Source organism: Pelobates fuscus, chromosome 11 (genome assembly GCF_036172605.1).
Source record: "Pelobates fuscus isolate aPelFus1 chromosome 11, aPelFus1.pri, whole genome shotgun sequence".
Taxonomy (NCBI): Eukaryota; Metazoa; Chordata; class Amphibia; order Anura; family Pelobatidae; genus Pelobates; species Pelobates fuscus.
This window is the reverse complement of record NC_086327.1, coordinates 31,852,143-31,924,231: the sequence shown is the minus strand read 5'-3', so window position 1 is coordinate 31,924,231 and position 72,089 is coordinate 31,852,143. Positions and strand designations below refer to the sequence as shown.

Genomic DNA, 72,089 nt, shown 5'->3' with positions numbered 1-72,089 from the left:
TCACACAGTTCCCACACATTGCAACAGTTGTCCTGTTTTCAACTGGAAACAATTCAGTTTTAATCGGCATAGAACATATTAAACCCCATTGGAGAGGATTAGCTCAACGAGAGACTTTCTGGATACAACAGTTAGATACTCTCGAGCCTGGAGGTCTTAATGCCGATATCGATATTATTTGTTTCTTCTAATGTAAATGGAGACAGACTACAATTTCTTATGCCCATGAATATTTTTGTTGATTGATTTTCTTTATTTTTTATTTTATTTTCATATTTATATTTTTCTTTATTTTGTATAATTATTTTTATTTAACTTTCCTATTTTTCCTTTCTTTATTTATTTTTTCATATTATTTTGATTTTTATTTTATTTAGTTCTTCCTTTTTTATTTTTATATTTATTTTTATTTATATTTACTATTTATTTTTATACATATTTCCTTTGCCCACATCTCATTGTAGACTGTTTCCATGTTTTATACAGTGCCTTGCAAAAGTATTCACCCCCCCTTGGCATTTTTCATGTTTTGTTGCCTCACAACCTGGAATTAACATGGATTGTTTGCGGATTTGCATCATGTAATTTACAGAACATGCCCACAACTTTGAAGAAGTTTTTCTTTGTTTATTATTGTAAAGCAAACAAGAAATAGGACAACATAACAGAAAAAGTCAATGTGCATAACTATTCACCCCCCTAAAGTCAATACCTTGTAGAGCCACCTTTTGCGGCAATAACAGCTCCAAGTCGCTTTGGATAAGTCTCTATGAGCTTGCCACATCTTACCACTGGGATTTTTGCCCATTCCTCCTTGCAAAACTGCTCCAGCTCCTTCAAGTTGGAATGTTTGCACTTGTGAACAGCAATCTTTAAGTCTGACCACAGATTTTCTATTGGATTGAGGTCTGGGCTTTGACTAGGCCATTCCAAACATTTACATGCTTCCCCTTAAACCACTCAAGTGTTGCTTTAGCAGTGTGTTTGGGGTCATTGTCCTGCTGGAAGGTGCACCTCCGTCCTAGCCTCAAATCACTCACAGAGTGGTACAGGTTTTGCTCAAGAATATCCCTGTATTTAGCACCATCCATCTTTCCCTCAACTCTGACCAGTTTCCCAGTCCTGGCTGCTGAAAAACATCCCCACAGCATGATGCTGCCACCACCATGTTTCACTGTGGGGATGGTGTTCTTTTTGTGATGTGCTGTTTTGGGTTTGCGCCAGACATAGCATTTTCTGTGATGGCCGAAAAGTTCAATTTTAGTCTCATCAGACCAGAGCACCTTCCTCCATATATTTTGGGAGTCTCCCACATGCCTTTTCGCAAACTCAAAACGTGCCATTTTGTTTTTTTGCTGAAAGTAATGGCTTTCTTCTGGTCACTCTGCCATAAAGCCCAACTCTATGGAGCGTACGGTTTATTGTCGTCTTATGTAGAGATACTCCAGGGTTACCTTAGGTCTCTGTGCTGCCTCTCTGATTAATGCCCTCCTTGCCCGGTCCGTGAGTTTTGGTGGGCGGCCGTTTCTTGGCAGGTTTGCTGTTGTGATATGTTCTTTCCATTTTGTTATTATAGATTTGATGGTGCTCCTGGGGATCATCAAAGATTTGGATATTTTTTTATAACCTGACCCTGACTTGTACTTCTCAACAACATTGTCCCTTACTTGTTTGGAGAATTCCGTGGTCTTCATGGCAGTGTTTGGTTAGTGGTGCCTCTTGCTTAGGTGTTGCAGCCATCTGGGGCCTTTCAAAAAAGGTGTGTATATGTAATGACAGATCATGTGACATTTAGATTGCACACAGGTGGACAATCATTGTCACTAATTACCGTATATACTCGAGTATAAGCCGACCCGAATATAAGCCGAGGCCCCTAATTTTAGCCAAAAAAACTGGGAAAACTTATTGACTCGAGTATAAGACTAGGGTGAGAAATGCAGCAGCTACTGGTAAATTTCTAAATAAAATTAGATCCTAAAAAAAATAAATTAATTGAATATTTATTTACAGTGTGTGTATAATGAATGCAGTGTGTGTGTATGAATGCAGTGTGAGTGCATGAATGCAGTGTGAGTGTATGAATGCAGTGAGTGTATGAATGCAGCGTGTGGGTATGAGTGCAGCGTGTGTATGAATGCAGTGTGTGTGTATGAATGCAGTGTGTGTGTATGAGTGCAGTGTGTGTGTATGAATGCAGTGTGTGTATGAGTGCAGTGTGTGTGTATGAATGCAGTGTGAGTGTATGAATGCAGTGAGTGTATGAATGCAGTGAGTGTATGAATGCAGCGTGAGTGTATGAATGCAGCGTGTGTATGAGTGCAGCGTGTGGGTATGAGTGCAGCGTGTGTATGAATGCAGTGTGTGTGTATGAGTGCAGTGTGTGTGTATGAATGCAGTGTGTGTATGAATGCAGTGTGTGTGTATGAGTGCAGCGTGTGTATGAATGCAGTGTGTGTATGAGTGCAGTGTGAGTGTATGAATGCAGTGTGAGTGTATGAATGCAGTGTGTGTGTATGAGTGCAGTGTGTGTGTATGAATGCAGTGTGTGTGTGTGTGTGTGTATGAGTGGTGTGTGTGTGTGTGTGTGTGTGTTGCAGAGCCTTGGTGGGGGATGGGATTTTTTTTTTTTTATTATTCTACATTTTTTTTTATTATTATTTATTATTATTTTTATTTTTTTAATTTAATTATTATTATTTTTGTATTATTATTTATTATTTACTTTTTTTTTATTTTTTATTATTACTAGTTATTTTTTTTTCGTCCCCCCTCCCTGCTTGATACATGGCAGGGAGGGGGGCTCCTTCCCTGGTGGTCCAGTGGGATTGGCAGTTCAGTGGGGGGGAGAGGGGGCTGCAGAGCTGTAACTTACCTGTCCTGCAGCTCCTGTCAGCTCTCTCCTCCTCCGCGCCGTCCGTGCAGCTCCCTCTGTCAGCTCACAGTGTAAGTCTCGCGAGAGCCGCGGCTCTCGCGAGACTTACACTGGGAGCTGACCGAGGTGCTGAACGGACGGCGCGGAGGAGGAGAGAGCTGACAGGAGCTGCAGGACAGGTAAGTTACAGCTCTGACAGCCCCCCTCTCCGTATTATGGCAATGCAAATTGCCATAATACAGACTATGACTCGAGTATAAGCCGAGTTGGGTTTTTTTAGCACAAAAAATGTGCTAAAAAACTCGGCTTATACTCGAGTATATACGGTATGTGACTTCTGAAGGTAATTGGTTGCACCAGAGCTTTTTATTGGCTTCATAAGAAAGGGGGTGAATACATACGCACATGCCAATTTTCTGTTTTCCATTTCTAAAAAATAGTTTTATGTATATATTTTTCTCATTTCACATCACCAACTATTGTGTTCTGATCCATCACATAAAATTCAGATTAATAAAACATTGAACTTAAGGCTGTAATGTAACAAAATGGGTAAAAAGTCAAGATGATTATAATAAAGTGTCCCCCTGGACAAATAGGGAAGGGGAAGCATGACTGCTGCCCAGGATAGTGGGATGGAATAATGGGAGCAACAATGTTGCAAATATGGAAGGATTTATAATGGGGGAGCAGGGGAGGAGACTTACCAGTCAGAAGGAGATTGTCATTCACCCTGGTTGAATTTATTTTCATTGACTGAACTTTTCTCCTGGAATTGCTTTTCTCCTTGCCTGTTGCGGAGTACCTGGGCCTCCACAAACCAACAAAATCAATATATCTTTATACTGATTGAGGACAAGGCTTCAATATGGCCACCCCATCTCTGGAAGAACTGGTAAAAATGATGGCAGCTTATCAGGAGTCCCATGGATCCTTGGACCAGGTGCTGTCTCAGGTTCAGCAGGCTGCAGGAGGACGGCTAGATCGGCGCGACGGAGCTGAGTCATCACTGAGCGGACAGAGGGCCAGGAGATCGAGGCCTCCGTCACGTCTGTCCCCGAGTCCTGTGCGGCGGAGGTAGGAGTGCCCAGTGGTCCGAGGACGGGAGCGGTGATGCCGGGCGCTGCAGCGCGAATAGCGGCCATCCGGAGGCGGAGGAGGGCCGGACAGGTGATGGCTGAGTCTGGGTCCCAAGATGGCGGCGAACGGGATGGCAGCGAACCTGGCCGGAAGGTTGCGCAGCCCACGCGCTTCTCTTCCAGCGCGGGCAGGTGAGACGTCATCACGCACACAATCCTGCGTGCGTGCAACGCCGGACGTCAGGACGCACGGCATGCCACGGCGCGCATGCGCGCGGACAGCCCAGGCTGGTGCCAGAAGATCCTCTGGCGCCTGCGGGTCCCAGGAGCGGGAAGAAGAAGTACTCAGCGTGCAATCTGGATCTGTAGAGGAGGATACAGTGTTCCCCAGTGGGTCCGGTCTGCCTCCAGCAGCATCAGCGCGTGAGTTTTGCGCTAGTGCTTGGAAAGTGCTGGCTGAGGATAATAGGTGGGGTAGTGGCTCAGGGCAGGGTTCCCAGGGACAAGGGGATTTAGTTAGGTTATTGAGGTCAGTCTTAGAGAGGTTGCTTCCCGTCAGGGACAGGGTTATGGATATTCTTCGTCCCCGCTTGTCAGGCTGTTAGCTGTCCCCGCTGGGTCTGCATGTGGCAGCAGACGTCAGGGACAAAATAGTCCGGGGTGAGTATGTCGACTTCCTGGCTCTGGTTCCTCCAGATAGGGAGTCGGTGGACAGACCGCGGCGAGGTGACATGGGTGACGGTGATAGACAGGCCCGGAATTTGCCCGGTGGGCCGCGGTGGGGGTTACGCAGCCATTTCACTTTATACGCATTACAAGTAGGCTGCGGTCGGACTTCTTGGGTACGTATAATGGTCATTCGTGTTGGTTGCATTCGGAGGTGTCTAACGGTGAGCTGGATCTGTTTACCGATGCGTCGGGGTCCATAGATTTGGGGGCTTATTTCCAGGGGCAGTGGTGCACTGCCGAGTGGCCTGCTCGGAGCTGATGGGTAATCTGGCGTTTCTAGAGTTGTTCCCCATTGTGGTCGCGGTCGAATTGTGGGGCACGGGCTTGGCGCACAGGAAGGTGATTGTTCACACAGACAACATGAGTCTGGGTCCCCTCCAGTCTTGGCATTGCTCAGGCGTCTAGTGCTACTCGGTCTTCAAGGTAATTTGTGGTTGGTAGCCAGGCATGTGCCGGGGGTGGACAATTTCATTGCTGACTCTCTTTCTCAGTTGCAGTGGGACCGTTTTCGGGAGGTGGCTCCGGAGGCGGCGCAGACGGGAACCCCGTGCCCGCCCTACTTGTGGGACCTGATTTCGGACATCTGAGACGATTGATCCGGGGGTCCTTATCGGAGTCTTCATGGAAGGCTTACACCGCAGTATGGGATCGCTGGTGGGCCATGGGTAGGAATGGGGATGTGTCGTCAGACTACGGAAGATTGACCATTACGCTGTCTCTACTGGAGTCGTTGGGTTCTGCAGGTAGGTCGGCTGCGGCGGCCGAACAATCGTTGGCTGCTCTCTCCTTTTTGTTTCGTTTTTTAGGTTGGTCGGATGTCACCAAGGCTTTTTGCATTTCCCGCATTTTAAAAGGGTGGAAAAAGCGCCGCGTCCCAGACAAACGGCGACCTATCTCGGGGGCCATGCTAATGCAGCTGTTGGAAGTTCTTCCGGAGGTGTGTAGCTCTACGTACGAGGTACTTTTATTTCGGGTGGCATTTTCACTGTGTTTCTTTATGGCGCTGCGGATCGGAGAGCTAGTGGCCCCCAGGGCGAGTTCAGTGGCAGCGTTGAGGCTTTCCGATGTCTCAGTGACACCGGAGTGTGTGATACTGATGATCCGGTGGTCCAAGACGGACCAAGAGGGTACGGGAGCGAGGGTACGTATCGGTTTTACTGGGGGTGTGTTTTGTATGGGGAACCTGTTGCGGGCATATCTAAGTGCCAGGGGTGGCGCTAATGGCTCGCTGCTGGTCCATCTGAATGGGTCTTCACTGAGCCGTTTTCAATTTGCGAGCATACTGTGGAGCTGCATTTGCAGGTTGGGGGGGACCCCAGGCTATATTCCACTCATTCATTTAGAATTGGGGCGGCGACGCAGGCGAGCGAACTGGGTTTCCCGAAGGAGGCACTAATGTGGGAGTCGGGGCGGTTCCAGCTTTACGTGCGTCCTCATTTGCTGTGATGGTATGTCTCTGGATAAGTGCAAGTTTAACTGTTGTTTTTTGTTTCGTAGGCCACGTTCCTTGTTATGTGTGGATTCCGGGGGATTCATATGTGTACTGGGCGGCTAGGAGGGCGGAAGAAAGATCACATGGCCGTAATTTGGGGTTCCCGTTCCAGGAAGTTAGGGTACGTTGGCGGGGATTGAGGGGGTTACGTTGGGATCAAGTGTACAGGGAGTGTGAGCAGCTGAGTCGCTGGCCCAGTGACGCTGATATTGCATGCGGGCGGTAATGATGTTGGCCGACGGAGGTCGGTGGATCTCATTCACGCCATGCGTCATGATCTAGCGCGCTGTTTTGCCCTTTTTCGTGACTTGACACTGATCTGGTGCCCCGCCCAGTGTAGAAGGTGGTAGGCTATGGGAAGGCGATTGAACGCTATAGGCGAAAGATTAATGTGGCTTTGAGTTGGAAGGGAATAATATGGACGTGATGCGTCAAGATGGGGTCCACTTGACCCCAATTGGGCTGGACATATTTAATGTGGGGTTGCAATCAGGAATTAAATTGGCGCTGTCTGCGGGGGGGCGCGAAGCCGGCGCAGATCAGGCTGCGGCAGGACGGCTTCGCAGTGGCGGTTTTCCCTGAACAGCGGAATCGTAAAGGAAAGGAGTATGAAGCAAGGTCACCTTGTGGAGACGACAGTCGGCGCAAGGCTGATGGCTAGCGACGGCTGTCTTGGGCTCTTGGAGAATAAGGAAGGAGAACTGTCTGTTGGGTCCTCACCCAAAAGCTGGCAGGAATTAAGAATTAAGAGTTTTTACTGTTTAATAAAGCTGTGGCCGTTGCCCTTATCCACTTAAAAATGTGTCCAGTGTATTATTTGGGGGCAACGGTGGGATGGTATATGGGTCAACAGTCATGCATTGATTTGCTGGCCAGCACTGATTATATCCTTTTTCTTTGAGTGAAAAACTTATGAACAATGAGAATCTGCTCTATATATCAAAGGTGGAATGCATACCAAATGGAACGCACACGTAAACAAATAATGCCAGGGAAGATAGACACACCAGAAGTGACATCAGAAGATTGGGAATATGAATTTAAACCGGGAAAAGGAAGAAACTCGAACGAGAATGAATTACCATCAGCTGCAAGTCATTTGGATCGTCCAATAGGAAGACACAGAAGTCATATTTAAGGAAGGACTCAGGGAAGGGAATGTATACTGCTTATTTTTCTTTTTGTTATTTTTAGCATTTTATTATTGCATTTATTTTATTTTATTCATCTGTTGCTATACTTTGGAGGTCCCTGAGGAAGTCCTATTTGGGACGAAACTTGTAGGATCACTCCCAGCAACTTATATGTGTTTTTTATATTTTATTATATTTTAAGTGTTTATATACACTATTTTGATAATAAATAGCAGTTTTTTGCATCGTGAATATCTGAGTCCAGCTCATTACACTTCCAGCGCTACTGGAAAAGGAGGAAGACGCTTTGGATTAGCCCCCCACTTTATCAGGGGAGGCACCCTGAGGGGAATTACCACTCTTCATCTTGTGAGTGCCACTTTACCTTGCGCTACTATTTAAATCATACAGTGTTACACTATTTCTTCTTTTTGTTTTCTTATTTCATTTGTAGATCTCCATTGTGTCCGTTTCTTTTATACTGCAAAAAGCATAATGCCTGATTTTGAAAGATTCTGCATCTCCACTAGATAGACACACATTGCCTATTTTATTCAAACATAGTCCTAAATTTAATACGCTTTTCAAATGAATCAATGCTGTTGGAAAACCTTCCCCATGATTTATCTACAAAAATTCCCATAGACTGCAATAATGACTTTTGTATATAAATCCTTTGGAACGTTTTCAAACAGTATTGAATTAAGCTTATTAAATCAAGGCCATAGTATTTATTTGGAGGAGAATACTTCTGTTATCCGTGGTTTCTATAATGCCCATTATTGGAATGGACTTTGCAACCATTTTGATTACAGCGGGACAGTAACCACTTTAGACTGTTATACTGTCTTCCTGGATTTGTGCCCCCAAAAAGTGTAGCACAAGCTCATCGTTAGATGCTCATAAGGTTACGCTATGGGCCCTAGGATCTTGTATAGACTGCCCTCAGTGGGCTGGCTTGGGTGATCGACCAGGCGTGCAGTAGCAGAAGGTATACCTTTCGGACAGGTGCCATGTCAGTAATGCAATTTGCTGTTACAATGGCCACTGGCATCCCTACTCATAGTATGCTGATCTCTTAAGGATAAGGTGTAGTGAACTCCATACTGCTATATGCCCCTAGAAAAATAAAACAAGTAGACTCGTTTATATATTTTTTTATTTTTCTTTATTTTTTGTCTCAGCTCATAGCCGCAGCTTAAAACAATACATAACTTAAACATGTGAGAGATAATAATAACAGCCAGTTGTACACATTAAACAGATCCTCTGTCACATTGTGGCAAGGGGAAATGGGCCAAGGGTTTTGTGTTTTACTGGTGGTGCTTACCTGTGGTCGAATGCCTCTCATGCCTAGGATTACAGTGACGTTCTCGGTGGCACCAATAGTGTGGGCTAGTTATAGGCAGGGGAGGTGGGAGAGATGATGGTTATTGAAGTTCTTGGTCTTCCTAGGGCAGGTCGGCTACGTTTTGTCAAAGGAGGAGGCGCATATGCCTTGCTCTAAAGCTGCATGGATGTACTCTTGTAAAAGCTATTAAAGTTTTTATATTTTAAATCACACTAGAAAAGGTAACTAGAGAAAGCAGCATCAGACAAGGAATGAAACTCACAGACATGTCAATGTGTGTATCACTTTCCACCCCTGAGGTCAAACAGTCCAGGAAATTAGTAGCATCAGTTCAATCTGCATTTGTATGACTGAGTGGAATTACATTATATGGAGATTTTAACTGGTATCAGCTGTTTGGATGAGTAATCAGCCAGGCACTCCTGAACAATCATTTGTTTCCTTTTCACCTTTGCACAACTTCCTGATATTTGTAAAACACTCACCTGTAAATAGACAATAAAAAGTAAATCATCACGTGTATTTATTTTGGATGAATCAACAGCTTTGAATTTGATTGCCTCATCATGGTGGGTAGTATATGAAAAGTTCGGGTTAATATTTTGCAGAAGGAATGAATTAAAGGGACACTATTGTGGCAGGAAAAATAAAACTGGTTTTCCTTGCACTATAGCTTCCCCCTCTGTCATGTCCCCAGCCCCCACCAGTGATGCAAAAGGGGTTAAAAACCTTTCTGTCCTAATGTTGTATAAAACATGTTATGGCTTTTGCACAAGCCTCCATACTGCAGATATATCGCAATTTCTGTCATTGAAAAAGAAATCATTTTAAAAACCAAAAAGCTTCTGTCACTTAACTGGGTCTAGCACTAATGTTTCTCGGTGCTGGCTCGCATCTGCCTTCTCTCCTTCAGCGGCGGCGGGACCTAATGTGCATGCGCGGCAATGACCACGCTCGCTTTAGGATTTCACTATAGGAAAGCACCTTGTATGAGTTGCCCCACGTAAGCAAAACTTATTTATCTCCAGAACATGGTGAGTTTGTTAATTCTATCATTCTACACAGTAGTGAAGTTTACATTTTCCTGATTTATTTGCTGTAAACAAATTAATGCAACAGGCATTTATTTAACCTTTTTTTATTTGCTTATATAATTTTTATTAAAGCAATATAAGGATTACACAACACAACTCAAGCTCAAATGTAAGGATATTAAAATGAAAAGTACAATAACAATATGACAAAAATATTACAGAAAGCCATTCTGCTGACACATATAAACAGTTCATGTTTCATCACCACCGTTCGGCCGAGACATTACTGACCAAACATGAGATAGCCAGAACGTGGTGTAACATTGTTCTTTGTTCTTCCCACATTATCATGCAGCGGTTATAGGAATTTTTGATGAAGGGATCATTATCCTGAAGTCTAACTGCGCAACTGTCATTAGGTTTTATACTTGGCCCTATTTTACTGCACCAACTGTGTTTGAGGCTGTCTGGCCACTGTCAATGCAGAGACCCTTAGACCATGGCCCTGTACAAGTACATCATTACCTTTAACAGACCCTCATTCACAATCATGAATAAATCCCTGTATGACCTTTGTTTGCATACGGCTGAGTGCTAAACTACTTATCTCATCAACCCCCAAAAGCAGAGTTTCATGGGATATACACATTATTCCCATCAAGAACAATGACGCTAGGATAAACGGATATCTCTCAGCCACTTCATGGTCCATGGAGATACTGCAGATTTCCATCAAACAGGAATTTCGGAGATAAGTAATTTAACAAAACAGCTGTTTTAGGTTTTTTTTTTTATTTAGTTTTCTTCAAATTTGCAAACAAACAGCAAATTTACCGCCTTCTCTCAGTGCATCTTTAGATAGATGATGTAAGAGTATCTTTGAAAAACAATGATAAAGCCATTCACACTTCTTGTAACCTGTGGGTTATAAAGGATGACTACATTGCAATGTTAAGATAGTTAACTGCTGCGTGGCTTTTGTTTCCGCAGTTTCTTTGCAATCAACAGGATTCCACTCTAGATGCAATGTTATATTGTGCAACTGAAAAAAGAAATTAAAAAAAAAAAAATAGGGATCAGGCTGCGTGGTCTTTGGAATGATACGGCCAGCTGTGTGTGTCTTTGAGAAGATGCAGCTGGTTGTCTGAGCAACAGTTGCCTGTGAAGCTTGCCCCGTACCACACAATACAATCGGTTTGGTGCAACTTGTTGGAATGACTCATTATAAAAACCAACAGGTCTTCCAGAAATAGCACCTTTAAAGGTAGAATGCTTAGTGATCATTTTTTTATGTAAACCAATTCTTGCAGGCTGAAGTGTATCTGAACATTTTATTTTGCAGACACTGCAAAAAAAAAAAATAAAAAAAAAGAGAGACATATTCATAAATAAATTAAATATCACCTCTGCAGGTTTCCTTCGTGCAAGAAATCCCCAGGATTTTTTCTTGATGACACAGTTCTCCACGGCAAGCAGGAAGTGTTGAAAGCTTTTAACCAGTGTTTTTCCTTGCAGTATAGAAACATAGGACATTTATCAAGAAGGGGTGGTTGATCCATGGAATGGACTTCCAGAGGAGGCGGTTAACAACAACTGTAAGGGAATTCAACAATGTCGGAGATACAAATAAGACAATCATAACAACTAATTAAAGAAACAGTAATTAAATAATCACTCCGAGTTCCATACGAAATACAGATAACTGTAGTGGATAAAGCCCTGGCCTGCTCACCGAGCAATATGCCAAAGCATTTCGGAACAACTTGACAACTTACCTGGGTCTTTGGAAGCCCGTGCCATGTCCAGCCCTCTCCTGCAGGAAAAGTCAGATGCCTTCAATAAGCTAAGCAGAACGTATACAGGCTTAGCCAATGAGTGAGGCCCTCGAGGCCCTACTTAGGTCAGTGGAGCTAACCAGACACTTCTGCAAAGTGAAACCAAAAGTGGGATGTTTAACCGCGTGAACCTCAAGGAACCATGGCAAGCTGACAAGCCGTGCCAAATAATGCTTGACAGATTACTCCGGGAGGGGGCCAAAGCACTCCTAGCACCATAACCACCATAGCAGTTATGGTTCTTTGAGTGTTCCATTAAGTTTACTATTCACATGTAATATGGGCAATCTCGGTGGGGATTTTGATTCCTATCTGCCGTTAAAGTTAACTTTCAGTCATATTACTACGGAAAGTGGTTCCAATGACACAAGTAATTCAATCAACTTTTTCGTAGCAAAACTTGGATAACACTCATAAAGCTTATTAAGCAATGTAGGCTAGCTCACTTAGGCTTCAACCTCTTAATAACAAAGGGTTAATCAAATCACATTATGGCATGAAATTCCTGGCACTTCATACCTTAGGAGTTAATATGCATTAATGTTGTCCAGATGCCCGGAGTGTTCCTTTAAAAGGAAAATTCATCAAAATCTAAGAACACTTTGGAAATTCTAATGGAAAGATCTCGTATTTCCATGGAAATACATTACGCTTTTCTGGCAGAATATCTACACATTTCTTTGCGTGGAATTTGGCACTTTTCTAAATTTTTGTCCTCACATGGTCTACTCCACAGGAAAGAGACCACAATCAAAAACTGTGTAGGTCTCCCCACTCTGGCCTGAATCAGTTCTCTGTGCTATGCCTGGGGGATTTCCGACTTTTGGAAAGGTGCAGAACTGGTGCAACCACTGTCCTGCCCAGAAAAAGTTTTCTTCAATCTGAGCCCAGCTGCCAAGTCTGGTTCATCTAAGATTAGCATTTTTCTGTAAAATGAGATGTCGTAGACAAGTGCTTAATGTTTCTCATGGGAATGCAAACGCTCCTTAAATGAGAATTTGCCTTTCACTTTCACACTTACTCAAACTCTCACTGTGTTTTCCATAAAAAGTTTAGGATGTGGAATTCAGAATATTTGGGGTGGGGGCTTGTTTACATATCTGCCCAACCTGGTCTCCTTCCCGAGCAAGAGGACAAGTGCCTAATAATATCTGTGAAGCCATTCCCTGGATTTCTGTAAAACTGCGCAAGTGTGGTTTGACAAAATGTTAATCTCCTCACAGCACCCAAGGAACACTCCCTCATCAGAATTAATGATAACGCGAAATTTACACTTCTGTATTATAAGCGTTAATGTGTTACAGCCTCGACGGCAACGGCAGGTCGAATGGCAGCTCTCTCTACTAATAACCATCATGTCAGTTGCGTATATCGGACACTGATAAAGCAAACTTGTAGAGGGAGCCTGGGTACAGAAGGTGGTATCCAAAATACTTCAGGATCGGGCACTGTAACAGAACTGAAATAACATCTGCTATTTTGGATACCACCTTGTGTGCCCAGACCCTCTTACAAATTGGCTTGCTGGGAACTCGCCCCTCCCTCATTGATGCACCTAAATGGACTTAATTCTCACTAAAAGTGTGTGCGCGCTTCCATTTTGGCTTACAAGCCTGATAAGGCAAATGTGTATTGTTTGAGTTATGAGCAATGTCAAGGAGAGAGAGAGTCCCTGGTACCGAGGAGAGCTTATATCTAAGAGCGCATTACAGATTCCCCAAAATCCAGGGGATGACGCTCAGACATGTTTAATATTATAAATCACTACACTGAGAGATGTAGAAGTTATGTTGCATAGAGCGCTCCTTTACAAGGGACACCACGAGGTCCAGATTTTCTTAAAAAAGAAACTAGGTACAGTAATGATCTGGCAGGCACGAATGTTAAAATTAGAGCAGTGCTTGCAACATACATAGAGAAATGTTATGCACTGCTGTTTGTGCAATAGCTATATGTGTTTCTGGAGAATCAATGTCTAATGATTTACTAGAAGCCGTAAAGAAGGTGTGTACGAGAAGAGATTTAAAAAAAAACAACAACAAAAAACATATACAGCAGGGTGTGCAGGTTTAGGCAGTGACTTCAGTTTCAGGAAGTTAGGTAGCAAGAGAAAAAGTTCTTATCTCAGCAGGGGAAATCCTGTTAGGTGAGTAAGCCTTGACTTTGCCTGGGAGGGTCAATATGACCAGCCTTAGAGCACATAGTATTATAATATCTCCTGTTTATCTTCAGCCTGAGCTTCTATCTGTAACCTCTTAAATTGAATCTTGTACTACCAGATTACAGGTGTCATCATATCCTTTATAACCACTGACCAACCAATCACAGAATAATTATGTGATTACAAGCTAGCCTTTAAAGATTCCATATCAAGTTGCAATATCCAACTCATTTATAATACGCATGACATTCCATACTGGAATATGGTCTTTGGAGACCGGAGTGTGTTGACAGAATGACATATAAGTTTCTTAAGAGGTTAATGCGGAGGACGGCATATTATTGAGAGAAGACTGACGGGAATGAATTGAATATTGTACAGAAGGGGAAAAAAATTGAATGCCAAATTGGATGAATAGAGATCAATTATTTGTAACATAATTCGTCTTGTGTTCTTGAATGTGAAAAGTTAATTTTGTTCTGTTCAGATGAGATGAAATATAAGGCGGATAATATTGAACTGTAAATAAGTGAATAAATAGTTTAGAAAACAAACAAAAACTATATAGGCTTTCTATACAACATATTAACCAGACAATAGCCACGACCAGCTCACTATAAAATAAGGCTAGGGACTAATGAAAGTATTTAGAAAATTGGGCAGACTAGATGGGCCGAATGGTTCTTATCTGCCGTCACATTCTATGTTTCTACTCTCACCCAATGTATGGGAAATAAACGTTAAAAATCCCATTGAAAATTTAACTAAATATGCTGAGTGCAACTATTGTGATAGCCGCCCACTCCTCGTATGGAGGAGAGCAGGACCCCATATTAACCCAGGAAGCCCCAGCCAATACCAAGACAACCAAGTTATAATTAAAATAGCAGAACAAACTGTTAAATAAATTGTTCTCAAAATGTGTTATTTTGACCTAAATTATAGTATAGGGTTGTCACTTCATCACAACTCTTAGTGAATGAATGCCTTTATATGTCTGAAACTGTCAACTCATGTTTTTAAACACTGTTTAACTACCTTTTTAAACTTTGTGTATACTTTTGTCATTTTCTAAAATCATACCAAGGATCATATTAAGTCAAGGCAGCAATATGGACTTGTATATTGATTTTCTGGGCTGGCTGGGGGCTATACGTTTGCCTCCAAGGTCAATTTTTAAACTGTTAGCAGACGGCTGAGCTGTAGGCAGTCAGTGCAAAATTAAAGAATGCGGGAGAACCTCATATCAAAACATTTGATACTACAATATCATACATTTTTAAGGCATTGGTTCATTGTATTGATCGAACAGTCACAACTCCCAATGATGCATTAGATCACCACTCTGTCAAGAAGCCAAGTACTTTTCTAATGAGGCTCGTATCCTCAGTAAGCCTTTTGGGCTTCATTGTATTACATTATTGTATTAACATGGTCAGTCAGGCCCAGAAGCATATGAATCTTGAAGATCTATGGCAATCTGTGGAAAAAAAGGTCAAGTCAGCATTAGATCATGCAATACCTACCTTATATTCTACCACGTCCTTCAGTCTGTCAGTGACTTGTATTATACCCAGATATAAAGCACACTGATAAAATACAACATGCTTCCCTTATACACACAATGCAACCCTTAAACACAAAGACAATGCATCCTTTGCACATACACAGAAACACACAATGCAAACCCTTACACACACATGCAAACACACACACAGAAGCACAATGCATCTCTTACACTCAATGCACACACATACATACACATACACATACCTTGCATCCCTAATGCATACAAACACAGATTCACACAATGCATCCCTTACACACAACCAGAAACACATAATACATACCATAAGCACACATATTAGATCCTCTACAATAACACATAACACATCCCCTACACACTCCACTACCTGTGAGCGAACTCATGGGTGGGAGGAACATATAAGTGGACTTATGAGTGGGCCTTATGGGCATACTCACCATCAGGCCCTGGTGCCCAGACCTTGAGCTGTGTAAGGGGCCCCCCAAAAATGGAGCTGCTTCCAATTCTCCCAGAGCATTGGATTTTGTGACCACAGTGTCAAACAGCCTCCAGATATCCTGTTCTGCACCAGACCAGTGGAGCCAAACTGCAGCCCATCAACCTCATCTGGTTGTAAGTAGGCAATCTAATATATTATTAGTGACACTAATCTATAATTTACCTCACATTAAAGGGACACTATAGCTTAATGAATTGGTTCTGGTGTCTATAGCCGGTCCCTGCAGGTTTTTTTTTTTTAAATTCTTTATTTTTGGAAGCGCAATGTTAAGTACCAGCTCAAAATAAGACATATGCATTTCACAATGAGTGTAGTCACAGGTATATGCGGAAAAGGTCAAGATGATGTGCGCTTTTTTTTTTGTAGGTGTACAAGTAAGATTATACATGCAGAAAAAAAACAATTGTCGCTGAGTGGTCGATGAGTATAAGACAAAGCATTTCTATCTAAGTTTTGCGCTAAATGCACGCCTAGCGTGTGCAGTACAAGGTTTTAACGATATGCTATGTGGTACATAAGTAAGATTATACATGCAGAAAAAACAAATGTCGCTGAATAGTCGGTTAATACAAGAGAAAAACATTTCTATCTAAGCGTTACGCTAAGTGCATGCCTAGTGTGTGTAGTACAAGGTTTAAACGATACGCTATATACGGTGGATAAGCTAGATTATACATGCAGAAAAAACAAATATCGCTGGGTAGTCGATTAGTACAAGATAAAACATTTCTATCTAGGTGTTGTGCTGATTTACTCATGAGTAAACATGTAAAAAGTTGAACAGCTAGAAGATCGCTGGAGATATATCAGGTATGGATGTGAGTTATGCTATGCTGGGCAATAAACGTATGTCAATGTCTGCCTAGCTACGTGTGATATGTGTGTGCACCCTGAGCCTTGGTATGGCGGGGATGGACAGGAAGGTGCTTACGAGTGATTCGTGTGGTGTGTAGGAGGAGGCCTCCGGTTTGAGTCCTTTCTTTGAGTGGAACATAAACAGTTAACATTTGACATTTAAACATTAAGCTTTACTGTTCAGGTCGGGTAGAACTCGGTATCATTAGGGTTATAAAGGAAGTCCAATGAGGTCGAATTAGCAGGTGATGTGGCACAGACAATTCTGGCTTGGGCCGGGGCAGATCGGTCAGTGTGGTAAAAGCATGGTAGTCACTGATATGCCCAGGCCGACCTTAGTAGGAGTTCACCCCATTCCCTGTCTTGGCTCCCGATCTCTTTGTAACGTGCTATTCTCATAGCGGGTATTCAGTGGATTATGGTTGGAGGTCACCTTCAAGTGGTTCTGCTGCTTCAACAGGTTTGCCGATGTAGGTGCCGCTCTGGGAGCTGCTGGTGGCCTCCGTCGCTTGTCAGGAGCTGAGTGCGACCCCCGGTCAGAGTTGCATCCGGACACTTTACAAGGCCTTCGCCTCTGTTCCCTCGCTTGTGGTGCGCTAGCCGGCCGAGGGTTGCCCCTCCGGTGCGTCTTTTTAGTTTAAGCAGCGGTGGGCCCTGCGTGTGGGTCCTCCGCCCGCGTCGAGGCCCGGGTAGGTGGTGTTTGATGCGTGGTCTGCTGCCTAAGGGTCGGGGGGCAACCCCTGCTCTGCTCACATGCTTTGTCTCGTTTAGTGGCTCCGTGGTGCTTTTCAGAGCTGGTTTGTATGCAGGGGGGGTGCTTGGCTGTCGCACGGCTGTTTCGGCTGTTTGGGTCTGTGCCAACTTGGCCCATAGCTGCACCCAAAATCGGTCAAATGCCGCTTTTATCCTGTCTTTGTGGGGGATCCCACCTATTGGTTCCGCTTGTGGAGACTTGGTGAGTGTAGGCCCCGGAGCGTGGATGGCGGCCGCCATTTTGGTTGCCAGTTGCGGGTTGCTTGCGATCCCAGGAGTTTGTGGGAGCTTCCCCTGCAGGTTTTTTAATGTAAACACACACTGTGCAGCACTGGCGTTAGTTCATATGGCAGATCATATGGGTGGGGCATTGAGATGTCACATGGGGGGTGGCAAATTTTTCTTTTGTCTAGGGCGGCAAAAATCCTTGCACCGGCTCTGATCCCGGGCAGGTGCACCAGTCTACTCGTGACCCACAGGAGGGGAGTGCACTGATTGCACTGCACTCTCCTCCTGCCCAGACCTGTCTTGACCGCAGTGCAAGTGCCCTCCGCCCCTAATTTACAGTGGCTCACACTCACAGCTAGCAGTGCCTGGAGCCCTTTGCAGAGACGGGAACAAAGAGGTTCTGCGGCAGCTGGCCGTCCTGCAAGCATTACATTAAACAGCTGTTCCCCATGCAGCCACAAGTGGCGCTGTGCTGGGAGAATGTGATTACTCTTCACTTCCTCCCAGCCTACAGAGCAGCGCATGGGAGAGAGAGAGGAGGAGGCATGCTTTAATCTTACAACAAATCCACTAAGCAAACCTTTTTAATTTTGGGGGGTATCAGCTCTGTTTCCACAGTTTATTGGTGTTTACTCTGATGTCTGTATTCATATTGAGGGATGTCTAAGTAGTAACATCAGTGTGTGTCAGCAGGGCCAGCCGTTGGGGTGTGCACGCTGTGCGGTCACGCAGGGTGCCATGACAACAGAGGCGCCCGGCAGCCAACACAGCTCACAAGTTGGGACACCAGCATATTCAATTTAAACAATCTGCTGGTGGTCCACTGGTGCGCACCAGCAGTAGGTGCAGTCAGATCATCCTCTCCCTCGTGGTTCCGGCGCTCAGTTAGTGAGTCAGAGCACAGGCTCAGAGATTCCTATGTGACCATCTTCGACTCAATTACAATAATTTTCAAACAAATGACCATTTAAGGATACCGACAAATTTAGAGTGGATAAGATAAGTGAAGTAGACTTTGTCAAAAAAAGTGTAAAAAGATTGATACGTTTATTACATCTCCAAAAGAAAATGTGAATATTCAAAAATTACGGTTAAGGAGCAAAAAAAAAATAAAAAAAATCACAGATTTAATACACTGCAGCAAATATTCATCACAAATTAGACTTAAAAGTTTTGATAAATCTCCCTAATTGTCTTTAAATATAACTAATAATCAAAGAGAATTAGCATACACGGGAATTGTCTAATTTTCAAGTATCTCCTTGATTTAGCTGCTATTATTTATTAACTAAATGTATAAAGTAATCATCTTCCCTGTCGTAAATCTTGCAGTTATCCTGCATTGCAAAAAATTAAATTATATTTGAAAATACCATAATCTTAGAAGAAGGTCAAATTCACCTTGTGTTCTGTTACATCTACACTGATAATTTGTACTTCGCTGTGCAATATCTTTCAATATATTTATTTTTAGAAATAAAACCATGGAAATAATAATGATAAAAAAAAAAATAAAAAAAAATAAACCATAAACATCAAAGATTTCACTCAACGGTGTCACGAAACCCAGGAAGTTTCGCTTTGCATAGTTGTCCATTACAACAAAAACGTCATGTTAATTATTTGAATATCGTGAATTTGTCATCACTGAGGTGTTTTCATGGGCGTGTACTTGTACTTTTGGATTTAACGTTTCGCATTTCCTGTTCTTTGTTATTCTTTTTATATTTGCCCTACAGGGAGAAACTAATGTTAGTTTCATTTAAATTTATTTTTTTTTTTTAAATTCTTTATTTTTGCACACGACAGGCAAGGCAAGAATAATACAACTTGGAGGCTTGCGCAGAAGCCAAAATACAAAAGAGCAGTCTTATACATACAATAATTGACATCAGCCCCTATGACAAGCCACTTTACAAATTCCATAAAACTTCCCCCCCCCCATCGAGGATTTTGTGGTTTTTATATAGCTACATTATTTAAATTCCTTATGTTTGCACACGATAGGCATAGCAAGAGCAATACAATTGCGAGGCTTGCGCAGAAGCCAAAATGCTAAAGATCAGACTTGAAAACAAAAAAATTCGACATTAGCCCATAAGACAAGCCTCTTAATGAATTCTAATCCACCTGCCTCCCATCGAGGATTATGTATTTTTTAAATCAGGCTATGCATCCTAAAAAGGAGCCCTAACTCTATCCATGTCAGGTTGTACGTTAGGCATCCTCAATTCTCCGTCAGTGTACTCATGCCTGAGTGAGGAAAGTAAATAATGACAACATAAACTGAGACAATGAGAAATATAAAGAGGTAAAAAAGAAATGGTACCCTTGTAAACCAAGGGTTTAGTAACAAGATGGAGAACGTAAAGTTTCATTTAAATTTTTGTGTGTACACACACACACACACATTTATGTATTGGGACACACAAGGTAGAAGCTTGGAACGATTTACTGATCAGTCTAGTTACATGTAGAACTCTCATAAATCAAAATAAATTTTAAAAAATCCCTTTAGAGCTTCCCAAGCCATCTATTAATCCATACAGGGGGTTCCCAGATCATCTAATAGGATAGACTGTCACAGCTTTCCCATCACTCACCAACACACACTCACTTTTATTAAATTCTCCCTAGAAGCCCCCCCACTGCCTTTCAGCCACAACATGCATGCATTCCCCCTCCAGCCAGACTTTATCCTTGTCCAATGATTGGTCCCTGCTGTCCTCTCCTCCCCCCACTCTCTGCCACTAAGTTCCAGGCAGGAAGCAGTTAAACAAGTCCTCATTTTAACAGGTGAACTGGGTGGAGCTCCGTATGGAAATACTTGGGGTGACGTCACCACTAGGCTGGGAAAGAAAGCTGAGACCAAGGCTGGAAGCAGGAGAGAACAGAGAGAGACATACAGGCTGGTAGCTGGAGAAACCCAGGCTGGTAGCAGGAGAGGTGCCAGGAGGAGAGACCCAGGCTGGTAGCAGTGGAGTGGACAGAGCGAGTAACTCCAGGTCCAGGACATAATACCCAGCAAAAGAAGCCAGTGGAAAAGGGGAGAGAGAAAAAGGAAAAAAAAAAGTGTCTGAGTGACCCTAAATCTCAGTGGATTAAAGAGACAGTACCCCCCCCCAGTGTTGGAACCCCTGCCCATAGGATGCAGTGGCAGCTAACATTTCTTCTCATCGGGCTCTGTGAAGGTAAGCGATGGATACTGTGTCACCGTTTGGAATATTTAGCTTTCTTTCAAAACTCCAGAACAGGTTCCACAGCTGCTGCAGAACTACAACTCCCCAACGATCATCGTGGGACTTGTAGTTATACGGTAGGTGAGGGCACCATCCTCCACCCCACCCCTCTTCTACCTTGGTTAACCAGCTAATAAACCCCCCCCCCTCCCCCCCCTCCAGGCATTCACAGGGTTAATTCACTGCTAACCTGTAGATCCTCCCTTCTCGGTAATGATAGTAAAATGGCTACATTACATGACATTACAGGATTAGATTGTCCAGGAGAATACCAGACTATAATTCACATTAGAGTATGAAAGAGGAGTATAAATTGTTTTAATATGTATAGATTAGGATTTGTACAGCTCTGTGGACTATGGAAGGGGTTTTAAGCCATAAAAGTAAACTATTCCACCTACTGCTTACCTGTACACAGAATATTACCTGTGACCTTTGGCAGGTATGCACCCAGTAATCCAGTTTCAGTTCACCTATGTACACAATATTCACCTGATTCTCAATAACATCACACCTACACGGTTTGTCAGTAGTCCCCAGATAGTTACATTGCCTGCGCCCTTTCTATCTAGTCTGGGATGTGCCCTCCGAACACCTGTTAACTGGAATATCCCCCTCATGTAGTCACTATATATATATATATATATATATATATAATATATTTGTATATCACCTTACGCTGCCATACATGATCACCTTAAGCGCTGACGTAGCTGTGGCCCTTTTTTGGACACATTATTAGAAAGTGCTTGTAATATACCCTTCCATACCCCATACATTTTCTGTCACCACCTTTTAGAACGCATCTAAAAGGTGTAGTGATCCTTTAACATTACATAGTTGTTTCTAATATTAATAGAGCTCCAACATATTCCACAGCGCTGTACAATGAAAAGATAGACTTCTTACTATAAAGTACTATACTTTATTTATAAAGCGTCATCACATTCTGCAGTTAGGTCCATACCGGTAGGTACAATTAAAAAAGACACCGTATAATATAACAGAGACAATACAAAAAAAATGAAACCAATACAGGAGGTAAAAATAAAATATATATATATATACATACACACACACATTATGCTCTGTATAGACATCTCCCATGTAATTATGCTAAAAAAATTATAAAAATATTCTATTTATAAAAAAAATAAAAATTCTGTGGGAGTTGAGGTTTTCTATACTGACCTGTCCCCTACCTAATACATCATCCTAGGACTAACCCTGCCTGTGGCTCCCTATAGAGCTGACTGATGGGTGAGTTTAGGAATTCTGGGAATGTGTAATAATCAGAATGGGGGGAGGTCAGAATCCCTTTTACACATACACAGTGCCAGTCACACCCACACAGGAGGAGCTCTCCTCCCTGTGATTGCTGTATTCCCCATCCCCCAAAGGATAGTCTCACCGATACTGGCTGCTTTTACATTCATTGTTCTGTTACAATGGTGAGGCTGTCGGGTGGTGATGATGTGTCTCCTTTACTGGCAGTTTGTTGCTAGCCTGGTTGGCCTAATTGCAGTTTCAGAGCTGGGCTTGTCCAGGTGCAGCTGATCTAAATAAACTGGGCATGGTATTGGGCCTGACCTTATTTATTTGGATCAACCAATCACCATTTCAAGGAGATAGGGAGGGCGACAGGGGGAATTAATTTTAAATGTGACCCTTTCAATGGGAATGAGAGAAGCTTCCAATGACTATTATTTAACCTTGTCTTTGAACCAATCTTCTGCTCATTTATTGATGTTTGACCCATTTATCATTTGAGGTTAATAGCAGCAGGGGGGGAGGCATTTTATTCCAAAAAGGGGACTCTTATAAAAGATTCAAAAAATAATTTTATGTAGTCTGGTCATATAGCTATAATCATACACAGAGTAAGGTGAGACGAGTAAGGTGTATGATTTGCAGAATATTTATATAATTATATAATTTAATTTTATTTTTTTCTCACCTTTCCAAGTCCCATGATGTTTAGTAAAACCTAAGCACTAAAGTGAGAGTATTTATAATTTTGTCTTCTATAAGATTGAATATAATATAACAAAACTGTAGAAATGTATATATTTATTATATTAAAAAAACACATTTATTATGTTTTCTTCATTGCGAAGAATATCACTATCTGGGCGCTGCCATTTTGTTCTCCTGTGTTTTTAGATGTCTTTTGGTATTATGCTTACTGATGAATTGTGGGTAATTTAGATTAACAGAATTAGAACCTTGCTTTAAGGAACACTAGTGTCAGAAATCCAAACATGTATCCCTGACACTATAGTGTTTAAAGGGAAACTCCAGTGCCAGGAAAACGATCCGTTTTCCTGTCACTGGAGGGTCCCTCTCCCTCCCACCCCCCAATCCCCAGTTGCTGAAGTGGTGAAAACCCCTTCAGTGACTTACCAGGGGCAGCGACAGGTCCCACGTCGCTGCTTTCTCCTCCCCCGCCGCTCCTCCTTCTGCTTACGTCGGCCGGTGGGCGAGACTGATCTCGCCCGCCGGCCGAGGAGACCTAATGCGCATGCGCGGCAATGCCGCGCATGCGCATTAGCGCACCACATAGGAAAGCATTGAAAATGAATTTCAATGCTTCCCTATGGGGAATAGAGCAACGCTGGAGGTCCTCACACAGCGTGAGGACGTCCAGCGACGCTCTAGCACAGAAAACCTGTGCTATGAAGCAGGAAGTGTCCTCTAGTGGCTGTCTAATAGACAGCCACTAGGGGAGGACTTAACCCTGCAAGGTAATTATTGCAGTTTAAAAAAAACTGCAATAATTACACTTGCAGGGTTAAGGGTAGTGGGAGTTGGCACCCAGACCACTCCAATGAGCCGAAGTGGTCTGGGTGCCTGGAGTGTCCCTTTAACTACTTAGGTCACCGGTCCCCTTAGTAGAACAAAGGTGTTTAAACTCACCTTTTCTCCCACTCCACGCCTGTCCTACTGCGGATGACTCCACCTCCATGGCTAAAATCATGAATCTTGATGATTTCAGCCAATCCATTGCTTTCTCATAGGAAGGCATTTGGAGCCTATTGTGCATGTGCAGTAAAACACCACACTGCGCCAATCAGCATCTTCAACTATAGATGCATTGCATCAAGGCATCTCAGTAGGTAGCGTTTTTAGTCTCTTCATGCAGAGCTGGTAGATGCTGAACGCTAGTGCTGCACACTAGGAAGCACCTCTAGTGGCTGTCTTAGTGACCGCCACTAAAACTGTGTTTTTTTTTTTTTGTTTGTTTGTTTTTTTCCTCCTCTGAAAATACATTGCTTTCACTAAAAAGCCTGCAGGGACAGGCTATAGATACCAGAACAGCAACATTAAGCTGTAGTAGTTTTGTTGACTATATTGCCCATTGCCAAAGTTTACACTTCTAATCAGAAAAAGTAGTCTATTTTTAAATAATGGAATTACTAAAGAAAAAAGAAGGGTATATTAAAAACAAATATGGAGGAAAAAAAGGAGTAATAGTGGGATGAAAAAGGATTAATGTAAGAAACAAAACCTGCAAAATGACAATACCGTTTCAGTTGCTTGTGTGTCATGGGAGGACACGTTTGAAAGGTGTGGTGGTTTTTGTGAGGTACACAACGTTTTCACATGGTTTTTATTCAAAGGTTTTAGTAGTTTTAAAATCACTGTTCCAGTTGACTCACACAGTGTCGTCTGTGTAACAATGTTTGCATGCCTCTAGGCTAGGGTTGGGTATTTTTTTTGGATTTACATTATTTGTACACCTAGATTATTGCCAAGCATCATGGGATTTGTAGTTTACTACAACCATAGGGCAAAGAAACCTAGAAAACGCTCTTCCTATACTGGCAGGATAAGATGTTGACAGTCTGTAAGCCCTTGGGGAATGATTGGTGCTGCCTCAAATATTGCCCTTGAGCATCTACAGGTCATACACACCCTTTGTAAATGGTGGCTACACCTATCAGTGTACAACTATTTGCTGATGGGTATAGTGAGTGCCCCATGGGAGATGGGTGATGAGTGGTGTCAGGCCCAGTCTGGTACTGTTAATTCTTTTTGTAGAATTGGAGCAGCCTGTACATGGGGTGAGTCAGCTCCTATCCATGTAGTCATGTGGGAATGTTGTACTGAATCCTTAGTAATAGGGCACCTGTTGATAGCAGTCACCGACCGCTTAAGGCATCATTTTCACTTTTTATTAAACTTGCTTTGCACAGTGCATGTGACCTGTCCTAAACTTTGTCTAGGAGAACAGAGCGAATATCAACTTTTTTATTTTTTCAATTGGACTTTTTTATTATTTTTCTCTCTATCCAAACAGGCCTTGAGGGGGGAAAAAAAACAACTTAATATAACTTGTTTCTACTCTGCTATTTTAGGCTACTTTTTTATTTTTATCTTGTTCATACACCGCAATTTACTGTTTTGTGAAAAAACAAAATCTTTTTAAATAAGCGTGGCTTGCCACTTCAGTGATGTGAATCACAGATGGAAGAAGTACTGTTGTCTTGGGAAGAAAACAATGTTTTGCTTTCATTTGGTGACTGTTTTTCTTCAAATGAATGGGCAGATAGAGGCTGCCAGGCTAAATTTAGCGTTTCATACAATACGGGCTGTGTAGCATTTTTGTGTGAATACTGCGACTAATCCAAATACATCTATTGTCTATTTTATTGTCAGGCCACATTGTAAAAGCAGACACCAGTAATGTCTACCTTGGACCTCCAGATGTATGGGAACTCCAATCTCCATAATTCTCAGCCAGTTAAAAAATATCTGGGAAACTTTATTAGCAATGGTTTTCTTAAGCCTCAAGCACTGCATTTTTTGTGATGATTTTGGGCAACATGTGACTCTTTGATTAAGTTCGATGTTGCAGTTAATCGAGCAGGTCTTGTATAGAAACTAAACACACACACACACACACACACACACAAAAAAATCACAATTGTTCTCTATGTGAACACAGTGTGACATGTTTATTTATTGTACTCCTCGTCACCCAACGCTGGAAGAAAAAAAAATGTTTATTCACCAAACATAGAATTGAGAAACACTTTTCCTAAACTTAGGACAGTTTCCATACTGAGAGAATAGTGACTTTAAAGAAATTGTATTATTTTTTTGTTTTGTCAGGGATATTTGTCCGCAGTTTCCTTTCATTGTAATTCACTGTTTAGTTGACGTTCTTACTAAACCAGATGCCTCTGTCTCAGGGGGCAGTTGATGGAAGCAGACCATGACCATGTGTATCGATTTGCTCTTTACCTATATAGCAATGGTGGCTAAATGTTACGTTGCAGATGTTTTTGAATATATTTCCCATGAGGCCTAGCCAGCCTTGGGCTGAATGTGGATCACAATCCTCTGCGTTGCCAAGGTTAGACATTCTTTTTGTGGCGCATGGGGAGGTTCTAACAGGGTGCCTTTGAGATGCAGGTGAAGAGGGTTACAGGAACATTTAAGGGAATGCGCAAGCTGACGCAGTTAGCGTTAGTTTGACCCCTTTTTGAGTCATTTCTAATAGAGTGGAAGGGAAAAGGGTATTAAAAAGGATGTTAACCAAGACAATCTCATTAATTTTCCTGAAAAGTTTCTTGCTCACCCTTGGGTTTTCAGATTCTATTCAATCTTTGTCACGTTTTATTGTCATTAGCCCTTTTGTTTATAGAGCCCCAGAAAGTAGTATAACATTACACATTGATGAACAAGCCAGCCTTGAGTCATTTACAGTGCACACAAATACAAATGGGGAGGGGGGGAGTTTGCTGTACAAACTTTCTCAATCACCCACCCGTTGAAATTAATTTTCACTTTAAATACTCTTCCCTACCCCCGCCACTCCGTTTCTTTCATTTAGTTTTGTGAACATCATCCTAAAACCAACCACTTTGCCCAGACACGCCTTTTTCAATTTGCCTGTGTACCCCCCCCCCCCCCCCCCCGCCAACCCCCTTTGCTTGGTGCTCTCTCCCTCACAGCTCAGTTCCCCCTCTGTTGCCTCCTTCTTTTCTCTCTATTTTATCCCAGTTGGATTTCTTCTCTGAACTGCCAGTCTGTCCATCCCCCCCTCTTTGAATCTCTTATTTCACTCTCCTCAATTTGATCTCCTTCACCCCCTCCTCCCACACTCATGCTGTACCTCTGTCTCCACACTGTCCTTGCCCTTTCTTTCGTGTGTGTGTGTGTGTGTATTTTTGCATTTTATCAGGGTATGTCGAATAAAGCGCTACGGAATCTGTTGACTCTATATAAATGGCCATCATAAATAAATAAGAGACAGAGAAATACCCAGCAAGGAACAGTCATTAAGATGAAATTTAAAAGGGATTTTTTTTTTTTTTTTTGGTACATAATTTTAAAACGCTTGCTCTTCCTGCAACATAATATACATTGATTCTTTAACTATTAAGCTATAATAATACGCCAAGACAATGACTCCTTCATTTGCAATGAATCTAAAAACCGTAAGAGGGAAATGTTTGTTTATCCAAACAGCTTTTGATTGTAAGCTCTTTGGACAAACACTCCCTTCTTATTCTTTTGAAGAAAGGGTTAACCTCAAATTCTGCAGCTCTGTCAGCTTGTCCAATACGCATTGTATTGTATAATCCATAACAGGTGGTACAGTATACTAATCAAACCATAAAATAAAGTATACAATATATTTTACTAATAACATATATGAATTGCCATTTATACCGTAGTGCTTGTATTAAAAGAACATGGCAGATGACCAATACACCGCATTGTACAATGGATATTATAAAGTATTCTGTAAAATACACCGTTTGTTGCTGTACGTGTTGCACATACGGAACATGTTGGTACTTTTCTATGTGTGCATTGCTCCATATATTTTTGTTAGGCTGGCTTGTCATATCCGCCAGCGACTTCTCACTATATAAATTATATTGCTAAGTGAATGCCAGTTCCCATTTTTAAATAGTGTCTTTAAAAGCAATTCTCTTTTTACAGTAGAGGCCATCTTTGGTTCTTGAAGGGTTAATAAAACATTTGAGCTGTATATTCCAGATGTATTGCGCAAGGATCGTGTTTCCCAGCGTACCTTCCTTGTTCAAAACTGGTCCAAAAAATAGGGGGAAAAACGTGCGTTGTAATATTTCAGAATTAGTTGTCAGTGCGTGATTCTGTAACCAGAAAATTTTTCGATAATATCCAGCCGCCTACCACACCTAGCGAGGATGTGTTTTGGTTAGGACAGATTGGAAAACCTTTACCAGGTTTTCGTTTCTCAGTCTTTCTGCAGGGACCAGGATATGGTTGAGAATTCTCTGCCAATCCTGGTGTTCCTGTTGATTTTAGTGACCGTGCTGTTTGTTTCCCATAAAGCATTGCACAGCAGGTGTTTACAGAATATGTACAGTAAGCCGTGCATGTACAAATAGATGTGCTTGCCAATTCTCATTCATTAAAAAAATGAGAATGCGAAGCTCTCGTGCAAATGATTAGAAACATGTCCGCTTCAGTTCACTCGTATAAGTGTTTTTTTTTCTTTTTCTCATGGATGAAAAAAGATGAACACATTTATTTACACTTATCTATTTAATGTTTATGATCTTGTATGTTGGCGGTGTGCTGGTTTTTTTTTTTTTTGTTTTGTTTTTTTTATATTTATATTTATATATATATATATATATATATATATATATATATATATATTTTTTTTTTTGGCCCTCATGCATGTTTTTTTTTTTTTTAATAATATTATATGCAAATTCTGATACCTAATATTCTGTTTCTCAGAAATCTTGGGCAGTCCATTTTTATGGTATTTTTGCTCTTTAGTATTTGTGTGTAGCTGCAAGTCAGGCCCCCCAGAATCTGATAATCCATGTATCGATGTATGTGCAGTTATGGGCAGGTTTTGCATGCTATGCTCAGGCTAGCTAGCTTCGATTCAGGTGCGCATGGCATTTCTCAATCCACAAAATCTATAACTTATATAATTGAACACAAACAAAGCTGTAGATAGAGGGATTCCAAAGATAAAGCTGGTGCTGGATAGATGTCTTCAAAGGGCGCGTTAGAGGGGATCTGGAAGATGTCCACAGACCTATTGGGAGATAAGAGCTTGGAAAGAATGTAAATAGACTTTAATTGAGGGGATGGGTGGACCTGCTTCATCTTAACATTAAGCAGAGCTGCCCCATTCCCTCCCTATTAGATATGGGTGATTCCATTTTTTTATTTTTTTATTTTTTTTTTTTTTTTTGTGTGGGCTGGTGGTCTGTTTTTGATGAATCAATAGTGGAGTGTCACTAATGTTATTAATATTCTTTTCAGTTATAATTTGGTTGAAGCTAATTAATGGTGGCTGGATTTCCTTAGTAAAAATAGATGTTCACATATACTATTGTTACATTTTAGCATGCATAGATCTTTAGTATATATACACTGCACCATTAGTTAACCATGGTTTCTAAAGTTTAGGAGTCAGTAAGGAGCCAGCTTTGATTTTATTTATTCTGGAGTCAAATGTATGCTTTCCTCTATATAAACAGTTAGTCACTGATGGAGCCAAGTTCTCCTACCTCCTAGTATTTGTCCAAAACTGCAGTAGGCTGTACACTTCAATACTATAGCACTTATCAAATCCCGTTTCCCCAGAATCATTCCCCACCCCCATAGTATAGAGGTGGTGTCATCAAGGTCACACAAGATGTTTTTGCTGTTAATTAATCATACTTGGCTATTAAACTCTTGAGTCATTGTTTGACTCAGGAAGACTTCACTTAAACTAATTCTAGTGTTTGCAATGAAGTTAAACATTCCTAAAGAGTCATAACATCACAGCAGAAACATACCTTACACAGACAAAAGTTGTCTTCAAACAGGATATGTAAACCTTGGACAAACAACAAGGTATCACTCTGTCAACGGTAAGACCGTGACGATAACTGCAAAACGGGTTTTGGGATTTAATTTGTGGCATATATTTATGGAACAGATGGGGATCATCTGATCGATTAAGTGGAGATAATCTGATTAGGGGAGTTTCTGAATGAAGTGGGTTTCACAAAATACAATTGTAACAATTTGGTTATTGTTTCATAAATGAGCAAGACATACATAATCGCACGCAAAGGAAACATGCCGCTCAGGTCTGCCGCAAAGAAATTGTGAAGATCAGACAGATGCAATTCCAAAAAAATTCACAGATCAGAGTTAGTGACTTCAAGTTGTCAGATAAGTCAACAGAACTCTGTGGTTCCTTGTATACGTGTTTGCTAAACAGGGTTCATGGTAATGTGTAGACACAGTACTATAGCTAATGTAATTCTCTTCTCGTCTGTAGCTTCCTGAGAGTGATAGCGTTGTAGTCCAACATAGAAGTGGTGGTGGAGAGGAGAAGTATATTTCAACACTTTTGTTGTTTTTATGATGACAACCCTTATTTATTTTTAAAATTGTGCAGGTACTGGAACTTTGTAACTCTTGGTTTGCAAAATAAACCCAATAAGCGTGTTGATTTTTCATTGCGTGTCACTTTTGCCTGTCAAGACACAGAATTAAATTCTAATAATAATTATTATATTTTGATCACATTCATGGTCCTGCCTCACTCTTATCTCCATTCTCAAAGAAAATGTAGGAGGGGTGAGTTTTAGGATCCGCTCTTAGAGTAATGCTTTTGAACTGAGAAGTACAGGTTTGAATACTGGTCAGACCACATCATTAGTAAGTGTACTTGGGAAAGATACCGAACAACCTACCTCAAAACTTGATAGATTGCGAGTTTGTTTGATCAGGGCCCTATTCATCTCTAAATATCCCCTTTTGTGAAGAGCTGCAGAATATGTCAGTGCTATATGACATATGGTAATAATACAAAGTTGCCATTTTTATTTCTACTCTGTTATGTTTCCAATGCCTGTGAGTGTTTAGAATGAAAATACTGTCACAGGACATCTATGAATGAATCGTGGCCAGGATACCATTAAAATATTTTTTTTGACTGATTTCACTTTGGCAGTATGAACATTCTACATCCTGTTGCGAAGCACTATCCGCCTGACTCCCAACAATTATGTAGAACTTACTTGTTTATTTTAGTGGTACTTCTTGAATTAGCTGAAGCTTTGTTCTCGTTAGCACATTGCATGTCGGCACGACCTTGGCTGTCTGTTTTTGTGGAATATTAAATATTTCTAATTTTCATTAAAGGAACACTCGAACGTTGGGAAAAGACAGTGTTTTGTCAGCCTGCAGAGACGGGCTTTATACACCAGGACCACTGCATTAAGCTTTACTGGTCCTCGTGCTTGGAGTGCCCCTTTAATAAGTAATACAAGTCTTAACAGGGTGGCTGTTTTTTAATGCACAATGGGTCTGTAGGAGCATTTTCCTATGTGTTGAGTAATACAGTTGTATTCCAATTGCCCATTAAAAGCATGTGGTTTAAAATGTATTATAAGACTGTCTATAGAGAGAGATTGCTTCCTCATCAGTCTAAAATAAATGATTTGTATGTTTGAAAACCTCAATTTGGTTGCAGCTAATTATCCTGGATTGCCAGCTCTGGTTTAATAAAGCCACTATGGGGTTTAAGCTATGTATTCCAATCTGTAGTTGTTATCCAGCTATTAAATAGCCTGGTCATAAATACAGGAATGTTTGTCTGGATGGAATTATAGAAACCTAGAATGTGACGGCAGATAAGAACCACTCGGCCCATCTAGTCTGCCCAATATTTTAAAATACTTTTAATTAGTCCCTGGCCTTATCTTAAAGGACCACTCTAGGCACCCAGACCACTTCAGCTTAATGAAGTGGTCTGGGTGCCAGGTCCAGATAGGGTTAACCCAATTTTTTATAAACCTAGCAGTTTCAGAGAAACTGCTATGTTTATAAATTGGTTAAGCCTTCCCCCAAAGCCTCTAGTGGCTGTCTCATTGACAGCCGCTAGAGGCGCTTGCGTGATTCTCACTGTGAAAATCACAGTGAGAGCATGCAAGTGTCCATAGGAAAGCATTGTAAATGCTTTCCTATGCGACCGGCTGAATGCACGCGCAGCTCTTGCCGAGCGTGTGCATTCAGCCGACGGGGCGGAACGGAGACGGAGAGGAGGAGGAGAGCTCGCCGCCCAGCGCTGGAAAAAGGTAAGTTTTAACCCTTTTCCCCTTTCCAGAGCCGGGCGGGAGGGGCACCCTGAGGGTGGGGGCACCCTCAGGGCACTCTAGTGCCAGGAAAACGAGTGTTTTCCTGGCACTAGAGTGGTCCTTTAAGTCTAGGATAGCCTTATGTCTATCCCACACATGCTTAAACTCCCTCACTGTGTTAACCTCTACCACTTCAGCTGGAAGGCTATTCCATGCATCCACTACCCTCTCAGTAAAGTAATACTTCCGGATATTATTTTTAAACCTTTGCCCCTCTAATTTAAGACTATGTCCTCTTGTTGTGGTAGTTCTCCTTCTTTTAAACTTTTTTTTTGTTTTTGTTTATTCCTTACATACATTTTACTGTATGAAGTGCTTACAGACCATCCTTTTTTATGAGTATTGAAGTATTATTTGATATTTATGGTGGCTCTGAATATGTTAAAAGAAAATGTTATTTTTTTTGCTAGTCACCCATTTAAAAGTAGCACATATAAAGTTGGAGAGGGAACAGGATAGTCGTAACCAGGGACGTATTTGCTGCCCCCAAATGCCCAGGCAAATACCTTGTTTGCCTCGATTTCTGGGAGCCCAAGAGCTGGCCGGTAAGGGAGCACTTTCCCCTGAGCTCTCTGCACAGCTCCCTCGTGCGACCCGCAGTAATGCCGGGAACCGGAATATTACGTCATATTCCGGCTCCCGGCTTCACTCTGCAGCGCGCAAGGGTGCTGAGCAGAGAGCTCAGGGGAAAGTGCTCCCTCGCCGGCCGCCCGCCTGTCTGCCTGTACGTCCGGCTGCCACTGGACCCCAGGTGAGAAATCCACCCAGCTATCCCAAACGTAAGGAGGCTGGGTGGATTTAAAATAAATACATAAATAAATAATAAAATATATATATATATATATATATATATATATATATATATATATATATATATATATATATTAATAATAATAATTGTGAGTTTGGGGAAATGTGTGTGTGTGTGTGTGTGTGTGTGTGTTAGTGAATGAGTGTGTCAATGAATGTGAGTACGTGTCCGAGTAAATGTATGTCTGTCTATCAGTGTGTCAAATAAGTGAGTGTGTGTATGTTATTGTTTGTCAGTGTATATGAGAATGTGTGTCTGTCAGTCAAAATGAGGCATTGACAGGAAGGGGTGGGGAAAATGTAAATTAGGGGGGGGCTGCACAAATCCTAAATACACCACTGGTCGTAACGTGACCAATACAATCCCTAACGCTGAATCCGTTGCAAGGATGCACAAATTAATTTCCGTGTCTGTTCCATGTGAGTGATGCACGTTATAACCTTGTTCCTGAAACCATTTTACAACATGTATGCAATAATCTGTCTGAAAGTAATTGTAAACACATTATAGAATTTTTATTTATGGAATGTGGTCTTTGTCCCCAGCGTTGTGTAATGGATATACAAATCAAGTTAAACAGTAACAAAAGGGTAACAAACAGAAAAGTGGATCAGAAATGATAAAGGAGTCTACTGTTGTAGAATTATTTTTTTTTTTTTTTTAAATCCATATGTCGGGCTTTATAAACCCATATGTCAGGCTTTTCCCACCAGTGTTTTTTTTTTTCCTAGTGGGAAGAAAATGCACAGTTGCATATTTTTGATGGTCACACAATCTGAAATTTGCAATTTATGTTCAGAGAAACTTTAAATGGTCAAATATGATAGAGGGATTGGCACTTATAAGATATGGGTCTGTAGCACCCTAGTTAACTATACGTAGAAATACTCTCTCTGCCAGTACAACCTTGAAGAGAGCAAGCGATATTAAAAAAACCTCAGTTGGTCCTTATTTTTACAGGCATGTTCTAATTAAAGTACCTGCTTAATTGAAGGTGAATTTCTTAATTAAAAGCTAGAATAAGCATAATAGCTCAATCTAAGATAATTGGAATGTCACCTTGCAGAAGCTGTTGAGCTTACTAATTAAAAGCTAGAATTATTGGGAGTTGCAAATTTTAGGTCAGAGTACATTATTTATATAATGCCGATATATATACCGCAGGGCTGTACAAGAGATAAACCAGGACGAACTATTATGACAAAACGCGTGTGACATTTACCAGTTTAGTGAAGAAACCTCATTGTATTTTTGACGAGCCTTAAAAAAAAAAAAAAAACAAGGTAATTTAGGAATATCACGGGCTTGTATGCTGCTCCCATCACCCTCATCCAACCCCTAGCCTTTTGTAATGTAGCTAAAATGTAAAAATACAAATAATTGTATTTACTGAAGGGCACCCAGCTGTTTCTGACATACAGGCCTTAGCTAGGCTTTCTATAAATAGTTATTTTTCCACATTGTAGTGACCGTGTTTCCATGGATGTCCTCCATCATTTATCTTCCGGAGAGAGAACTCCAGGCTAAGAGACGTGTAGTATGTGCATTAGTATTCTGCAGATGGCTCTTTTGCAGAGTACAGTTGCATGTGTGGCTCTGAGGAGGAGTAATTGTGGTGATGTATTGCCTAAACCCTGGTTATTCTGTAAGCCTTTTAGTGCCGTCTGGTTTTGGCTTGTTTGTTCGGGCAGTTCACTGCAGTGTCTCAAATGCTTATAATGTTTGTGTTTAAAGGGACAGTGTAGCTAAAAACTAAAGATTTTCCGACCTTTTATGTGGATTATATCCGGCCAGAAAGTGTATTTGTAATGTGCACCTTTAACTTGCCCCACCATAAAAAAGGCAGCTGCTCCCTATATTATATGATACAATGTATCTATTCCATACCTCCCAAGTGTCCCTATTTTGCACCCAAATCCCTCTGCCCCTCTTTTCTATCCTAATGTCCTTATTTCTAGGTGCTCCATATTGTTTGTGTGTCTGAGTGTACAACACTGACCACACCTCTACTCACACATCTAAAATTACAGTGCCACTCCTTTTCCCCTTGAAATGGTGGGAGGTATGCTGATATTTCGAGTGGATCTATGTTTCACTCATCACGGCAAGTAATAACTCATTAAAATAATTTTCCTCTTTTACTGATGAAAGCACCACCTTTGTTTTTCTGGCTCCTACACTTCAAAAGAGAAGTGTTTTGATCCGCTAAAAAAAAAAATGATTTTATGCTCTTTAATTTCAGTACATGGGAAAGGACTAGCAAGTCAGTTGAAAGTGTGCTGTGATCAGGAGACTGTACCGTCAGTTGGGAGGTGTTGTGCTGTGATCAGGAGACTGTACCGTCAGTTGGGAGGTGTTGTGCCGTGATGAGGAGACATTGCTTACAAAAAATATACCGCATGACACGATTAGCTTCACTGATTGAAGCAAACATTAAAATGATGCTGCAGCCTGAGAAAGCAAAGGGATACGTGCTATTTAACATTCCGATAAACTCTCAGTAAAGACCAGAGGCACTTGCAGTAGAGAATGTTAGGTTTAGGGGACCAAGTAAGGTTTTAAAAGGTACATGCCACTTTGGACCATGCCAAGTGCTGGGACGGGAGGGCATAAGGACAAATGCTTCCCCTAGAAGCCAGGGGGCATTCATGTCTGGCCAACAGCAAAGGCTGTTTGAGGTGCCACTCCAACCCAGCCTGCAAAGGCCTACAGCCATGTTGTATATGTCTGTGTGAGTGTAGGCATTTTAGATTGGACATGTGTGCGTGTAAAGGTTTGTCACTGCATTCATGTTTGTAATTGTCTGTGATTCTTTGTGGCAACGTATGTGTCCACTTTATTTATTTATGTATTTATTTATTTTTAAATATCTGACACAAATCGGGCGGTGCCCCTCCTAAGTTCGTACTTTGGCTATGCCAATTCCCTCTTTGGAAAATGTACTACTCGCGCTGGGCTTTGAAACGTCTTGCAACTTCAAAGAGCCATTGCAGGGCATTTTAATCCCAGTACGAGATAATTAACAGAGCATGGGCAGCACTGGTTGGCTGGTAGTGCTGAGTGTCTGCCTGACGTGTCTACCACTGCTTATCACTCGTGAGGCACACTGAGTCACTGGCATGCACTCCCATCCTTATTTCATATCTCTCAACGTTTGGAGGCGTAAATGAACAAAGGTTATTTATAAAAGCTAGTGGCTGCCAGGTGTACTTTTGCACAGAAAGAGAATCTATTGTCTGGTTTCTGTTTAATCAGGTTTAACAATAAGCACAGCCTTATATGAATAAATATTACTTTCTGTTGCACAACATTGTCTCTGTTGGCAGAAAACTCTACATTTGACTATTGTAATTCTGCAATTACATTCGCTGTAGGAAAGGAGATACCATTCTTTATTTCACAGCCAACTACAATAGCTTTTTTTATATTTTAATCAGCCTTACTATGCAGTGTTTAATAACAATTGAAAGTCCTTGTAAGTACAAATTAACTGCCTTTTTATTCTATAGATCTGTGTCAGAAATACAACGATACACTCAATGAGCTAAAAATGTAATCAGGCAGCACACACTTGCATGAGGATAGATTGATGGCTCTTACAGAGACAAAATGGCTTCCTGTGGGTAGCTATTCTAGATTAACAAAATATTTAGTAAATCGACCGTGGAAACATCCACAATTCTCTGTTTGGTGCAAGGTTTTGAAAGGATGAAGTTTTGTATTTTTTGCAACCTACTTCCCTTTTTAATGGCAAAAAAAAAATGAAAAGTAAATCTTTTACGCAAGAGTTTTTCCATAAAATTATCTTCATGTATAAACACGGTGTTTGGATTTTAAGAACACAGGATTGTGAAATAAACCCTCGAGCCAAAATAAATGTTCAGGTTTAAATAGCTAGAGTGGTATTTAAGTGAAATGTCTATACTTCTGGCATGCCTGAATTTCACTGACTCTTGAATTCAAAAGCCATCAAATATTTCTTCATCAAACCATCCATTCAGAATATCTAGCGCTACTGGCTGATACTGCAATGGCGCCTCATTCTAAATAGGGGAGATTTATTATGCTGATCATAACTTTTTCGTTCCAGTTAGGAGTATACAAGTAAGGGCGTACACTTCGAATGAAGGATGGACTGATGGATTTGCAACCACGGCATTTCTAGTTTCCATAAGGGTTAAGGGGGGACGTTGCTGCACGCCTTGTTCTCAGGATTAGGGGTTATATTACGGAAAATATCACTGCGGCAGTGTATGCAAATAAAAATAGCTCTGTAATATAATGCAGTGTCACCAGAATGACACTTACCTTTTCGGTTTGGCTGTTTTCAAATTGTGGCTGAATTTGGTATGAAGTGCCTTCTCTCGCACAGTTCCAATTGCTACAAGGATGCCGTGCGTATTTCAATGCGCCAAACAAACGGAAAAAAAAACATTTTTTACTTTGATAGAACATGCACAGCTAAGAACTTAATTGATACATATTTTCTGGCTGCTGCAGATTGGATTTTTCCTTATAATTAGTACATATAAACTTGTGGATACATGCAAGTCCTAAAGATGTTGGCTGTGATGGCTTTTCGACAGTTCAGAACCGCAGATCTTGTTCAGGCAAAACCTCCGGCCCTTCAAATGCTTGAAACTTGGCTACCGTCATGCTTGGCATTTCAAACCATGCAGATGCCAGTTACAGATGTCTGCACAGGTTTGTAAAACTATGTCATGCGTTGGGTGGGATGCAGGAAAAGTCTTTATGCTGAAAGCTTGTCATATCAGAACTTTATCAAATTCCTTCTCAAACATTAACCACTTTTTTTTTTTTTAAACATTTAATTACCAGTTTGCAACTGAAATGTCACTAAAACACTTTGGGCACCATAACAATGGAGGTCCGTCAGATGCTCTCATTCGATCAGCGGCTTCCTGATTCAAGCCTCGGACTGCCGAGGATGTTTATGGGAAGAGCTAACAGGTGCTGAATTCAAAACTTTGGGGTTGCACCATTTGTTAAGGGTTCAACCCTTTGAGGTAAACTAGCATCCGTGGACTTCCTCGCACCATAACAACTTAATTCTGGTGCCCGGAGTGTCCCTTTAAATAAATAGATAAATCCAATCCCTATATAATAACTAGCCCCTCGTAAATTCAATCCTGAATCCAGCCGTTCTAGAGACCGCATAGAAATGCTGCAGTGAATCAAATCAGGATTCTATTCACTTACCAGAAATAACAACCCTAGTAAATACCATGCATTCATTTAATGTGTTCAGTTTCCCAAGAGTGCTGCACTATATATTAGCAGTGTTTTGATGTAATGCATCCTGTCCTATGTGTAATTGCTGGATCCCAAAATGGAGCTCAGAAGTCGCAAACTGAGGAATAGCATAAACAGAATGCTTTAATACGCTGGCTGGAAAAACAAGCTAGGGAAACTATATACGAGCGTTTTTGTGCCAGTATTTGATAACGTGATTATCCGTACGAAATGTATTGGACGGTTTGCCTGTCCCGCATGTGCTCCCCTGGTTGTTTTCAGCCTTCGGATGCATCACTAAAATATACTGCTGATATTATTTCTTGGATTGTGTCGTTATCTTTGGCGTTCATGAATAGAATCTGTAACCTATTCATTATTTATTACTCAAACACAATTTTTATCAGCATAAAAAAAAAAAAAACGTGGAATAGCGCTAATTAAAAGGTTGGGAGGCAGCACACCTAATAGGGTAAATCTCTCCTAAAAGCCCAATAAGGACAAACCACAATACAAAACTGAAGGGTGTGCCGGGGGGGGGGAGGGGGGGAGGAGGAGGTAGTATTACTAAATAAAACAACTGAAGTAAAAACAAATATGTGAAATCAGTAATACATAAACGCAAACAAGCCGACAAAGTGAGATTTTTTTTATATTTATATATATTTTTATTTATTTTTATTTAACTTTTAAGTATTCCTTTAATAAAATCTAATACTTGCATTACATAATTTTGACTTCATTCCCTTCTCCTATCTCTCATCAAACCTCCTTGCTCCTGTCTTATTTTACTCTAGCATCATGCATTCCTGCAATATCTCCTCACCGTCCTATATTTTCTCAGTCTTGCAGGCTCAGGAACTCCGTGTGAATGACAAGGTGACTGGAAACTTGCTTCAAGAAGCGCTCTTGCCATGCTCCTTCGTCAGTGCTGACCAAAATGCCAGAGTGAGTCAAGCAATCTGGTTTAAGGATGGTGCCAATATTGCAGCATATAGCCCTGCACTAGGAATAAAGGTTAAGGACAGTGATCGTATCCAGTTTGTCAACCCTTCAGACACAAGCACTCCACTACGTATCACCAAGTTGCTTGCTAGTGATGAAGGAAAGTATACGTGTGAAGTTTCTATCTTTCCCGAAGGAAACTTTAAGGGAACGACACAGCTTAATGTTCAAGGTAAGAAAGCAGAATAAATAGAATGGACACACGGCTAAATACAATTATATTACACTGTTTGTTTTGTTCTCTTTGTGGCCATATGAAGATCCAGTGGGCTGCTGTTCTCACAATAACTTAATTTTTTATTATTATTTTTTTTACAAAATTCAAGATCTATCAAATTATTGTAAAAAGGGTCTTTTATTTTTCGTCTGTAGTCTGGTTTTATTTTTACATTTTGACAAATCTCCCCAAAAAAAGCGAGGCCATTGATAAATATACCGTATATATAAGTATATATTTTCAATCACAGAATGCTGGCATTACCTAGAGTTGCTAATTTTGATCAGTGTTCTTTATTCATATAAGTTCCATTAACCGTTTGTGTTTTTTATTTATTTATTTTACGTTTGTATTTTTTCCCCTAGCTGTGCCACAGAACTCCGCTAATGTTGTCCAAGTAGTGGCAGGTGATCAGGAGATGACTGTTGCGACATGCACGTCAGCCAATGGGAGACCTCCTGCACAAATCACTTGGCAGACAAGTGTCCCTGGCAACGTGACCACCGACATGACCAATAACACAGATGGCACATACACATTAATCAGTAACTACCGGGTTACCCCTACCTGGACTGCTGATGGTGAAAAGATCACTTGTACAGTCACCCATGACGGAAAAGAGACTGCTATTCCTTTGAAGCTGTCTGTGCAATGTGAGTATGAACCCAGTGGAACAGTCTGTGCAATGTGTGTTCCACCCAAAGTATTAACAGCCCATCTATCTGTACCTATTCCAGGAGTTCTGGTTTTCTATTGTGTGTATTTGCATTATCATCCAACTACTCCTGCTTGTGCTTTTGTGAATATCCACCTAGCTCCTGTGACATAATCAGTATTTTTTATATTCACCCCTTCCATGTTCCCTTTAATTGTTTGATGTGAAATGTATCCAACCCTGTCCCTTTAAATTTGGCTTTACCCATATTTTGTGAATTAATCATTCTTCCTCATTGGTTTTCTATGTGAAAAGTAGGGATAGACCAATTATGGGTTCTGCTTATTATTAGAGCAGATATTCAGCATTGTAACGATAATCTGTATCTAACTTGTAATTTACAATAATTTACTCCCCTCTTCCAGTCACCACACACTGTCTTCTGCACAGGAAACTCCAGCCCCAAGCTAATTAAGCACCATGTCATGTCGTCACCCATTTCTGTGAGTCCCTGCATGCGGAAGGCAGGGAGGTGAGACTGTGTATAATCTACTGTAATGTGCTGGGCTGGCTGACCGCCTGTTAGGAGTGTTATTGCAGTGAGCATATCACACTCTTATCAGTAACAGCATTGTACATCCTGGGATCTCAGTAATTCCTGTATATAATGGCTGCCTGAGAGCGATTTGAGTGTGAAAGGGATCCTTTAGCTCCAGGAAAACAAAACTTCCTGGCACTTTAGGGTTATTAGGTCCCCCCATCCGGCACTTACTTGAATCCAGCGCCGATGTCCCTGGAGGTCCGTGAGGACGTCCAGCGTCCGATAACCGACCAATCGTCGGTTTGGATTCCAGAAGCCCTCTAGTGGCTGTCTGTTAGACAGCCACAGAGGGCAGACTTAGAGCTGCAATGTAAACATTGCAGTTCTTTGGAACTGCAATGTTTAACATTGCAGCACTAAGTGCAACATGGTCACAGCACCCAGACTACTTCAATGAGCTGAAGTGGTCTGGGTGCCTACATTGTCCCTTTAATGCCAGAGTTAATGTGAGATTTGTGTAGAAATTGTGCTACGTTTTTCAAAAATTTAAATGTTTAGAAAATTGGTACCAGTTATCAGCAATTGGCCTGAAAGGTGACCGATATTTTGTATTGACATCAGCCCTGGAAAAATGATATAGGTCGATCCCGAGTGAAAATCTCTTTGTTACCCTATTGACTTTACCCATATTATGCAAGTATCTACTCGTTTCCTAATTGCTTTACCTGTATGATGTGAGAATCTTTACCTGTGTGAAGTCACAAAATCTAACCCTAACCTGTTGGTTTTACCTGTATGATGTGAATATCTACCCTAACCCTGTTATCTTTACCTCTGTATTATAAGTATACATTTATTTTGTTACCTATATAGTGTGTGTTGTATCTAGGAACCTTGTAGTCTAGTCCTTTTGATTTATGTATACCACCAGTAAAGTCAATATTACGAACTACTAGGCAGATATCTTGCTTGGGTACAACTCTAACCTTCGCTCTCTTGCAGACACCCCTGTGGTTACCATTGAGGGATATGATGATAACTGGCATTTACATCGTAAAGGAGCCTCCCTGACCTGCAATGCACAAGGGAATCCACCACCTACCATATTCAAATGGACAACGTGAGTCTATATGTTCTGCATCCCAATGGAACTTCACTGACATTTCAAGCTTTGTACAAAATAGTCCAGTGTTGAGAAACCCAATGTGGTAGATTTATTTAAGTTCTGTTTCTGTATTGTTGGGTGGTGTTACCTGGCTGGGAGTATTCCCCATATTTCTATCTGGGATGTTTCTAGAATTTAGCTCCAGTGGAAGGGTGTAGGGGGTCTTTATTGGAGTCACCAACATAAATGCTAAGAAATTGGGTTCGCTGGCTGACTGCTTTCTTCTTTCAGGGCTAATGGATCCCCACTTCCTCCCTCTGTGCATGTCAATGGCAAAATCTTGTATGTGGACCAGATGGATGAAAATGTTAACACAACGTTCAAGTGTGAAGTCACAAATGCGATTGGGAGCCGAGCGAGCCATCAGGAAGTGCTTGTAAGAGGTTAGTAGTCTGGGGAGAAAGGGGCATAACTAAATTCTGTGTTTACAGAGAGACAAACTCTTGAGTTCATCTGGTTGTGCATCCTATTCCTTATATTTGCTTTTGGCTAGGGTGCAGTTCCACACAACCTTCTTTTAATAGTTTATCCTCATGTCTGCCATTTTAATAGCAAGCCACAGAATCACGTTGTCTTCCTTCATTCCAAACTGGCCATTTTTTTGCAGCTTACACTGACAGATAATCGCAAAGTCTGCTTGTTTTATGCATATTTTGTAGTTTTACAGCAAAATACTATTTTTGAAAAAAAAAAATAATTTCGTTTTATTTCTGGGGAGCATGGCCATTAAAAACTTTTGATATGTAGAATTCTTGTTGTTTAACCCCTTAAGGACCACTGCATGCATAATTCCTAACGATCTAATCTGTAAATATATTATGTAAAAAGATATACCGAATGCTCCACTCATTTAGTACAGCAGTTAGTTGCTGACGCTAAATGAACAGGATTCTGACACGGAATCTTGAGGCACCAGACTGTGAGTTACACATGAAATGACATTGGTGCCTATGGGACACATCACCACACTCACTACAATGTATTGTAGTGGTTATGGTGCAAGAAACGTGTAAGACACTTTAGTTTGGGCTTTTTATCATATTGTTTTGGAGTGTTTTGACAGGAAAGGGGGGATTCCTGGCACCCAAAACCCACTCACTCTGTTATTCATTGTATATCATTCCATTCTAATTAGGTAAGAGAGACAGTTTCCTTGATGCTACTTTACAGTTATTAAAATAATGCTATAACTTGGTTCAACAACCTAGGCTCAAGTTACCAAAATCCTGTGTGTCTAGACTGCAGTGCCAAGCCAAACTACAGCATGCTGCCAGACCTAAGCTACTATGCCAGGCCTGGGTCTGGGAGGAGAGTGTGGGCTGCAGAGATTCTTTAAATGTGCAGACTACCTCATTTACGCTTCATAGACCAGTCTTTGCAGCTACAAACAAGATGTAGATTTTGGGCAATACGTAAGTCTCAACTGCTTATTAAATAGGGATGGAGAGCTCTGCGAATAGTTTTCATTTCGCAGAAGGTGAAGAGAACTAAAAGATTAGGTGTTCAAACGGCTTTTATTCGTGTCATCGGATACGTATAACAATGCGATAAGATAGTAAAATAGGAGACACGCAGGTCTCGCAACAGTGGGAGCAGCCATATAAATATAAAGTGATGAACACCAAAACAATATTAGCAAGTAGAAGGTAGTACAGTAGCAACATTGTTAGCTTCGTTAAGAACTAAAAGATTAGAGATGCATGGAAAAAACTATTTTAGAAAATTTTATTTAGTGGTGTCCACTTCAAGCCAAGTATGACGGTAGACAATATAATTTGTTTTCAGACCTGCAAGTACTAAAGGATCTATAGAAAAGATATTGTTTTTACTGTATGTGTTGGTGCTGATGTGTACTATGGTCGTTGCTGCCGCCCAGGAGTAGTGGGAGTTTGAGAATTTGTGTATGTGTATTCACTAAAGGACCTATAATGTCCATTCTCATATAGAAGTGGTTGAACAGTGCAGCCTGTAGTGTAACCTGACCAGATAACCTTTCAAAAATGTTAGAGTAGAAACTGGAAAAAAAAAATTGTAGCAAGCAGTAGGTGTGACACAAAACAATAAAACACGCTTGTGGGTATTTGTACCGAATCTGCTTGTATCTGTACACATTACCTTCTCCTGGAATGCAGTAGATTCCCCTCAATTAATAGCCTCCAATGAATACTTTGCCCTCCCATACTTTGAGACCCCTAAATAATGTGTTTCCTTTGACTCCTTTTAGTACCCATAAAGAATGCATTGTTAGCTGTTCATTTGGTGCCTCCAAAGGAATGCATTAGTCAATCACTTGCTCATAGACTAGACATCGTAAAGGCCGCAGTTACCCTTTTAATCACATCCTCTAATTAGCGTTGTGATCTTTCAGTGTTTATGGGTTGCATATAAAGGTTTTGAAAGTGTCATCTTTGAATCCAGTCTTCAGTCAAAGAGTTTGCCATTTTAGATTTATACTGTTGCTTGTTGAGTTAGGTTAACTTTTTCCTAACGGCTGATTTGATTCTGCTGGCATGAATCTCCTGTGTATCTTGCATAATGTCATGAGCTCAGTGGAGAAATTGCAATTGATATCTTGGTATTGTCACTGGAGCAGGTGACATAATTCTGTTTATTCAAAAGACCAAATTTCTTTTTCTAGGATATAATTCTCTTGTGATTCCAAGGGACACTATAGTCACCTGAACAACTTTAGCTTAATGAAGCAGTTTTGGTGTATAGAACATGCCCCTGCAGCCTCACTGCTCAATTCTCTGCCATTTAGGAGGTAAATCCCTTTGTTTATGAACCCTAGTCACACCTCCCTGCATGTGACTTGCACAGCCTTCCATAAACACTTCCTGTAAAGAGAGCCCTATTTAGGCTTTCTTTATTACAAGTTCTGTTTAATTAAGATTCTCTTATCCCCTGCTATGTCAATAGCTTGCTAGACCCTGCAAGAGCCTCCTGTATGTGATTAAAGTTCAATTTAGAGATTGAGATACAATTATTTAAGGTAAATTACATCTGTTTGAAAGCGAAACCAGTTTTTTTTTTCATGCAGGCTCTGTCAATTATAGCCAGGGGAGGTGTGGCTAGGGCTGCATAAACAGAAACAAAGTGATTTAACTCCTAAATGACAGTGAACTGAGCAGTGAAATTGCAGGGGGATGATCTATACACTAAAACTGCTTTATTTAGCTAAAGTAATTTAGGTGACTATAGTGTTCCTTTAACCCCTTAAGGACACATGACATGTCTGACACGTCATGATTCCATTTTATTCCAGAAGTTTGGTCCTTAAGGGGTTAAAGGAATTGGAGAAAACTTTTTAAAAACATTTTTTTACAATCTGTCTGTTAAAAAAAAACCAAAAAACACTTGCCTATTAAAGGGTCACACCAAGCTGGATACAACTCACCCCTATCACTCCCTCCTCCCCCCCCCCCCCCTTTTTTTTTTTTTTACAATAAAAAGAAAATCTTGATTGTCCCATATTCATTACAAATTGGCAGCTTTTAAATACCCACAAAGTGGCTGATTTTCCTCTATTCCTCTTTGCCCTCTTATTGTTATGCACGATCTTGCCAACCAGCTTCAGAGGTGTGGCACGACAGATTTATTTTTTATTTTTTAATCCATGTTACTGTTGCAACAGGTAAAAAAAAAATTGAGCTATGGTTGACTGCTTTACAAGTTTATCTGTAGAAACTCACCAATTTTTCACCCAAGTGGGGCAAGCTATGTAGATACATGCTTGCCAACATAAAATCCTATTGGCAGATACAGATTTCTCTTCGACTGAAAAATAAATGTGCTGAACGCACCACTGTGCATTGGAGTGTAAACACTACATTGGTAACATCTTTCTTAGGCTGCTAGTGAATAGTCCCGTGGGTCCTGTTCCATGAAGCATATTGTACACTGAATCCTGGCCATTTAACTCCTCTTTAAAGTCTTGCAAGCTGTGTAGTAACCGTCTGCCATAGCATGTGTCTAAGACTCAGAACCCGTCATCCATAAATTGTCAGTGTCTGCTTCAGGTTATATAAAATATAAATTTAAATATATGTTGCGGTGGCAAAATTGCCGTCAAATTTGAAAAATTAAATATTAATTTTACCTTCAGTTCAATAAAATAGGGGACTGTATTAACAGAGCTTCAAATTGAGGTTTGTATAGAAATCTAATGAAACAACGTGTTCCAGATGCCTTGTAAACACCCATAAAACAACGTATAAAAATAATAAAAAACCCTTGACCCAAACCTAAAAGAACGGCGCTTAGTTGGAAAATATGGCGGGTTGTGATGCTGGGCTGTGTTACTGACTGTAAAGGGAAATTACCCGTTTTATTGTGAAAGAAAATCAATTTTTGTTTACAATCTCTGTCTGAGGAGGTTCTCTTGACACCGTCAAGTGTGGCAAATTGCCAGGAGACAGGGAAGTTGCTTCTGTCGGACCAGGAGAGGAAGCTATTTAAACGTCCTCGAAACTTGCCTGGTTATTCATGATTAATCATCTAGCATGTTCTTGCAATAGCTTTTATGCGAAACATGAAACAAAATCTATTGGTAGAACAGTTCAAGACAAACACACCAGTATAGCATACATTCTAATTCATTCTTCTTTCTTTTTATAATTTTCCTTCCTTTTGTTCCCAACGCATATCTCAGAAGCCGAAAGCTCCCCATTAATGTTCTAAATAGCGATTTAATTGGTTTATTTTTTCTACCTTTCATCCATATAATAAATCAATATATCCCATAGTCAGTGGGGGGACATAACTGAGATTGTGACATTGCAGAGACTCGAAGTCTGTTCCCTGAAATTTTTCTGGTTAATACATTTTTAAGTGATTACTTGACCTGCTTACATCGTAATGTGGGCTTTTATAATAGATTATTCGAATAATTATTACAGCACTTTTAGCCAATCTGTAATAACAGATTGCCGAGCAAACAGTAGAATATTGACTAAAACTAGTACCATTATTATCTGCTGGTCAGATTGCTAAATAATAATAATTAGTATATTACAACTGGGGGACAGCTTAAGTAGATTAGGGGTGCCCAAAATGTAGATCCCCAGATGCTGTGCCACTACTGCTTCCATGATGTTTTGTCATTCTAAAGGCATGCCAAGCATCATGGGAGTTGTAGTTCTACAACATTTAGGGATCTTTCTTTTGGGCACCCCTGATGTCGATGCTCTGATAATCAATATTATGTTTGTGGCTTTGCTCCAATAATGGCAGTTATACTGTCGTCTAGTCAGCCAAGTCCTGTCTCTGTGGCTACTAATAGCAAACTGCTTGTGGAAAATCTTATCCACTCAAAAATAATAGGTAATATATTAAAGGGGTTTACAGGTTACATTGGCAGCGACTGTGCTAATAGTTTTTTCTTAGGCCGAGCTACATTCTAGTTAAATGTGTTATCTATTGGCAAAGAATTGGCATGTACGTTAGTATTTAAACAAAAAAATAAATAAAAAATCTTGACTAGGCATGAAATGTTTGCGTCCTATTAGAACCTGCAAACAAAATGTGTTATATTTTTATTTATTCACTGTTCTCATCCTCCCGGCACTTCACATTAGCAGAATGCCTGGCCCGTGCTCTGAACCTGAGCACGCAAACCGCAATCCTGGCGATGATCAAAGGGCTTTCTGTGTGTATAGATGCTGTGCTCGGGGTGATCAGAGAGCGTTCGGCTGCTTGGATAATATTAGATGGGGGATGGGGCTGGAGGGAACGAAAGATGGAGCTTTTCAGCCATCAGTACTTGTTTCATACGGTTTTGCACATTGGAGCAGAGAGGTCAGTTCTTAATGTGAACACTTTACTGTACGCTGAGCATCCATCCATCTCGTAGTGAAATACCAATATTAATATTGTTTTTTTTTTTTTTTTTTTGCTGTTCTGGAAATTGTAATCTTATAGACTACAGATTGTTAAATAATAAAGATTCCCCCCATATTTTAGTTAGTAGCTTTTGACTTTCTTTTTGTTGTAACCTTACATTCAAAAAATAGAAAGAATAGGCGTATTCCCTAGCTTACCAAGCTTCGGGAGCGCCAAGAGGGAGAGTTCTGCAGCTGTTGTACTGCTTTGAATAATGGTCTAAAATATTTTAATCGTGGGTATCATTCAAAATATGATCCCAAATGAAAAGTAAATAAACCAATAAAACTTAATGTACCGCCACCATTATAAACACACTGGGGTGGGTCTGTACACTATATCAGTTATATACAGTGAACCTGGTGCTGTAACAGGGATGATCCAGTTGCTAGTGTTAAATAGTGCACTAGAGACTTGTTATCCTGAGAGGCACAAGTCGATAGTTGCTAACTGTGTCCCTTAGCATCAGAATGTAGAGAAACCTATTTGTAAAAATGAAATAGGTAACTTGATCCCAAGTAACCACTAGAGAGAAACAAAGTATCCCTGTATAGCTACAGGGGCACAAAGTTGCCGCCTGACCTGCTGGAGATACAGAGTATGAGCCCAACAGTAGGGCAGAGTTAGTGGTTACAGTGGTTGCTCCAATTACAGTGCGGACTCAAGGAGCCTGCTGCAGGAAAGAAAAGATTACTCCACTGATAACAGCCCTAATCCTATCGAAGGCTGACTAGAGTGACTTGCTGCAGTGCTTGCCCCTACTGTTTCAGGAGCTATGGTGAGTCCGCTGTGGAGGGAAAAAGATTTCTACACTGTACACTGTTCAATGTACACTGTTCACTGTACACCTTACATTCAAAGATAAAATCTAAGGAGTTTGGCATCTCAGACAGTCTGAACTACATTCCTCATAATGCACACCAAGCCTCCAAGAAAGTGAGCATAATGGGAATTGTAGTTTATAAATCTCTTGGGTGCCAAGATCAGCAAACACTGCCCTAGAGTGACTCATAAAGTGGATATCTAACCCCACACTAATATAGCACTAATCCATAGTGATCACTCTTTTTAATAAAATTGTTATATTTTCTTTTGGTGACTTAATATATAGTTACCGTATATCATTTTACCAATGTTTCTTCTGTTTACTCAATTTCTACATTAGTAGGGTACACCCTTTTCCTTTTGTTGCTCTCCATTTATTTGGGGGTCAATCCCAAAAGCCTGTTTCCTATGGTACACAATGCTGATGATGATGACCACTTCTTAAAGACAAATTTCACCATTTCTTTAAAGGAACAGTGTAGCGTTCGGGATGCAAACCTGTATACCTAACGGTATAGTGCCTCTGTCTCTACATACAGACTAGTGTGGTTTTCCCCCGCTCTCCCAGTTTGAGACTTTTTTTTACTTAACTTTTTCCAGTGAGGAGACTCCCCCAGCGCTAGTCACCTCTCTGCCTCCTGCAACATAAATCGAGGAGGCGTTGTTTTATCTCCTAGAGGAGCATTGGGGACCGGATGCGCATGCGCAATTAGCTTTGCGCATGCATCCATTGCTTGTCATAGGAAAGCATTGAATTCAATGCTTTTCCTCTGAGCTGCCACGTTTACGCTGTCAATGCTGCAGAAGTGCTTCTAGTGTCTGCCAGGAAAACAGCCACTAGAGGTGCGTTTAACCCTGCGATTGAAACACTGCAACGTCTACAAAACTGCTTTGTTTCACATTGCAGAGTTAAAATGACAGGACATTGAGATGAAGTGGTCTGCGTGACTTGAGTGGTCCCTTAATCAGTTTGTCATCCTCTGTTATATTTATTTAAAGTTATTTATAGATATTTGTGACTTTTGATTTTAATTTCTATTACTTCAGGGGTTTCCAGAGTTAAATAAAAGCTAATATACGGCCGTTTTGACTCCCCTTGTTGAGGATATTATTATTACGTTATGACCTTAGTCAGGAGGCCAGTTTTAGATTTACAAACGATGCAAATATAGACATGTTTTGCTTTGAAAAATTTTTAGGACCATGATCAGTGTAAAGAATTATAGCTTTTTGAGTAATGTAAGTAATATCACAAAAATGATATTGCTACTTCTCTTATGGGTTTATTCAATAAACTGTAAGTCCATAACTTTAAAACAAAAATGTAGACCCAAATGTTGGAAGCTTTTTGTTCCCTGTTCACAGCCCTGTTTAGTGAATTACCTCACAAACATACACATAGAAAAATTCGAGAACTGAAGCTGAAGAATATTGGAGAAAGCAACTGGCGTATGTAATTTTGTGGAAATTTTGAGACTTAAAATATCAGATGGATGAATCATGCATAGCTTGTACCTCGGGCATTCAAATACCTTAACTCCTTAAGGACCAAAGATTGAATTATACAATCTTAACAATTCCATTTCTAAAGAAACCAGATGCCCTATGCAGACAGTAGGCAAATGTCAAATCATAACAGAATGAAATGTCGTCATCATCGGTCAATATTTGGTTAATAATGGGTCCTCCTATAATTCTAGAATCTTAGACATGAAAAGTAGGAATAAGTGTATATAATAAGTACAGAATCCTGGTGAAAGGCTGCCCATATGCTGAGCTGTAGTAAAATATTCGTGCTCTTAAAGTCCTTAAAGATTGAGCACAGTTAAACATGTTCCCGATTTTAACAGGCTGATCATTAAACCAGGAGATGTTGGATAGCGTCGGTGGGAAATACAATTAATTTAAAGGGTGGTGTTTTGTCGTTTTTTATTTATTTATTTTTACAAAACTTAATAAAGCTTAATCTGTACATTGTGCTGGCCAAACTTCTAGCAAATATGTAGGTGAAAGTGGTTTGGCCAAAATGTGTTCCATAAAAATGGAACACTATAGGGTCTGGAACACAAACCTGTACTCCTGACCTTTATAGTGTTAAAACCGCCATTTAGGGGGCTTGCCACCCCCCTCCCTCCCCCCCCCCCATCCCCAGTAGAAGGGGTTAAAACGTTCCTTATTTTAAGCACCGCTTGGGTCTGCCGTGCTGGATTTGCCCCTGATCTGCCTCCTTTATGACCTCGCCAGAATGTACGATTTTTAGCTTATCCAAATGCTTTGCCATAGGGAAAGCATTGAATAGGCTGACAATAGCAAGGAGGCAGGCATTGAATCAATGCATTTCTATGAGGAAAAGTCAGCATCTCCATGAAGAGTGTGGATACGCTGAACGGCAATGCTTCCTACTGTGCAGCACTGCCCCAGGAAGCCCCTCCAATGGCCATCTGAGGAGTGGCCACAGGAGGTATCCCTAGAGGGCAATGTAAACACTGCCTTTTCTCTGAAAAGGCACTGTTTGCATGATAATACCTGCAGGGGCTGACTACTCACCAGAACAACTACATTAAAAGAACACTATAGGGTCAGGAACACAAACTTGTATTCCTGCCATATAGTGTTTAACACACTATATAGATGGCTTGCATTCCTATAAAAGTTTATATCTCACCTTATTTCCAGCGCCACGCGGGTCTGCCCCGGCTCCGCCCCCTTTGCGACATCATCAAAATGGCTGTTTTTTTTAGCCAAACCAATGCTTTCCCATAGGGACAAGCATTGGATTGGCTAAAATCGGCATGGTGCGGGGCCAAATGCAGTTTTGGCCAATTAGGACCTCCTCATAGAGATGCATTGAATCAATGTATCTCTATAAGGAAAATTTTACGCTGAACGTCAGGGCTGCTTTTTCGGCAGCACTGACCCAGGAAGGTGTCCCTAGAGGCAATGTAAACGTGTTAGCATGAAAAGCCTGAAGGGAACTATTATACTCACCAGAACAACTACATTAAGCTGTAGTGTCCTTTTAACTTTGCAACAGTTTAATTTTCCTTTATCTAGTTACTACTGCCAACAGATCAGACATTAAAATGTTAAAATGTTGCTCTGTCTTTCTAACCAGAATTTCTTGTGTATGACAGATCCTATTTAAACTACTTTCTTACCAACAGCATCATGATTATGAAATATGCTTATTGTATAACTTATTAGATTCTGCCCAATGCTTTAGTAGCTTTAAAAGTTTAGCTGTATTAATGATAGCTTGTCACCTAGAGCTTTTAATGTGTTAAAAAAAAGACATAAAAAATGTGTGCTGTGTGTAGAATTGTAAATGCATCTTGATTTGAAAAAAGGGGGTGGGGCGGGGTGTTGAATGCATGTGTTCTTATTTTGCCCCATTGAGTCATTATCAAGTGTACTTAATTTACATAATCTCTTTTTATTTTGAGATCTTACATTTCATAAAGTTTTCAATACTTTTAAAAATATATATTTATTTTTGTAATTCTAAATCATGTCAACTTTAAACAGTATGCTATAGAACCTTATAGTCTTTCATATTCCATTTGTATGATCCCATTTTCTCATCTACTCCTCCAATTGCACAATCACCAAAATTCTGTTCCCTAATACATCTGTCCTCTCTCCATAATTATCCTCCTTAAGTGGTTATCTAATCAGTACCAAGACATTATGCATAGGGAGAGTGTGTCATTATGTAGTTTAGAACGCTCCTTGTAGGGGCTTATTGTATCAACATCCCATGCCTAATTTCATCTTCTGATTTGTGAATCTTCATAAGTGGTTCACAGTTCCATATATAAAGCCACATATTTAAAGACCATTTTTAAATGATAAAGGGGCGGAGGGTTTGGGGTCGGCTGGGGTACTGTTTTATTCTTGGGCAGGATATAGAATTGCTTTGTTTTTCTCATACCCAGAACACGCAATGCTGACGCAGACAAACCACGCAGGAGCCGTCGCTGGGGGGGTCATTGGGGGGGTCCTGGTCCTACTCCTTCTGGCTGCTGTCATCTTCATCGTCATCAAAAGGAATGGGCTGCACAGCGCAAAAGGCCGTGGATCCTACAGTCCCAAAACCAGGGTGTTTGGCACCGGCAAACCCTCACAGGAATTTAATTATCAAGAAGACTCTGAACTTGACCGTCCACTCAAGAGCACAATTCCTCCACGAGATAGTGGTCTAAGTCCCTCACTATGTGAGGAAGATGATGAGGAGAGAATGGATTACAAAGTGCTGGAGGATGAGGAGGAAGAGGAGAAATTTAATGAGATTGGACCCATGTTGCAGCTAAGACCTCATCCTCAGGTTGGCTCCTATTTAGATGATGACATGGAATCTCAGACGGATGGCTCTATTATCTCCAGGACAGCAGTGTATGTGTAAACATCTGGATTGTCTAGACTACAATATGGCCACGTCCTTTTTTTTACCAGGGCTGCAGAGTATATGCATTTTCCCCTGACAAATTGAACTGCAGAGCATGTGTTAACCCTGCCCAAATAAGATAAACCACTCATATGGACTACACTGTTTACCTAACATCACAACGTTCTCCATCACCATGGATCATAGTATGCTTAGACGGTATTATGCCCGTCATCCCCGTACGTCAGTCACCTACGTTGCAGGTACGTTGTAATGCCCTTACTTTTTCGATAAGGACTACACTAAGTGAGTGAATGCCTTCTGCTGAAATCACCAGGATTCAGGTGTAGTACGAACCCCCCCACCCCCTCCTTCCCCTACAGCCTGTTCCCGCACACTGACAAGGCCACACAATTGGCAGGGATAATATTTACAAGTGACAACTTTCCCTCTACAAAGCCCATTAGCGGACTTCTAATCTCTAACCTGCAAACGAAACACTTGGACAGTAGAATTTTTAGACTGTGAACTTTGCCAGTTGGGACTTTATGCATCTGATTTTACCTCCCAGAGGTCCCTGATTCGGCATCTGGGTAGGTGTGAAGGGGAATACAATGTACTCTTGCTAGGAACTGTGCTTGCTCTGTCAGTTTTGATGGCGATGGGTGACGGGGAGCTGCGATGTGTGCCTCTTGGGGGTTTGCACTAAATGGGAATTAAGAGGGACTGATGATGAATGAAAATGAAGGAAAGCTGATGGGTTTTGAAGGATTTACCTTTATTAATTTTTTGGTTTTATTTTTTGTATTTCTGTAATATAAACATTTTAATAAAGATAATAAAAAAAAAAATCTGGTTTATGAGGTAAGCACTATATAATTTTGGTCCACTTATCCTGCATTTTACCAAATATAGAACAGCTCTCTGGATATCTAATTAAATTTAGGAAATTGCAGCGCACCCCACTGTGAGTGGTTTCTGATCTCTGTATGTTTGACAGTTGTATCTGTGTTAATTTCCTACAGCTGTCATAATGTGACAATATATTTCAGATTACTTCCTTTCATCAGCTTCAAATTTGTATCCTCTTGAAAATATGATTTTAGTATGTTTAGTATTTTAACATTAATTGGCCTTTTAAAAATATCATTGATCAGTGAAAATGGGTAGAAGACATATATTTAATTTTTACTTTTTCTTTTCTTTCTTAAAGGGACTCTATATAGTCACCAAAACAACTTTATATTAAGGAAACCGTTTTGGTGTATAGATCATACCTCTGCAGTCTCTCTACTCAATTCTCTGCCGTTTAGAAATTAAATCACTGTTTATGCATCCCTAGTCACACCTCCCTGTATGTGACTTACACAACCTTCCTCTAAACACTTCCTGTAAAGTGAGAGCTAATGTTTATACTTACTAAACTGTTTAATTTATAATTGTTCATCTCCTCTTAACCCCTTCAGGACGGAGTCAATAGTGCACGTTCTGATCAAAACAAAACGTAAACAAAAACTGGAATTTACGCTATGTGTCTGTTCACCCGTAGTTCCCCTCTTTCAAATTATATGCACCCACACTTATTATATATCATTTTGTTCAGGAGAAACAGGGCTTTAATCTATCATTAACTATTCATATATGGAACATCATTTATTATGAATAAAAGTAAAAAAAATGTGAGAAAATAAGATTTTTTTTTTAAATTTGCATTTCCGTCTGACATTTTAACTGTGAATGTCATAATACTGTTAGGTTTTACTGCAAAAAAAATGCACATATTTGTAATCAGCGATGTCTCACGAGTACAACAGTACCCCCCATTAACAGGTTTTATGTTGTTTTGGAAAGTTACAGGGTCAAATATAGAACATTACATTTTCAAATTGAAATTTGCCAGATTGGTAATGTTACCTTTGAGACGGTGTGGTAGCCCAGGAATGAGAATTACCCCCATAATGGCATACCATTTGAAAAAGTAGACAAGCCAAGGTATTGAAAGTGGGGTATGTTTAGTCTTTTTTAGTAGCCACTTAGTCACAAACACTGGCCAAAGTTAGCGTTCATATTTGTTTTTGTGTGAAAAAAGCAAAAAACGAATATTTGGCCAGTGTTTGTGACTAAGTGGCTACTAAGAAAGACTGGACATACCCCACTTGCAATACCTCGGGTTGTCTACTTTTGCAAATGGTATGCCATCATGGGGGTAATTCTCATTCCTGGGCTACCATACGCTCTCAAAGGCAACATAACCAATCTGGCAAATTTCAATGTGAAAAAAATGCAAGCCTTATATGTGACTCTCTAACGTTCCAAAACACCATAAAACCTGTACATGGGGGGTACTGTTATTCTCGGGAGACTTCACTAAACACAAATATTAGTGTTTTAAAACAGTAAAACATATTACAACAATAATATAGACCATAAAAGTGCAGTTCGCTTGTAAAAAATGCAAAAAACGTCACTTTTACTTAAAATATCATCGTTGTAATACAATTTACCAGTTTGAAACACGAATATTTGAGTTCAGCGAAGTCTCCCGGGTAAAACAGTACCCCCTATGTACAGGTTTTATGGTGTCTTGGAGAGTTACAGGGTCAAATATAGTGCTTGCAAATTAAATTCTCTGCACTTTCTCCCTGTGTTGTCAGGTATGTCAATCAAATTTTAATTAATCAAATCACATAATTACGTTAAAAGATTATTTAAATATACATGTAGAATTTTAATATATATGCATTTATAGGTATTTAAATTCTACGTGTATACTGATGTAATCTTTTATGTAATTATATGTATTTATCTATATATATATATTTGCGGTTATTTGCATTTTATATATAGATAGATAGATATATATAGAATGTCATTCTAAGTGTATTTTGTTACCGATATATATATATATTAATAACAAAATACAGTTAGAATGAAATTATATATGCATATATAATTTATATTAAATTTTGTTTCAATATTTTATTTATTTATTTTATTATTTAATTTATTTATTATTTTAATTATACGTATTTATATATAATATATATATGTACATCTATTATATATATATAATATATATACATATTATATATGTAATGTCATTCTAAGTGTATTTTAATATTAATATATATACTTATATTAATATTAAAATACACTTTGTATGACGTTACATATATATAATATGTATATATATTATATATATAATATATATACATATTATATATATATATAAAAATGCATTTATTTTATTTTTACACATGTCTAATTATTTTTTTTAATTCTTCCCACCAGCAGGGGGACTGTCTGATATTTCAAACAGTCCCCCTGCTGGCAGATCCACAGCCAGCTATAGGGGGCCATGTGATCGCTCTTTGAGAGCGATCACATGGCCCCCGGGGGCCTCATTTGCCGTGGGAGGGCTGCCTGGGCTGTGAGGCAGTCCTCCCGAAGCGGATCGCGGCGGAGGTAAGTATAACTTACCTCCTGGGGCTGCAAGCCGTTACGGCGTGCTATGCCGTCATAACGGCGTTTAAGCCCACTTAACCCGTGACGGCATAGCACGCCGTAACGGCGTTAAGGGGTTAATAGCTTGCTAGACTTTGCAGGAGCCTCCTATATGTGATTAAAGTTCAGTTTACAGAGCAGGCGATTAAAACTAAAAATAAAGGCAGTTAACATCTGATTGAAAGTAAAACATTTTTTTTCATGCATTTGGTGAGAGTCACAGCCAGGGGAGGTTTGACTAGGGCTACATAAACCGAAACAAAAGTGATTAAACTCCTAAAAGGCAGAGAATTGAGCAGTGAGACTTCAGGGGCATGATCTATACACTAAAACTGCTTCAGTAACTTACGGTTGTTTTGGTGACTATAGTGTCCGTTAATGATGGTCCTCGAATCTGCGGATACTGTCTTTCCTCTATATAAACAATTTGTGTGTTTGTGTTATGTGATGATTGACAGAGTCCCCAGCTATCCCTATATTGAAATGGCCCCTTCCATATCGCAGTCCGTCACTTGCTGCAGGTAAAATGTATTCTGTTGGAAAAAAATGCAATAAAACTGAAATTGCAATAAAAAAAAATTACTTTTTGTTTTCACAACAACTTTTAAATGACCATTTTAAGGGAGATTTCCTAAGATCGGGGGAGAATTACTGAGATGTGAAATATATGTGCTAGTCTATAAAGTACATTCATCACAGATACTTAATTATCGGTCTTTTGTTAAATTGTCTAAATAACATTGTAATTTAACAAAACAAAGAAGTAATGGCTATGATTAAAACGCAGATGTTTATGGGCTACGTATGCGTTGATGCTCTGTCAGACTTTACCAAGTTTCCTTGTGCATCATGGGAAATGGAGTCCACATAAATCTGCAGGGCTGCAGGCAGCTATTACTGAAGTACAAATTTTGTTTGCGTTGACAAATCACCCTTGCATCTTATATGACATAGATACTTTTCTCATTTTAAACTGTGTTTGCAAATGTGTTTTTTTTTTTTCTCTTTCTTTCTTTAAATGTGACCCATTTTCAAATCCGATGTAGGGATTAGTTTGAATCCTGCTAATTTCTTACTGCTTGCGATGGCAGGATGTTTAATGAGTTTTCCTACTGTGTAACTTGATCAGCCAATGCCGAGTTACATGTGGAAAAGATTAAGCAATGTTGTTTAATATTCCTATTGAGCCTTAGGAACGAAAAGCCATGAAATAAAATACGTCCCTAAATTCACACAGCAACTCAGATGGGGTACTGCATCAGAGAAAGGGGAAAGTAGACATGGAAGGGAGCAAGCACATGACAAATTCATTTAACATCAGAAAGAAAGGCATCGGATAAACACTTTTTTTTTTTTTTTTTTTTTTTACTAAGGTGACAATTGTCGAGAATTTAAAGTGCGTTTCAAATTTAAGGTTAAAATAGCCAAACTGGATGTGTATTTGAATTGGAGAATGTTTCTATTTCAGATATTTTGGCCTTAAATTTGCAATTCACTTTGAATTTCCAGACATTTGTTACGGTCATAAAAAAATGCTGAAAGTGAACATTTTACTTTCCATTGGCAATAATTTAAAATTAGAAAGTTTCTGCAGAGAAACAATACTTAATCAGACTCTGGCATGTCACGTTTTGATTTTTTTAGCATTTTGTTTCTTCAAATTAATTCAAATTTAGTATTCTTATTTTTTTATTTTTTTTAAATGTTTCTTTTGCGATAAATCAATGTTTCTATGGATATATAGTTCTTGGACAGGATAATGGAGGGAGTGTTGGAGAAAAGGAAAATCCACATTCCCGTTTTCTAATGTTATTCTTTGTCTTATTACTAAAGGTATTTAAGGCACACCAGGTCAAATACTGGGTTATTCACTAAAATGAGAATTGAAGTTTTAAAGTATATAAATAGCCAAACTGGAAAAAAAATCTTGGTTAGCTATAGCTGGAGGACAGATTTAGAATTGGGTCCGCAGCTTTAACCCCTTAAGGAACAAACTTCTGAAATAAAAAGGAATCATGTCACACATGTCGTGTCCTTAAGGGGTTAAAGAGATTCTTAGTGTTAGGAATACAAATCTGTATTCCTAACACTGTAAAACCTTCAGTTGTAAAGCAAAACAAGGGTCCCTGGTTTTTCATCGCCCCATCCCAGTGGAGGTATGGCTAAGGTAGAAATTAGAAATTACACACTTGTAGCCATACCAACTCATACCAGCAATAGGCACTGTGACAGGCTGAAGGCAGTCAGCAAACACTCTCAGGCAATCACAGTCACCCATTGCTGCTCTGACTAATACATCCTCATTAGCCCAAGCAGCACAGAGGAGACCGTTTAAAAACGGTTTAATGTTGAATGGAAGTACAAGGCCAGGGGACTACAGACACTATAACATCTTCAATGAAAGAAAGCCGTTACGGTGCTTTAAAAACTGTCTGAGATTGAGAGAATTTGTGGACAATTTTCTCTTTCTATTTTGCAACTCTTTCTTATCTAGTAACTGAATGTGCTATGCTAAGAATAGCAGTATTGCAAGATAAACATTTTATTTCACTGTCAAACGATCTACAGTTTGGTTTTGGTTTAAGAGATACCTAATTACCCATTGTTTGCTAAATTTGGAAAGCTTAAATTAGATGTATTTTTGTTTATTTTTATTTATTTGAACAAAATCTTTCACCACATTCCTATTAGGGAAAGATACTGCATGCATTTAAAAATGTGTAAATTCTAATTCTATATCGCTAGCTGGCTCAAAAAGGAAAGTTATTCTGAAATGTAAATTTATTTTAAAAAAATAAAATAAATCAAGAGCAGTTTTAATTGAAAATGTCATGTTGAATCTGGATTAAAGAATTAATTATCTGTTGCTTTTCTCATGGAAATGATCATCATAGGAAAATATGGCAAAATTTGTAGGAAAAGTTTCACATTAAGAGGCAATAATGTCAAAATATGATATATCTTTCTACAACTGGTCATGTTGTACAGATTAAAAAGCTATATCAATTAAGTTTAGGGCATGTCCTCTTGTAAGATTGATGTTACAAATGCCATGTTTAAAAAAAAAAAAAAAAAAAAAAAATCTTCACTGGTAGTGCTCCCACATCTGTCAATTGAGGGCCAGGGAATACATTAAAGGAGCACTATAGGGTCAGGAACACACACCTGTATTCCTGATCTCATAGTGTGAAAATCACCATCTAGCCCCTGGTGCCCCCTCACCCTGCCTCCCTAAATATAATAAAACCTTACTTGTATTCAAGTCTGCAGCTGCTGTCTCTGGCTGATATATGCCTGTTTGCCTGACATCATCAGAAGTGAGCCAATCACAATGCTTTCCCATATGATTCGCTGATACTGTCAAGGAGGCAGATGAGGGACAGAGCCAAACACAGCCCTGGCAAATCAGCATCTCCTCATAGAAATGAATTGAATCAGTGCATCTCTATGAGGAAAGTGCAGTGTCTGCATGCAGAGGGTAGAGACATTGAATGTCAGTCACATTGTGCAGCATTGCCCCAGGAAGCACCTCTAGTAGCAATCTGAGGAGTGGCCAGTGGAGTTATCCCTATGCTGCAATGTAAATGCTGCCTTTTCTCTGAAAAGACTGTGTTTACTGCAAAAAGCCTGAAGGGAATGATTACCGTATATACTCGAGTAGAAGTCGAGGTTTTCGGCACATTTTTTGTGCTGAAAAACCAAAACTCGACTTATACTCGAGTCACTGTCTGTATTATGGCAACTTACATTGGCACAATACAGACTGGGGGCTGGCAGAGAGAGTTTACTTACCTTTCCTGCAGCTCCTGTCAGCTCCCTTCTTCTCCGCGCCGGTCCAGTCAGCTCCCTTCTCCTCCAGTGTAAGTCTCGCGAGCTGACAGGGGAGCTGACCGGACCGGCGCGGAGGAGAAGGGAGCTCTCTGCCAGCCCCCCTCCTACACAGCCCATCCACTGGACCACCCGGGAATGAGAGCCTCCCTCCCTGGCCAGCTAACAAGCAGGGAGGGGGGATGAAAAAAAAAGAAATCAAAATATTAATAATATTAAAAAATAATAATAAAAATGCCCACCCCCCACCAAGGCTCTGCATCACACGCACACACTGCACTCATACACACACACTGCATTCGTTATATGCACACACTGTAAATAAATATTCAATTAATATAAGTTTTTGGGGATATAATTTTATTTAGAAATTTACCAGTAGCTGCTGCATTTCCCACCCTAGTCTTATACTCGAGTCAATACGTTTTCCCAGTTTTTTGGGGGTAAAATTAGGAGTCTCGACTTATATTCGGGTCGACTTATACTCGAGTATATACGGTATACTCACCAGAACAAATACAATAAAATGTAGTTGTTCTGGTGACTACAGTATAGTGTCCGTTTAATGTGTGCACTGACATGCTAGATTGGGCATTGTGGTTTGCCAAGGTTGTGTGCATAGGTGTAGTGTTCGTACATTATCTTCATGATGCTTTATGAAAAACACTCAAAGGGCATACCTCATATACCATGGGAAGATCATTTTGGTCTGGGTCTACTGCTCCCACTTCTTCTTTCACACCAATCATTGCTTGACTGGCATGACATTTGTTTCCTATGGACAGGACATATTGAAGAGGAAAAATACATGTCTTTCTTTCCTTTTGGCTGCAAAATTTCAATCTGCGTGATTTTATTTTCTTTTTTTATCGTGGACACTTCTGTGGCCCAATGTAACCTACATGCCTGCTGTCGTAACTGCTCACAGATACTCCCTACACAACATGCAAAAAGTTATTTTTAAAAACATTTTTAATATAGAATCCTTAAAGATAATTTTAAGTAGGTCCCTCGTTTATAGCAAAAGAAAGCTCTGTAATCAGCGGCAAAACTAACATTAAAAAGGCCCTTTTACAAAATTTTTGTTTTGGGGTCCCCCTATAGCACAGGTGACTAAAAGTTACATCCTCATGTGTCATCCAACTCCCACAAGCATCTACCATTTTCTTTAGGTTGGTGTTTTTAATACAGAGATGTGTTTTGTATGTAATGTTGACGTTTTAATGCAAAGGTGTATTTGTGTGTTGGAGTTTATATGCGGAGTTGTATTCACATTTACAAATACACTGGCACATGCAAAAATATACACGCAGATACACATATGGATACACACAATGACACAAACGCACAGTGGCACACATGCAGACACACAGAAACACAATGACACTAACACACATTCTGGTCAACATTTACAAAATGTTTGCCACCCTCCTATTTCTTTTGTGTGCAGGGAAGTAGAGTCTAGTTCTGCTGCATGCGCCTCCTTCCTTACAGATTTTTTTTTTTTTTTTTTTTTTAATTCTCCCTCCTGCGTGGCTTGTCGGCAGCTGGGACAGCTTCTCACATCCTCCGAACACTGGCTGCAGTCATGCTGTTAAAAGGGCGCAGCGCACAACCCTGATGACACATTGATAGCCCAAAGTGCATGGGCCGCCTGGTGTGCGCCCTCAGTGTGTGGACCCTGTTGCAGCAGCATAGGCTGCACAGGCGGTAATTCCACCGCTGCCTGTAATTTTAAAACATTGTAGTCATTCAGCCTGCTCGTCAGTCTAGCTGTAAAACGTGTTCCTGCAAAAAGAAATGTGTTTTACAGTGCTCGTCAGTTTAAATCTTTTAACAATGTGTTATATCATCAAATCGAAAGGTGCTATAACACCACTTTAATCTGTACAACATGGCCAATTCTTTAAAGAACAAAGCAATAGATAATTGAACATTTAAATTTTATTTCAAATTTACATTTACAATTTTAATTAAAATGCACTGGTTTGTTTTTTTTGGAGGGATTTCCATAAAAGAAAAATGGTGTACAATGCTATAAACCAGGAGAATTAACCAACATTTATAAAGTTTTGCTTGGATTTTATTTATTTGTTGGTTTATTTTTTTTTTTTCTGCATAAATTGGTGTAAGTGCAGTATGGGGAGATCTACATACACAAATAGAGAAAACAAGACCGAAAAAAAAAAAATGTGTATCCGAATTCCTTGATTTGTAAAGAGCTGGTCGTAGCAGAGAGCAAGGAGATGATGGTGATTAAAACTACAGGAGTAGTAGAACCCACAATAAAAATAAAAAAAATGAGCGCTAGCGAAGAGTCTGTGAAATAAAGTTAGTGAAAACCAGGAAAATTCAGAGAACGGGTCTATTTAGATCTCAAATGTACCATCCTAACTTACAAACTGTATCAGAATTATTCAATAAAGTGAATTTGAAATTTAAGGTCAATATAGCCGAACAAGAAAAATTCTCTAAGTCAATTATGCTTCCATTCCATTACCCTAGTCTAATATTTGAAATTCACTTTGAATTCACACTTTGATAAATAATCCTATATATGTTGGAAACATTTCCTAATTTCTGTAGGTCAGGTTGGTAATAATATCTGTATCTAGATGGGCGTGTAAGAGGTAGCTGCCTAAAATTATACCGATACTTCCGTGCCAGAGAGTTTGTAAGAATTGGCACATATCATTCTTGTAGTAATTGAAGGGTGTATAGAATACCTTGGGTTTGGAACACGCATACACAAGGTGTGGTTATATTTAGTCTATATTTGGATATGTGCCAGTTTAATATCGCTTTAGATTATTGCTGTTGGTGTTAACGTAAAAGCCAATAATGTATTTAAAGAATAATACAATTTTCATTAACACAAATAAATATTATTATTATTATTATTATTATGGATATAATATTTTAAAGAGAAATTACATGTACAGAAATCTACATATTCTTTAAAGTAAATATGCATTTACTGAAATTTCCCAAAAATATTTCTTAGAGGTATACTATAGTGCCAGGAATACAAAGCTGTATTCCTGGCATTATAGCTCGCCCTGCATCCTCGCGCCCCACGATGTCTGGATTCGTGAAACCATTCTAACTAGCTCTTGATTATTTGCAAATGTTTTTGGTCAGACTAAAGGTGACTTAAAGATGGCCACCCTCACAGAGGGAAAATAACCCTAACGATGCATTGAAACATGGTATTTACTTATATGAATGCGTTGCAAAATAACAATCTTTTTTCTTTTTAAAGAATTATGATCTTTTTCCTATGAACACGTTTTATATTTTTACGTTTAACCTGTTAAAACTGAAGCCAAAATTAATTCACAAAAAGTTATTAAAGGGACACTATAGTCACCTGAACAACTTTAGCTTAATGAAGCAGTTTTGGTGTATAGAACATGCCCCTGCAGCCTCACTGCGCAATCCTCTGCCATTTAGGAGTTAAATCCCTTTGTTTATGAACCCTAGTCACACCTCCCTGCATGTGACTTGCACAGCCTTCCATAAACACTTCCTGTAAAGAGAGCCCTATTTAGGCTTTCTTTATTGCAAGTTCTGTTTAATTAAGATTCTCTTATCCCCTGCTATGTTAATAGCTTGCTAGACCCTGCAAGAGCCTCCTGTATGTGATTAAAGTTCAATTTAGAGATTGAGATACAATTATTTAAGGTTAATTACATCTGTTTGAAAGTGAAACCAGTTTTTTTTTTTTTCAGGCAGGCTCTGTCAATCATAGCCAGGGGAGGTGTGGCTAGGGCTGCATAAACAGAATCAAAGTGATTTAACTCCTAAATTACAGTGAATTGAGCAGTGAAATTGCAAGGGAATGATCTACACTAAAACTGCTTTATTTAGCTAAAGTAATTTAGGTGACTATAGTGTTCCTTTAATATCAATAATCAGAGAATTTCCCCGTTTAGGGCAAAAGGTTTGGGAAACGTCTTAATCTGTATTTTGAGAAACTATCGGTTGTAGGTAAAACTAGAATCAACCCTTGCAGAGAGGGAGTCTCTATGAATGTGCCCAAATTGCTTACTTACAATATAAAGTATCTTTAGTAGTAGCACACCTCTTAGAGTTCAAATGGACAGAGGGACACTCTCTAATTTAAAGGGTGTGACCTGGGCTGGGGTGACTTACTAATAACAATTTTAGGTTAAGGAGTAACAATAATTTATCCAACTTAAATGTAATTTAGAACATAAACAAAGGTACCTTATTTACAGACTGATTTCTAAACACCGTTATTGTAGTTTAAGGACACATTTCTGTCAGCAGTATTCCTGTATAGCTCTGGTATAAATTCAGACACACCAATACTGAACTTCAAAAAACAAACAAAAAAAAACTAGGACATAGGTTTACAAAAGACGGACAGAAGTATTTGGGTCATAAATAGAGACCACTAAATAGGGACAGTTGCAAAGTATGTTAGGTTTATGTACAAGCTAAAATTGAGTTAAAACCACCGAGATGGAGTGTTCCCACTATAGAACCAGTTTGAGTGTGCACATGAAGGGTTAGAAATGACGACTTGCTATTTTTCCATGGAATTCAGCACCACGTTGGCACATTTACATGATCTGTCATCACATATACAGCTGTTTTGGATCAAGCAAAAAATAAATAAATCCCAAAACATTAATAAAATGTTGACCGCTAGTAAACTTTGATCAAAGCCCTCCCTCCTAGATAAACATATTGGGGGTCCCTGTATTAAGAGTAGCCATGTGATCTGTTCTTTTCTTTAATTAGGGAATGCTTTGAATCCAATCAGTTTAATGCTACTTTTTTATTTTATCTTTTTTATCAGAGTTTTCTTCTGTTCAAAGTGTAGCCTCATGATTTGAAATTTAAAAACAAACCTTTTACTCCAAAAATCTGTTTGTTTTTGTTTTTTTTGTTTTTTATTAGTTTTTAGACTGTTGTTGGCATAGGTTGCTGTGAATTGTAGAATAGCAGGTGGTTTATATAAAATGGAATGTCCTGTTTATCTGTGTATACAGCAGTCACCTATCTGTGGGTGAACTACAAATTCAAATATGCAGAGCAATCGTCCAAAAAAATAGTGTGTGAGCACTGTGGCTGTTTTCCACTACTAGAGAGCTGTAGGTTAGATGCCGCTAAACTATATGATTATTTAGTTAATTTAACCATATAGCCCCACTTGTAGTTTGGCTAAAATTTAATACTTAGAAAACCTAAATTAAGATACTCTGAACCGTTCTGTTTTTTTTTTGTTTTTGTTTTGTATATTTATTAATTTACTCTGTAATTTGCTGTTTGATTAACCTGTATTGTATTGCCACACAGTATATGCAGATTAGACAAAGTGCACTACTTAGCTCATGATATTCGCTACATTGTTTCCTCCCATGCAGAGAAACCTAACAGTTCTGGAGCAGGTACCACAGGTGGTATCATTGGGGGAATCATTGCAGCCATCGTGGCAGTGGCAGTGGTGGCCACGGTGCTAATGATCTGCCGTCAGCAGAGGAAAAACCGGACAGCAAAGGAGGATGAAGAGTAAGTGAGATAGGAGTTTGTGAAATATTTTAGTTTATATAGCACTAAATTATGTGACTGCACTCTATGTGTGCAGGAACTATTTAGGCAAATAACACCAACCCAAACTAGGCATGACCTAATAAGAGATATGGACTTTGCTCAAACCAGCATAGGGCACAGGGCATGAGTCTACAAGAGCTGGAGGGTCGACCATATGCCCTGGACCATAGTTGGGGTCTATCTATTGGCCATCTCTGGTGGAAGAGATATGTGGTATTTGGTCATGTTGATGGTGCTGCTTATGTTAACACTGTAGGTAAACCTAAAATCCAGAACGAAGTTCTAGTCCTACAGTAACCTAATAACAACAGGATTTGCAGATCTCCTCACATTGGCCCACGTTGGTCATACTTTGTCACACCATCTGACAGATCAGTAATCAGTTCTCTGTTTATGTCAAGAATTTCTCAAGACCTTCATGGGGAGCAGAGGATAGATTGTAAGATACTCTGCAATACTCCCTGTATCAAGCAATGAAACAAGAAATCATTAGAGCAAGTGTTATTCTTAGTAATTACAGAGTCTAACCACCAACTTATACAATCAATTGGCCAAGTGACTACATCAAGACAAAAAGACTACAGACAACGACTATTCAAATTAAGAATGTTGCTCACCCTGTGGAACATGGGGATGTCAATAAATTTAACTAGCTGGGATATTGATCTGACTGTCCGCATCATCTCATTACTTGATGTTCTGTTTTTCTCTAGCCCTTGTGTCGCCTGTAACCTGTCATCTCTACTGTTTAACAATTCAGACACTGCTTATTATATTTTTCTTTTCATAAACTACTTTTCTAGGAACAGTTTTCTTTCTTCTATATGACTTATTCTCATCTTGATTCTCTTTTACAGCTACTCTTTGTATGCTCCAATCCTGTGCTACTGCGGTTCTCTCTACACATTCTAAATCCACTTCAGTCTCTCCATAATCCTAATCTGTCATTTTTACAGATTTGAAGGTCCTCCTGCGTACAAACCACCTCCTCCAACTATAAAGCGACCCACAGAAGAGGTAATGGGAGAGATATTCATGAAAATATTTAAGGTTTCATCCAAATTATCACAAAAAAGCGCTTCCTCTAACTCTTCTATTTTTGTAATTACTGCTGGTTGAAGTTTTATACTTTTAACAGAGCACACTCAACTAAAAATGACGATGTCATCAGAAAAAAAAAGATTGGCCCTTATCTTTGGCTTTTTTTTTTTTTTTTTTATTATTATTTTTTTTATTTGTTCAGAAGTTTGTTTTATTAAAACTGGAGAAATGGGATCTAATCTGGAATTCCTTAAAGCAACACTATATCACTATATGTACTATAAACATTTCATCTCATTGCATTGGTTACAGTGCAGTCCCCTGGCACTGGCCCTCCGTTCAGTAATAAATTACTTGCAAGCGGTTTAACACTGAATAAGAGTACCTTGGGCAGTGGTTACACTTTCAAAAAGATAAGTCCTGCGCTCACTCCCATCACTCCTGGGCGGCAGCAACGACCACAGTACACATCAGCCCCAATATATAAAGTGGTTAAACTTTGTTTAACAATACCAATTCATACATGAAATGGGCACTGTGATTGGCTGAAAGTAGTCAGCCAATCGCAGCTGCCCATTGCTGCTTAGGCTAATGTTTCCTCCTTAGTCAAAGCAGCACGTAGGGGATAGGCAGCTGATGACTCTTGTATAGCATTAGACATTAAAAATAGTTTAACACTGAATGGAAGGACAGTACCATGGACTTCAGACACTATAACCACATCAATAAGATAAAGCTGTTACATTATCTATAGTTTCCCTTTAAGACACAGAATGGTACTTACCTAATCAGACTGGCTAAACAACCATTCCTTGTCCCCACAGTGGAAGTCATCTATTTTAATCTTAGAATCAGAATGGCTGCTGTCATCACGTGCTCTTGGAAGCTATTTTTTCAATTTAATAACAATCAATGTGTGGGTTTTTTGAAAAACTGAAGTACAATTCCCAAATGACCACCACACCCACACAGGTTTTTTGTACTGTCATCACAGTAGACCTTTCTATAGCTTTATTACATGAAATGTAAAGGTTGGTAGCCTATTTGTAAACAGATTAATAAAAATGCTAAGTTTTTACTACTTTTAGCTCTGCGTACACTTTGACTAGGCGATGAAAGACCATGTTTAATTAATTTGTGTGATCTCCACAGGCTAAAGAAGAAGAGCTACTTGAACTCAAACCCCCGATTCATTTTATTGAAACCACGGATGAATTACAAATGGTAATAGGCAGTATAGATTGATAAACACCATCATTCTTATATATGTCTCCTTGGTCACCATTCTGATATTCTGTTACAAAGTTTTGACTTAATTAGTATATCAAAAAATGTAATTATGCGGATTTACGATCTATTTATACTATAATATATATAGTTTTGCTGGTTTTGTTTAAGAATGGTCAACAAACTCTTCTTTAACATACAAGTACAGGCATCTGAAAATCAAACCATTCTCTCAACACTGAGCTGAACTCCGCAATCAGCACTCTGTTTTCTCAGTGTTGAGTGATGTCCTGCTGCATTTTGTTTACGTATTATTGTGGTGCCAGTTCCAAGCCCGTAATTTTCTTCAAACGCTGCTTAATCCTGATGTTCTTTGATATAATTCCAATTCTTGATCTGCAGATCCAAAATATGAATCGGCCTTAATTCAGTGCAAATGCATAAACATGCAAAAGAGCAGTAAGGGAAAATTACATTTATAGCAGACATCTAAACCTCTAAGGAGGACTCGCAGACCATTTGTGGATGGTTATAGTCAATAGTGCATTATATTACTGGTTTACTGATTTTATGGTTTTGACCTGTCTTGTATGACTCTTTCTCCCTCTCTCTTTCTCCCTCTCTCTTTCTCCCTCTCTCTTTCTCCCTCTCTCTCTTTCTCCCTCTCTCTTTCTCCCTCTCTCTTTCTCCCTCTCTCTTTCTCCCTCTCTCTTTCTCCCTCTCTCTTTCTCCCTCTCTCTTTCTCCCTCTCTCTTTCTCCCTCTCTCTTTCTCCCTCTCTCTTTCTCCCTCTCTCTTTCTCCCTCTCTCTTTCTCCCTCTCTCTCTCTCCCTCTCTCTCTCCCTCTCTCTTTCTCCCTCTCTCTCTCTCTCCCTCTCTCTCCCTCTCTCTCTCTCTCTCTCTCCCTCTCTCTCTCTCTCCCTCTCTCTCTCTCCCTCTTTCTCCTTCTCCCTCTCTCACTCGGCTACGTTTTCCATGAACATGTTTGGCTCGTTCCCTGACCTCTTTATTCACTATCTATATCTTGCCCTCCATTCTCCTCCTCATACCATCTACTGGTCATGTATCCTACGAGAATACCCCAGTCTATTTACCATCTATCATTCTTCAACCTTCGTTGTAAGGACCAGTAATATATCTTTAAATCCCTTCCTGTTTGTATCTTTCTATAAAAGTAGATTTGTTTTGGGTTTGTTATAGTGTGAGTCCACATGGTGAGCCCAAGCAGGCCACTATCAGAATGGGGACTATTGGGGTGGAATGCTGCCTAATTAGAATATATCTCTGGCACTAAAGGATTTAAGATATTGCAATGTATGGGTAAATTTCAGGCAATCATGTTTCCATGGTATAGCAATCAATGCAGGACAACGTAGAAGAAAAGGTTGAAGGTGGAAGATTAATGATTAGGATGCAAGAGATGATTCATGAAAAGAAATCAAGAGCTAGAGGGGTGGGCCATACTTTAAACAGTTATGGAGAAATGAACACAACCAGGAGAATGACGCAGGGCTGTTCGATGATGCATGGTTGTTTTAAGTTCTGTGTGTAGATACATTTATATATCCATTTATCTAACCTCCTTTTTATTGTTCTACTTTCCAGACCCCCAACAAGGACCCACTGCCCATGAATTCAGAGTTTCCTTCAGCGGCAGATGATGACTATCTAGAGCAGCTTAATCCTATATACAACGAGCTGTCCCTCCCAGAATCTGCATCCCATAAAGAAGATCAAGGCTTCATGATGTCACCCGCAGTTTATGTGTGATGTACAGGACCAGGACGTGGGACGAGACAAATGTTTTACGTGCAAATACCAAAGTGCTCTTAAATACACTCACCACCCTGTTAAAACTGTATATATAAACATGGCCAAGAGTTATAGGTTTATATGCCAAGCAGACACAGAGCTGTAGATTGTGTTAACATTTCTTTTCATTGTGAGGTATGAATTTTCACAGAGAAGCCCATCTGTACAACAAGGATTTAAATGCACGTGTTTGTAGAATTTGTGCATGTATACTCACACAGAAGTGTGCCACGTAGATTGATATACACATATGTGTGCCATATGTGTGCACAGACATATGGAATATAGGTTTCTATGTGGCATTACTTTATACTGTGCCTTATAGACTTATGCACTTCGAAATGTGTGAAACGAGGTCCTACAAAAGACATCTGCCAATTATATGTAATATGTGGGTGTACTTGTACACTTTTTATAGTACTGTGGGGTATCCGTTTCTAACCAGACATTGTTGAGTGGTTTTACACGGGCGTTTAACAATATATTTTTTATAAAGACAGTGCTGTGCAAAGTGTATTTTGTATAAACTCGGTTCTGTAAGATATAGGCTTTTGAGAAGCAACACTAAATATTGTTATAAATAAATTAGTACCTTTTTTTTTTTTTGTACAGTACATAGATCGCCAAGGAAATTGCAATTGCATCTACAGTTCTCTGCAGTTTCAGATGTAGTGAATAACCCCCAGGGGTGTATGTGAGGGAATGCTTTTTTGAAAGTTATGTGTACAGGAGAAGAGTTTTTCTGTTACGTGTTTGTCGATGAATGCAACATTATTGTGTCACTTTCTAACTTTGTATGGGCTAGTTGCATATCTTGTACTAATACTGTGATTCTTTACCAAGCTGTGCAAGTCCTTTTAAATTTCTTTGATCCGAAGGGCTGTGTTTAGCAGCTCTCTATTTTTGATAAATCATTAAATGTTTTTTTTTGTATTAATGTGTGAGTTTCATAGACTTGTTTCTATACTCTGCTAACATTGGTTCAGTGAATGATGTGCTTTACTGTGCACAAATGTGCGTCTTTTCTCAAGTTTGCCGGTAAAGATCACTTGCAAAGTTCCCCCTGCAAATTATTATTTAGTGTGTTGCCAAGAATGTAGCACTGGATGCAAGAGATGAGGCAATAAGTAACATGATCTTACCAAAACTTCCATGTGGTGTTTTTCAGCTTCTAACCAGTTACATTTCCACGGTTACCCGTTAGGCTGAACCCTTGTGTTCAAGCAACCCTGAAATTTGAAGATAAACCACATGGAAGTTTTGGTAAGATCATGTTCCTTTTGGACACCATTATCTAAAAGGAATATTCTAGCTAGGACTAGCCAAAATGAAGAATATCGAGGTATGGATGGTAATTGATTATATAAATGAAAAGGGTAAACCATAACTAGCATACACACGCAAACCAAGATCAGAAAAAAAGGGAACTTCAAATGCTACATCACCAGATGGCAAAGGGCAGAAAAACTCAAGACTGTCATAGCACAATTGACGCCTGGTTGAAGAAGTCCCTTTTCAGAAAAGAACAAAGAAGTCTACTGGTGTAACTCCTCATCACAGAGGGGAAACTACACTTTCTCCATTGCTGTCCAAATATACCAAACAAGGCTTCGTCTTCTCTTTCAGACCCTCTATAATTCTTATAGTATTCTATAAGAGCGCCTGTACTGCAGTTGTGCCAATCTCAATTTGTGAAAAAAAACTACATTACAAATATATACCTGAGGTTGTACATTACAGCCTTATATCATCCTCTGCACATTACAGATTTTTTGGGGACTCACTATACATCATACTCTGTACATTACAATTATATATCATCCTCTGAACATTAGATATGTTACATTATGAGCATTACAGATATATCATCCTCTGAACATTAGATATGTTATATTATGAGCATTACAGATATATCATCCTCTGAACATTAGATATGTTATATTGTGAGCATTACAGATATATCATCCTCTGCACATTACATTACATGGTTATTTAAGACTACACTATACATCATACTCTGCACATTATAACTATATATATTCTCTTCAACACATACGGATATGTTATAATTTTTATATAAAATATGCATTATTCTCTGCAAATATGCATATTACATCGATTTATCATTTTTTGCAAATTGCATTTTTGTTATACAAATTATACTTGGATTTGGTTCTCTGCACACTGTAGGTCCATTTGGCTCTGCACATTATGATCATATTATACCTTTAAATTGGCTATATATGTTACATGAAGAATAGGTTCTACTCCTCTTTTCCCGTTCATTCTGTTTTTAGGAATCCTGTCATTTTTATTTTTTATAATGCTCTAACTTTAAGGCTTATCTTGAGTTAAACACAGATTCACTGCAGCTTAAAATTCACATTT

At 39.8% G+C, this 72,089-nt stretch overlaps 1 protein-coding gene across 2 annotated transcripts; it reads left to right on the top strand.

Moving 5' to 3' along the window:
• The first annotated feature begins 20,445 nt into the window (after positions 1-20,445).
• Positions 20,446-70,638, top strand: NECTIN2 (nectin cell adhesion molecule 2). Of its 2 annotated transcripts, XM_063437019.1 has the most exons (9): positions 20,453-20,761; positions 38,880-39,212; positions 39,623-39,910; positions 41,456-41,573; positions 41,850-42,001; positions 65,436-65,580; positions 66,579-66,639; positions 67,816-67,887; positions 69,495-70,638. In XM_063437019.1, the coding sequence occupies exons 1-9, from the start codon at positions 20,719-20,721 to the stop codon at positions 69,657-69,659; spliced, it is 1,377 nt and encodes a 458-aa protein (XP_063293089.1). In that variant the 5' UTR covers positions 20,453-20,718; the 3' UTR covers positions 69,660-70,638. The 2 variants fall into 2 exon arrangements, with proteins under 2 accessions (XP_063293088.1, XP_063293089.1); XM_063437018.1 differs by lacking the exons at positions 65,436-65,580; positions 66,579-66,639; positions 67,816-67,887; positions 69,495-70,638 and adding an exon at positions 52,259-53,814 and having other exon boundaries at positions 20,446-20,761.
• Positions 70,639-72,089: the final 1,451 nt, after the last annotated feature.

Excerpts from the sequence above, each read along its gene's own strand:
- NECTIN2 (XM_063437018.1), top strand. The coding sequence starts at position 20,719 with ATGCAGTGGCAGCTAACATTTCTTCTCATCGGGCTCTGTGAAG. Across the intron at positions 20,762-38,879 it reads TCTCATCGGGCTCTGTGAAG|TCTTGCAGGCTCAGGAACTC; the intron begins GTAAGCGATGGA and ends ATATTTTCTCAG. Across the intron at positions 39,213-39,622 it reads GACACAGCTTAATGTTCAAG|CTGTGCCACAGAACTCCGCT; the intron begins GTAAGAAAGCAG and ends TTTTTCCCCTAG.